The sequence below is a fragment of the Chanodichthys erythropterus genome, chromosome 9, assembly GCF_024489055.1.
Source record: "Chanodichthys erythropterus isolate Z2021 chromosome 9, ASM2448905v1, whole genome shotgun sequence".
Taxonomy (NCBI): domain Eukaryota; kingdom Metazoa; phylum Chordata; class Actinopteri; order Cypriniformes; family Xenocyprididae; genus Chanodichthys; species Chanodichthys erythropterus.
In genome coordinates, this window is record NC_090229.1 from 7514731 (window position 1) to 7569730 (window position 55000).

The 55000-nt window shown below is 35.5% G+C and overlaps 1 protein-coding gene across 1 annotated transcript; it reads left to right on the forward strand.

The window, feature by feature from the left end:
- The first annotated feature begins 16592 nt into the window (after nucleotides 1-16592).
- ccdc120a (coiled-coil domain containing 120a) lies at nucleotides 16593-53250 on the forward strand. Its single transcript, XM_067393508.1, has 11 exons — nucleotides 16593-16883; nucleotides 35827-35967; nucleotides 36064-36145; nucleotides 38063-38184; nucleotides 39235-39351; nucleotides 39448-39571; nucleotides 41239-41295; nucleotides 43281-43422; nucleotides 46539-46640; nucleotides 48856-49911; nucleotides 51269-53250. Exons 3-11 carry the CDS (start codon nucleotides 36094-36096, stop codon nucleotides 51372-51374), a joined length of 1878 nt encoding a protein of 625 aa, XP_067249609.1. The 5' UTR covers nucleotides 16593-16883; nucleotides 35827-35967; nucleotides 36064-36093; the 3' UTR covers nucleotides 51375-53250.
- Nucleotides 53251-55000: the final 1750 nt, after the last annotated feature.

Below are 55000 nucleotides of genomic sequence, written 5' to 3' on the forward strand. Positions count from 1 at the left end.
TAGATAGATAGATAGATAGATAGATAGATAGATAGATAGATAGATAGATAGATAGATAGAGTACAAGTACACATTTATGTATACTATTTATCTCTATTCTTTTTATACTATTTTTGTGATACCACACCCAACTATTAGCTAAAGCAAACTGAAGTTCTCTACAGATTACTCAGGTCATTTACATATAATTAATTAAAGTAAAATATAATATTTAACATATAATTATAGTGTGTGTGTGTGTGTATATATATGCAGTACACACACACACAAATATATACAAACCCCGATTCCAAAAAAGTTGGGACACTGTACAAATTGTGAATAAAAAAGGAATGCAATAATTTACAAATCACATAAACTTATATTTTATTCACAATAAAATATAGATGTCATATCAAATGTTGCAAGTAAGACATTCTGAAATGTCATGCCAAATATTGGCTCATTTTGGATTTCATGAGAGCTACACATTCCAAAAAAGTTGGGACAGGTAGCAATAAGAGGATGGATAAGTTAAATGTACATATAAGGAACAGCTGGAGGACCAGTTTGCAACTTATTAGGTCAACTGGCAACATGATTGGGTATAAAAGAGGCTCTCAGAGTGGCAGTGTCTCTCAGAAGTCAAGATGGGCAGAGGATCACCAGTTCCCCCAATGCTGCGGCGAAAAATAGTGGAGCAATATCAGAAAGGAGTTTCTCAGAGAAAAATTGCAAAGAGTTTGAAGTCATCATCATCTACAGTGCATAATATCATCCAAAGATTCAGAGAATCTGGAAAAATCTCTGTGCGTAAGGGTCAAGGCCGGAAAACCATACTGGATGCCCGTGATCTTCAGGCCCTTAGACGGCACTGCATCACATACAGGAATGCTACTGTAATGAAAATCACAACATGGGCTCAGGAATACTTCCAGAAAACATTTTCGGTGAACACAATCCACCGTGCCATTCGCCGTTGCCGTTTGGTTCTAAAACTCTATAGGTCAAAAAAGAAGCCATATCTAAACATGATCCAGAAGCGCAGGCGTTTTCTCTGGGCCAAGGCTCATTTAAAATGGACTGTGGCAAAGTGGAAAACTGTTCTGTGGTCAGACGAATCAAAATTTGAAGTTATTTTTGGAAAACTGGGATGCCATGTCATCCGGACTAAAGAGGACAAGGACAACCCAAGTTGTTATCAGCGCTCAGTTCAGAAGCCTGCATCTCTGATGGTATGGGGTTGCATGAGTGCGTGTGGCATGGGCAGCTTACACATCTGGAAAGGCACCATCAATGCTGAAAGGTATATCCAAGTTCTAGAACAACATATGCTCCCATCCAGACGCCGTCTCTTTCAGGGAAGACCTTGCATTTTCCAACATGACAATGCCAGTCCACATACTGCATCAATTACAACATCATGGCTGCGTAGAAGAAGGATCCAGTTACTGAAATGGCCAGCCTGCAGTCCAGATCTTTCACCCATAGAAAACATTTGGCGCATCATAAAGAGGAAGATGCGACAAAGAAGACCTAAGACAGTTGAGCAACTAGAAGCCTGTATTAGACAAGAATGGGACAACATTCCTATTCCTAAACTTGAGCAACTTGTCTCCTCAGTCCCCAGATGTTTGCAGACTGTTATAAAAAGAGGGGATGCCACACAGTGGTAAACATGGCCTTGTCCCAACTTTTTTGAGATGTGTTGATTCCATGAAATTTGAAATCAACTTATTTTTCCCTTAAAATGATACATTTTCTCAGTTTAAACATTTGATATGTCATCTATGTTGTATTCTGAATAAAATATTGAAATTTGAAACTTCCACATCATTGCATTCTGTTTTTATTCACAATTTGTACAGTGTCCCAACTTTTTTGGAATCGGGTTTGTATATATATATTAGAATGTCTGATAAATATATTTGCAATTTGATAAATTTGAAATGTATAATATATGTATATATATCAAATGTATATTTAAATAATTGATATATTAAAAAAAAAAATATATATATATATATATATATATATGTGTGTGTGTGTGTGTGTGTGTGCATACTAATTTTAATTTCTAATTTATTATATTTTTTGTTTATTATTTTTTATGTTTTTATGTTATACAGCTGTCTGTTGTTGTGAATTTTTGCTGTGAATTGCTCTAATTTTGCTGCATGACAATCATACTTACCTTTAATTATTATGACAAATTAATTGAATTCTTTTCTCTAGCTGTAGCATGTTGCTGTAAAAGATTAATTATAAGCAATTAATTTCTCTTGGCACGTGTAGTGTAGACTATGGAGATTTGTTGTTGCTGTGTGAATTAGTCTTAGCGTGAAGACAGGTGGTGATCTATTTTTAAAATGCCCTTCTGAGCATGTTCTGATTTTAGGACTGTTCACACCTTTATGAAGTGCTGCAGTCAGGCTGTTGTAATTCTTCTTCTTGCCACAGGCGTCGCACTTGCACATCTAACCCCAGTTGCACACAAACAAACACATTTGACTTGACTGGGCTTGACTTAGTTTATCTCCAGTGCAACAAAACAATGAATATGATTTACTAGCATATTCCCAGATCTTAAATATATTTTATAGTCTATACCACAAATATTAGGGGTGAGAATCAATTAATTCAATTAATTTGTGGGTCACAATATCGTAATATTGTTTAAAAAAATGAATTTGAAACTCCATTTCGATATTGCAGTAATTTTTTACTCCATTGATTCAGGTTTACCTGCTCTAAACTACAATGTTTAGTGCAATTATATTATATTTGAGCTTACTTTTATTGTTTGGTTTTTGGTCACATTATTTTTAAATATTTTATTCATATATATAAAATAATAAATTCTATATTTTTATATGTTTTATTTTGTTATATTTTTCATATTTTGATATCTGGATTTTTAAGTATTTTTTTAATATATTTTAATATATATAATTTCTTTTCCCCTCCATTTTCGGTGCTGTGACCTACCTTGAGTTTTAACTGCACTGCAGCACATCATTCTGTCTTTGGCTGTAGTTTATTATGCCTGTATTTCAAGAGGTTGCTTATATATAGTCTACTATAATCTGTCCAATCTTGGCAGGTGTAATATTCCATGTATCCATCACACTGTGAAAAGCTTTACACCACATTATCGAAATCTGTCCTACCTTGTGTTTTGGACACACTCCAGTGACATCCAAACAACATACAGCTGACCTGGCAATATTGCTCATTGTGATTAGTACATCTTATATATAATCATTCAGTTACATAATTGTGTCATTTATACACTCTTTGATACCAAACCACAAACATAAGGTTTTATTATTGATGCTTACTAAAGTATTTCTTCTGAGACCTTATGCAGTTCATTCATAAATACGTAAGATCGCTGTGGAAATACAAAGTCAAAAGACAATGAGCGCAGCACTGGAAGGGGGCACGGCTACATAAGGTCTGCAAAACAAGCCTTTTATTGCATTCGTTGTCTACCTTGATGGCTTAGGATTTGTCAACTGATATCTTAAGTTATTCGCTCTTATATAATCACCAGTGCTGTTGATATTAGCTGCATGCATGTGTTCCCCCTGCTGATGCCCACAGAGCTCTTCTGAAGACTGCGAGAGCTACAGGTCTTGACATGTTAAAAGAGTGGTGAAGTGTTTGGGTTATTTTTCAGAGGTTATCTCAGCTTCCCTCATGAGCCGCAGCTGTTCATCCTCTCTGAAGCACACAAACACAAGCAGATTGGGATTAAAGCACGTGGGTTTGGCCATTTCATCTCATCAAAGTGCATAAGAGCCGTATGACACAGCTAATGTCTTGTCTTCTAATAGTCCAGCGGTGACTCATGAAAGCCAGATCCTGTTGAAACACCTCCCAATAACCGTTACCTTTGTGAAGCCTTGTGCTGGTTGTTTCAAAACATTAGACCAAAGGACCAAGAATAACTGTAACAATAATTGGCTATACAGTGGGTACGGAAAGTATTCAGACCCCATTAAATTTTCCACTCTGTTATATTGCAGCCATTTGCTAAAATCATTTAAGTTTTTTTCCTCATTAATGTACACACAGCACCCCATATTGACAGAAAAACACAGAATTGTTGATATTTTTGCAGATTTATTAAAAAAGAAAAACTCAAATATCACATGGTCCTAAGTATTCAGACCCTTTGCTGTGACACTCATTTATTTAACTCAGCTGCTGTCCATTTCTTCTGATCATCCTTGAGATGGTTCTACACCTTCATTTGAGTCCAGCTGTGTTTGATTATACTGATTGGACTTGATTAAAGCCACACACCTGTCTATGTAAGACCTTACAGCTCACAGTGCATGTCAGAGCAAATGAGAATCATGAGGTCAAAGGAACTGCCTGAAGAGCTCAGAGACCGTATTGTGGCAAGGCACAGATCTGGCCAAGGTTACAAAAAAAATTCTGCTGCACTTAAGGTTCCTAAGAGCACAGTGGCCTCCATATTCCTTAAATGGAAGACGTTTGGGATGACCAGAACCCTTCCTAGAGCTGGCCGTCCGGCCAAACTGAGCTATCGGGGGAGAAGAGCCCAAAAATTACTGTGGCTTTATGACAGAGTGGCCCGACGGAAGCCTCTCCTCAGTGCAAGACACATGAAAGCCCGCATGGAGTTTGCTAAGATGGTGAGAAATAAGATTCTCTGGTCTGATGAGACCAAGATAGAACTTTTTGGCCTTGATTCTAAGCGGTATGTGTTGAGAAAACCAGGCACTGCTCATCACCTGTCCAATACAGTCCCTACAGTGAAGCATGGTGGTGGCAGCATCATGTTGTGGGGGTGTTTTTCAGCTGCAGGGACAGGACGACTGGTTGCAATCGAGGGAAAGATGAATGCGGCCAAGTACAGGGATATCCTGGACGAAAACCTTCTCCAGAGTGCTCAGGACCTCAGACTGGGCTGAAGGTGTACCTTCCAACAAGACAATAACCCTAAGCACACAGCTAAAATAACGAAGGAGTGGCTTCACAACAACTCTGTGACTGTTTTTGAATGGCCCAGCCAGAGCTCTGACAAAAAATGGCTGTCCACCAACATTTACCATCCAACCTGACAGAACTGGAGAGGATCTGCAAGGAGGAATGGAAGAGGATCCCCAAATCCAGGTGTGAAAAACTTGTTGCATCTTGTCAAAAATGTCAACAATTCTGTGTTTTTCTGTCAATATGGTGTGCTGTGTGTACATTAATGAGGAAAAAAATGATTTTAGCAAATGGCTGCAATATAACAAAGAGATTTGAAAAATTTAAGGGGGTCTGAATACTTTCCATGCCCACTGTATTAGCGAACACACCAACGCATGATAATGTTATGTTTATTATCAGAGCCCACTGTGGTTATGTCATTTAAATCAACAGTATAATAGTATATCTTGTTTTCATATTATTTTAATTTATTAAAATAAGCATGAACACACTTTGTAGTGCAAACAGTTTTACTGGTTGCACATCAGATGAGAATAACCATAATATGGGGGCTCATATGAATGAAACCAGTTAGATTAAATATTTCAAGAGGGTTACTACTGGTTATGTTTAGGGTTAGGGGTTGGTTAGGAGAAATGTATCTATTAAATTTATATAATTAAAACAGAAAATCCACAGACTGGGAATTATGCGTTTTTACGGCAACACTATGAACGGCTAAATGAATCTGCACCAGTCAGGTCAAATGGTACAGCGGTCACATGGTACATGTAGGAGCTCTCCGAAAATTCCCAGCTTACAAGTTGTAATTACAAGGTCTATGAGGATGTGGACGCTTTTTACAAGTTAAAATTCCATAATTACGACATGGTGTGAATGCACCTTTTTATCATCTGGAAAAAAATCTAAAGTGATTCCAACGATATCATTGATCTGTGCTGTTATCGTTATTGTGTGGTTTCAGAGAAATTTCAAAACAATTAGTTTTCTGTTGGTACTCGTGGTGAATTTGCATGACCCGCTTGAACATGAGTGAAATTTATGTGGGGAACTTTTTCGCCGTCACACTGACTAGAGCGGTAAATATGACTGCACCTTTGTAGGCCCTAGCTGTCCCAAATGGCACACTTCATAGGCACTTACAGTCTTTTGGACTTACAATGGCCGTCACGTATGCATCCAGAAGACTGTAGGGTGTCCCATTTGTCATTTAAAGCCCAAAGTATACTTACCCCGTCCGTGTGCAGCCCAATTTTTGAGACTGTGCGGATGGTACGCATACAACAGCGCAAGTGCGAGTGACTTGAGCACCCCTGTGGTCAAAATCAAATGTTAATGTTTATATGTCTATGTGGTGTTTTTAATATGCTTTAAGACAAACCATGTGCAAATTCATAATTTTGCACATGGCCAAGTGCAAAATTATGTAAATTTGGTTTGAAATTGCTGGTGTGTCTGATGTCACAAACTACCTTATAACCAATCATGTCAATGTGCCGATAGGCTTTAGCATATCATTAACATCAGTGTTGCCAAGTCAGCGTTTTTTCCAGGGAATTGAGCTACTTTATCACCGCCACTGGTTGTTTTTCATGTTCAAAGGTTGAAGCAACCCCAGATAACATGATATTTAGCCCCTGGAGTGCGATTTTAACCAGGGGGAACCCAGCCAAAAAGTGGATTTTACCCCGCAAAATGCAGTTTTTACTAGGGGGACCCCTGAAATACGATAAGGCTAGTTTTGGGCTAGTTTTGAGTAGCAATTAGGCGAGTTTTGTTATGAAAACCCTGTTAACTATGACTGATCTGAAGCAGGGGAGTCTCAAGAGAAGGCTATCCCAGTATATTTTTCTGTTGATATGAAAAATCAGGTAGATTTAGCAATATAGCGGGTGTATATTATGATGTTATGATGAACTATAAGCCTTTCTCCGCTGACGTTCTGAGTTGTTTAAAGCGTTTCTAAAGATACAGATTTTTAGAAGACAGCTGTCGGAACATGGTTTGTGTAACATTAGCAAGATATTATTAGCTGTTTGATAACAGTCATGCTAAAGGCTAATCATATTAATTACTGTTTTGTGTTCAACGTTGTAAAAAACGATACCATTGTGCAGCGTTTACCTCAGTAAGTTGACCGAGTGGATCTCTGAGCTCGTGCGAGTGAGTGGAGGCGGGGCTAATTAGCATATTCATGGTTCTCCGTATACTAAATGAGGCAAGTGTGTAGAGTTACATTCAAGCTATTTTAAGGCATGAAGAATTTTTTTACACAGCAAAAAAAAAAAAAAAGTTTAAATATGTACTTTTGGTGATCGAGGATGCATTTTAAGGGATAAAATTATTGACTACAGGGGAACTTTAAAACAAAATCCACTCGATAGTGTGCACACGCCGAATGCATTTTTCTGCGCTCATGACCAAAGAAGTATACTGTGAAAGGCTTGCAGGCTCAACCATGGGTGATACGGAGCAGAACGCGGAAAAGTTTAGTTCCAACCTTAATCAAACACACCTAATAGTCAAGGTCTTCAGAGTTATTCAATTGCAGGTAAGTGAGTTCGATCATGGTTTGAGCTAAACTCTGCAGGACAGTGGCTGGATTTGAGGAACCCTGCCCTAAATGGTCTTGTGGAATTAACAGGCATGTGCACGTGGCATCCATTGTAAGTCCACAAGAGCACAAGTGCATTTAAAGTGTGCCATTTGGGACAGGGCCAAAGTTGTGGTGTGGACTCTGCTATTCTTTTAAATTTAGATGCTATTCTTTTAAACTCTTTATCGTTATCGTCCTCGGTGTGAACGGGCCTTAATACTGTGCTATTATGATGTGTGATGTACTGTAGAGATGTGAGCTTGATAAGTTGGCACTGCAGCAGCGGGTGGTGGAGGGGGTGAGGAGAGGACACGCTGTTTGGATTTTTCTGCTTGGCAACTCGAGCCCCTCCCGCTCGGAATCAAAGCGGAGCGAAGAGGGGAATGCATGCTGTTTGAAGCTCTGCTCGCAAGTCTACGCCGACTCCTGACGGGATCGCACGCACAACTGCCGAGAGCCAGAGCGAGAAATTCTTCCAGGGCAGTGGGGCACTGCATGAAATAATAATCAAAACACTTAGATGAAAAATAGTCTGTGGCTGAGACTGCTGTGGTGCTGACAGAGGCTTTAATCAGAGGAAATTAATATATTCAAACAGTCTCACTGTGGACACAGTCTAAAGTTTCTATTGTGCTCGAGCAGAAGTGTCTACAGCAGTTAGTCCTCAACTTATTTTGCTCATCATGATTCATGACCCAGATTTTAGGAAGTTGTGACCAAACACAGTACCAAGAAGATCATCATCAACAAAAGTGTCCTTAAAATAAGACTTAAAATTAGTAATAATATCTTGAACTGTGTCAGACTAATAATTCAAAATTATTATGTCTCATAGGCTGAAAAGGAAAGTTTACTAGCTTCTAATTGTCTCCAAATGCTTTTATGCTCTCAGCCAATAATGCAGTGCACAACACAAACTGTGGTCAGCACAATCCATGTTTATCCTCGTTTCAAGTGAACTGGCATTTAGAGGGTTAGTTCACCCATAAAAAAAAATTCTGTCATTATTTACTCACCCTCATGTCGTTCCAAACCCGTAAGATTTTCATTCATCTTCAGAACACAAATTAAGATATTTTTGATGAAATCTGAGCGATTTCTGTCCCTCCATTGACAGCTATGCAAATTACACTTTGATGCTTCAAAAAGAGATCGTAAAACTAATCCATATGAATTAAGTGGTTTAGTCCAAATTTTCAGAAGAGACTCGATCGCTTTATGTATTGAACAGATTTAATTTAGGCTTTTATTCACATATAAACATTGATCAGTGAACATAAACAGAAGCTCAACTAAACCTGCTTGACATGCAAGATCAAAACTTAATTGACCCTTCGCCGGGAGTTTGATTGACAGGTGATCTAACCAATCATAACGCCAAATCCACCATTTTGTCCAACAAAGCAGTCAGGGGAGTTAGTAGATTAACATTTTGTGTACTGACATCTTTCTGTTGTTGAAACAACATTCCTTCTGATGTTCATTCATGTTTATTTGATGCTAAATGAACTATTAGTAAGAGATGATCAGTTCACGAGCTGCTTGAACTGAGGCACTACAGCGATGTGTCACGACACATTAAAGAGCCACAAAATTGTATTTATTGTTTAAATTTCTTTAAAATGACAAAATTTGAAATGAGTTTTTGTCTTGTATCAATTTCATTCCATTTTCATTCAATACTTTATGTACTGCTTACAGTGTCTGTTTTTACAAGAATAAAGTTCAACATAAGCATATACTATTTAAAGGTGCCCTAGATTCAAAAATTTAATTTACCTCGGCATAGTTAAATAACAAGAGTTCAGTACATGGAAATGACATACAGTGAGTCTCAAACTCCATTGTTTCCTCCTCCTTATATAAATCTTATTTGTTTAAAAGACCTTCGAAGAACAGGCGAATCTCAACATAACCCCGACTGTTACGTAACAGTCGGGATCATCGATATGTACACCCCCAATATTTGCATATGCCAGCCCATGTTCCCAACATTATGAAAGGCATTAGACAAGGGCAGAACGTCTGGATCTGTGCTCAGCTGAATCATCAGACTAGGTAAGCAAGCAAGAACAATAGCAGAAAATGGCAGATGGAGCAATAATAACTGACATGATTTATGATAACATGATATTTTTAGTGATATTTGTAAATTTTCTTTCTAAATGTTTTGTTAGCATGTTGCTAATGTACTGTTAAATGTGGTTAAAGTTACCATCGTTTCTTACTGTATTCATGGAGACAAGAGCCGTCGCTATTTTCATTTTTAAACACTTGCAGTCTGTATAATTCATAAACACAACTTCATTCTTTATAAATCTCTCCAACAGTGTAGCATTAGCCGTTAGACACGGAGCATAGACTCAAACTCATTCAGAATCAAATGTAAACATCAAAATAAACACTGTACTTACGCGATTAGACATGCTGCATGAGGAACACTTTGTAAAGATCCATTTTGAGGGTTATATTAGCTGTGTGAACTTTTTTTATGTTGTTTAAGGCAAGCGCGAGCTCTTGGGGTGTGGAGCATGAGATTTAAAGGGCCACACACCCTGAATCGGCTCATTTCTAATTATGCCCCAAAATAGGCAGTTAAAAAAATTTATTAAAAAAAATCTATGGGGTATTTTGAGCTGAAAGTTCACAGACACATTCAGGGGACACCTTAGACTTATATTGCATCTTTTAAAAAAAGTTCTAGGGCACCTTCAAATACAAATGTAGTGGGGTCTATGTGTTTTTATCCATTTTTTTTGATAAACATGACACAATACAACATCGTGACTACATGAAAAGAGCTTTAACTATTATAAAAATACAGATTTTTGAGCATTAGTGGAACTGAAGTTTTCAGAAAAAATGCAAAACACACGTGATCGTTGTCATGCGGTGAATCCGGCCAATCGTGGAACAGCATTGTCGTCATCAGAGCTCGTGCAGCCGCTCATGAGATACTGCGCTGGCTTGATGCTATACGTCACAGTCATGTGGTGTCGGCGCTGTCTCAAGTCGGACAAAATTTCTTACCGGCATGCACTGCTTCAAGTCCGCAGCTGATCGGTCTGTGCAGTGCTGCATCAAGTCGAACAAGCCTAACAACTAAAGGGGGCGGGTCTTTGCGAACGGTCAAATGTGAATGAGAATGAACCTAATTGGTTCTGGCACATCAAGCAAACATGCTTGAGCTTAAGTTTACCACAACTGATGGGTGTGTTGATGAATGTTTATATGTGAATAAAAGCCTAAATTAAATCTGTTCATCATATAAAGCTATCAAATCTATTCAGAACATTTGGACTAAACTGCTCAGTTCTTATGGATTATTATTATTATGAACTCTTTAGAAACTTTTTAAAGCGTCAAAATGTCATTTGCGTAGCTGTACCTATATATATCAATCATTATATTTTTAATAATTTTGTACTTTTTATTATTTATTTGTATTATATATATATATGGATCAGAGCAGAATTTTTTTCTTCCTTTAAAGGTTGAGGCATAGTTGCAGTCTGTTATTTGCATTTAACTGTATTTTCCTGTCAAAACAGACCTGTGACTCATTCTTAGATCATTTGAGAATCACTTTGTCATTTATGAACTTGGAAGAATGTATGTTTGTGTTTTGTCGCAGGACAGGCAGTTAATCAAGTTGGTTCATGACTTTAAGAGGAAATAGAGGAAGCTTTGCCCAGGGATGTTCACATGACCGTACACTTGTCTGTCATCCTGTGTGGAGTGGCGTCCTGTTAAGGGCATATTCATCTTCAACACCACAATCCCATGAGACTCCATGAGATCTGGACTCTTTTACACTTGTAGAATTAGTTTTCCAGTTTATGCACATGGTTGAAGTATGTAGGTCAAAGATCCAGAAGTGTAAAATGTATTTAGGATGTAGTATGCAGTATGTAATTTCTGTGCTACTCACAGCGCCGAACAGAATTGTAAAAATAACTTGTTTTCACAGTTTCTTCTGAGTGGTTGCCAGGGTGTTGCTATGTGTTTTAGTCCACCAGGGGGCAAGCTTTGTAAGTAAAATAGCTTAGAAATGTATTAATACACATTGTTATTGTCAAAAGAGCCAGTGTCAGCGTGGTAAAATGGTGCAGAATAAGGCATTTCAACATAGAAAGTTCTCTGTATAAGAATAGATGCAGAACCTGTTAAGTAGATCACTGAACTCTTAACAGTAATCATAGTGCTTTGACCACATGGATAAACCCACCACTCTCCTGAGCGTGGAGCTGTGGATTAGTGTAGAGGAGCATTTAGAGTTTGGATCTGCGGGTTTTTTCCCCGGATTACTCCTGGAGAGGTTTTAGAGAAAGAAAGATGGGGAGAGCAGCGAGCCAACTGGCATGAAACTAAAAGCAGCGTTAAATATGTCAGAATCAGCTGTTACTCCAAGATCTCACTCCTACGATGCCTGGCCGCTGTGAAGCTATTGTCTTAGACTCCTTAAATCTCCTGCGTTCTTATGAAAACTCACTCAGACATCAAAGAGGTGTGAGTATGTGTGTGTTTAAATCCGCTAAAAAATGCGGCATGAAAACAACACTTTATACATAGTCTGTTCTTAGGGCTTGGAGTACTACTAGATGAATAATTAAAGTCCTTTACACATCATTACAGCTTGGGATTTAGATGTTATAATAAGCAGTTAGTGTCTGCAACGCTCATATGCCTGGAAACATAGTTTGTTTCATCCAATGCCAACGCTCAAGAAGTAAAATCCTCTGTCTCTTTCATTGAATGGATGGGCACTAAGTCTTCAGTCTGTGGTTCTGGGATGTGGAGAGTTGATATCATTCTTTGACCGCTGGTCTGTTTTATGTTGGGGTTCTGAATGGGCAGCTGTTGGCTTTAAGGTCACTCCCTTTGGGCAGCATTTGTGGCCTTGGCTAATGGCAAACACCTGTGAAAATCGGGAGGGGGTGGAGAGCATTTATGTCATGATTTGTTAAACAGATGGCAAACATCTCCCTTTGGCTGTCCTGATCACCACAGCTCATTTTGACTGTGCCAGATTTTCTCTCTAACAAATGTATTTGTATAGCACTTTTCACAATGAACATTTCAAAATGGCTTTACAGAAAATCATTATATTGATGTTTATAATATCTTTATCTCTTCGTTCCTTTTAGTCACATTTAGTTGGGCGATAATAAAGTTTACATTTTGTGACAAAACAAGCAATCAAACATTTTTTTGCTGTATAGTATCAAAATCCTGTTAAGACAAGTCAGAGAACACTGCCTGTAGTGACGTGATCACTTTACTAATCAACGATTGGCCCTTTCACCTAGAAGGTGGGGCTTATTCGCCATATTGGGTGTTGCACTTTTCCCCGTTCATAAGTAATAGGAGTGCACCGTCTTCTTATATTTAAAGTCTTTGATAGTCAGAGCTGGGTAATAAAGGATTACATGTAATCTGGATTACGTAATCAGATTTCAAAAATCAAGTACTTGTAATTAGAGTAAACTACTTTTTAAAATACTCATAATCAGGCTACAGTTACTTTTTTATGGATTACATGATTACATATTATTTACACAATGCAATAAATTGTTCATAATTCATTGATTCTCCCAATTTTTCATTTTTTTTACGTTTATTTTTTTTTCATAATAAACCTACCGCTTATGATTCTTTGAGTTTTTCCTCGAAGAATCGTGAAATAATATATAGATATGAAATATAGATTAAATATAATAATTATATAATAATAATAACATTAAGATATGAAATACAGATGAAATATTTGATGTAGCAGTGATATTGCTGTAAATTAGCATGTTTTTCAATACTTGATTTTGTAATGTTGCTGTTTTCTACATTTACTTAATTTTAAGTAAATATGTTTTAAAATCATAAGATGTGATTTATTCAGTGTTACTATCAGCAGACACTTAAAGGTACATTAGCGTTAGTATTTTGAAGTATTAACTGTCCATGGTAAATAGAATATATATATTTTTTTATATATATATTTTTTCTTTGTATCTGTCAAAATAGTACAAGTTTATCCTACAATATATGTGACATCAAATAAGGGTTAGCACAAAAGTAATCTAAATGTAATCCAAAAGTAGTCAGATTACGTTACCAAAAATGTGTAATCTAAGAGATTATATTACTAATTACATATTTTCTCAATTTTGCAATTCATAAGTAATCTACCCAGCTCTGTTGATAGTATACAGCTTTACCTGAGTGTATTGTATGTATCTGGGTAAGGTTGGATATACTTATATTTTCTTGTTTTTTCAAGATTTGTTAAGAACACTATTTCTCTTTCTTTAAAGGAATGCTCTGGGTTCAATATATAATGACAACAAAACGTATAACAAAAAATGATGGTTCAGTGATTATTTGCAGTCTATAAGGAAAGGCTTTTAAGAGGATTTTAATGTAGAAATCTGCTGCTAGTATTTTTTTCAATGCAAAAGTTTTATTTGAGCTGTAACATTGAGTAAATCATCCTATATCGCTTTATGTGAGTGTACTGTATGTATGCAGATAAAGCTGTATATATTTATAGTAGTTGCAAGTTGGAGATAATTCATTATGAGGTGATATGGGATTCTGTAATGTTTTGTTCAGTTTATAGCCTAGTGTGATTGTGTATTTTAACATTAGTCCCATAGTGCAATGTTTTGGCTCATTGACTTTCATTATACTGTAAGTGAAAATGCATGCAAATGCTTGATATACACAGTTTTCTAAGAAGTTTGGAAGAAAAGTTTTTGTTCTTTAGCCAATAGCCTGGAGTTTTTTAACAGGCTGAGCATTTGAAATGTATATGCTAATTTGTTAATTTTGTGACTTTTAGGAGTACACTTTTTTCCCCCCTCAAAATTACAGACATGGACTAAAAAAATGGATTTCATATGGTCTTTAAGAGTGTGTACTGTATGTTGCATTAGTTTCACATTAGCTTTAGAATTCCAGACTGTAAACTGGCATGTTGATTTGAGCTTTCGGTAATGGTTAATTGGATAAGCGCAAGCCAGGAGCCGTGACACTGCAGACACCGGTGCAGTATTGTCAGTCTCATTAGGAGGAGACGGTTGTTCTGTCCTGTGGAGTGATTGATGAAGAGGCAGAGGGGTCTGGTCCCAGCAGGGTTTCTAACTCTCTCTCTCTCCTTCACCGGGACTCGTTGTGAGAATGTTCTTGTGGAGAATTCCAGGAAGGGCAGGAGATGCACTTTGTTCTGATCCCCAGCTGAACTTCCCTTCATTGAAATCCTCACACTCAAATTAAACTGCAGCACTGATGGAAATCCCAGGCGACGAGGCTCTCCTGTACAGCAGAAGAGCTGCTCTCGCTAACCACACTGACCATTACAACCCAAGCCATCTGTAATCGCTTCATGTCTAATTATATGGTCGGACTAAGTCAAGTATAATAAAGTAACTGGATGAGATCAAAACGTCTGGATTAAAGGCAGAAAACTTGCTCACAAAATCCTTTTATGAATGTTAACTATGGATCACTGATATCATGGTCTTCTCAAATGACAAATTTGATATGAATTATATTGCGTATAATGTTTACATTTACTCATTCTTTATTTAATATGGTGATGCATTTGTCACTTACTTGTGAAAATCACAGTTCAGGAACATTAACAGCAAACCGTGGCTGTTTTCTATATGTAACAAGGTCCTTTTTAACAACTGGTGCTTGTATTCAAGGCATTTTTTATACAATGAGAAATATCCATTAAAAAGTATAAGAAAACTAAGATATAATAGACTATTGGCAAAGTACAAAACTATAACATAAAATAAAAGCAAAAGAGTGCTATGCATATTGAAGTTGTCACATTGTCAAATCTCTATTTCGGGAAATTGTTGCTCTAAAAAATGTTTCTTTTTCTTCAACATTTAACATGATTCTGTATTATTTACTTATTTGTTGCATTTTCATTGTAATATGAGCTCTGGGCAACTGAAAAGATCAAACTGTTGTTTCATGTAGATGACATCTTTTACATGTGAATAGAAATCCTGTCTTAAAGCCAATTGGTTTGCAAATGAAGACACAGCTCTGTCCCTCAGGGAAACTGAAGGTAGCCGAAACATAGTCTCAGTTTTCACCACCTAGATTACCATGAGGCTGCTGTTCTACTTTCTTTTAGACGTCTTGGAAACCTCAAGAGTCATGAGTAATTTAAACACACATTCAATGGAAAGCACAACAGCTGTGTTGGAGACATTTAATATGAAATTGGGTGTGAAAAGGTATTTACAGATACGCATAATTACAGGAATGTTTTATTATTCATTTTAAATAATATGTTCTATTATTAAAAATGAATTATTGAACAATCTGAAGAAACAGTGTTTCATAAATTTAATGTTTGCTAAAACCTGGCCACAAATCCAATATCACAATGATTTAGGCTATTTTTAATAATGAATTATTTTTATTATTATACATTTTAATAAACGCATTATGAACAGTATGAGTTTCTTTGTTCTGTGGAACCTAGAAGATATTTTGAAGGTAACCAAACAGTTTCTGGTCCCCATTGACTTCCATATTTAAAAAAAATAATAATACTAAAAATACTATGGAAGTCAGTGTTCAACAGAAGAAAGAAACTCATACAGGTTTAGAACAACTTGAGGGTGAGTAATTAATTTATGACAGAATTTTTATTTTTTGGGGAACTATCCCTTTAAGAGACGAGAAACGTCGATGCATTTAAAGAAAAAAAAAATCCTCAAGTTTAAATCTCCTCACGTGAATTACAACTATGCTGAAGTCTTACCTCATAAATATTAATTTTAGTATTCAGCTGTTGCTTGGTAACTCTCTTGGAGCGTCGTGTTACGTAATCTTATTAAATATTCATAATTCCAGCCAATGATTTGGCCCCGCAGACTAGAGCCCTCCTACCAACGTCTGCCTTTCAGCCAATTAGGTCGGCCTACCTGGCGTACGTCACGTTACTCTAATTAATATTCATAAACCGAGCCTTTAACACTTACCCCTGCGCGTGCTTTTGGTTCGGTCCGCGGGAGTGCGCTGAGTTCAGAGCGAAAATCTGCGCTGAATCTGTATGGCTCAGCATTGGACTAATGGCTTATGCTTCACACACAACTTTTCCGTTTTAACTTCATCAGTGAAATGATTTCATCACTGACAGCTGCTTGTTTTGGCGTGTTGCACCTCGAAATTGAGCAAACCAGTTGCCGGTGGCTTTACCTGCTCTGATAAGGATAACTTACAGACAACTGCTGCATGATACACTGTAACCAGACTGACTTCCCTTTAAACTCACACAGAAGAGCAAATCAGGACTAAACATTTAATGTTACAGGTAAGATTTTTAATATAACATCTCTAACATCTCTCCAATAAGCCTAGGCGTATTAGAAAAGTGTTAAATGCATGACAGCAAACCAGTATTTTGAACATGGTAGTACTATAGTGCCATGCAGTACGTTTTTGTAAGGGGACTAGAAAGCAACATAAATATAATATCATGTCATTATGACTTCCATCATAATAACAGCTTGTTGTGATCTTTGTTTTCTTTAATGTATAATTTTGTGGTGCAGTTAAACACAGCCTGTAATTGTATTTGGCAGCATTGTTGTATTTTGCACTTCTTGAAGTGATTTTTTCAGCGCTTCTCTTTTAAATAATCACTTTTTGCAAGGCATAATATAGAGATATGATCTATATGTTACAAAGTTTAATGACAGCCCTCTGTTTGCATGGGCATGAGCTCCGGATACATCTGTACAAGACCATTATGAAGCAGAAAATCCAGCCCTTCAGGGAAGAGGATGTGATGACAGGATTATTATTTAATTTATCAGGTGCTCGGCCCGATGTGTTGTGTCTGTTGGACTAGCTGGATGGTCGGCCGGCAGCACTAACAAGACCTTATGGGACTTGGTCTTCACACTAGCCATTTTGAGTGGTAGAAATTTGCTCGTCGTTTTCAAGGTGGTGATTTTTGCACAGAAAGCCGTTGTATGGTTTGGTTCGCGGTGAACCTCACTGAAGATTTATCCTAAAAAAGATAGAACTTTTAGACTTTATACTGTCAATCTTTTGCGAATATTGATCAGCTGACGTAATCTTATCAATGAGTTTATTTGTGGCTGTCTTCTTTCCTTTTTTTTTGCAAGAATATTGATTTCTTCACTGAGCAGCTGTCATTGCAATCATATGATGTTTAATCATTTGTGTTTTAGAAATCTTGCTCTTTGAAACTGTGTCTGTGAGCCATCACTCCAGGCAAAAAAAAAAAAAAAATCTGCCAGTGAAGTCTGAGTTGACTTGCCTGGAGTGTCACTTGGAGAAGTTTGTTGTTGCTTTGTGCTGAAGGAGATTATTGAAGTGTTTGAAGAGCTACCTAGAAACCAGTCCCCGTCTGTGGCACATCCCCACGCTCAACACACACACACTCACTCAAACAAACACACTGATAACCTCTTGAGTCCAGGAAGAGTCAGTTCATTAAAAACAAGACCCAAACAAAACCTTGATTTAATGCATTAAGTCTTTATAATCAATCAGGTTAATGAATGTACGTACAACATAACCTTCCTCCTCTGTGTCGCCACTTTATTTAACTTCCTGCTCACTTCCTCATTTTCAGCAAATGTTGCTCTGCTGAATCTGTGATATATTTATAATTTTTGTGTCCAAAAAGAATAATTTGCTAAAAATGAAAGATTTTAATCTGACAATGAGCCTGTAACGTACAAACCCAAACTGATCAAATTATTGCCGCATTAAAGCGGAACTCGGTAAGATTTGCGAAGCTCCCCCTACAGGTTCCTTCAGTAAATCACACTGTCGTGAATACGCCAAGCGCAGCTCTGGACTACGACTAACGCTCACCAGCGCAGTAGTTTTGCAAATACAGTAAAAGAAATCTCGATGGAAGTGGGTAATTTTTGAAAATGTCTTATAAAGTCATAATATATACAATGTTTTTGAATTACCGTAAAGCATTTTGTCACTCTCGCGTGAACATGAGGCGAGATTATGTCGGGTTGATGCAGCTCAACTTGCAAGTGCTGTTTTCTGGCGTAGATGTGCCAGAGACACCTCAAACACACCACTAGTCAATTAACCATCGTAAGGACTTAGAAAACCATATATGAAGATAAAAAAGTTACTTATTTCTGCTTTAATTGTGTATATATTTTTTTATTAGCAGTGTTAACATCACGATTACTATTCTATACTTAGAGTTGGATATATGAATCAATAAACCCTATGATTTCAATAAAATATCTGTGTATTTTAATGTTAAATTGTTTAATCAGTATATTTTATTACATATTTGATATTTTGGCTTTGTCAGATATTTTTGTATAAAGACCATATGTATAAATTATATGTAAATATTATTCTTATTTCACATCCCTTAATCCTACCCAATACCTAAACTTAACAACTACCTTACTAACTAATAATAAGCAGTAATTGGGAGTTTACTGAGGCAAAAGTTATAGTTAAAGGGTTAGTTCACCCAAAAATAAAGTCATTTATTACTCACCCTCTTGTCATTCTACACCCTTAAGACCTTCGTTCATCTTCAGAACACAAATTAAGATTTTTTTTATTAAATCCCATGGCTCTGTGAGGCCTGCATAGACAGCAAGATAACACTTTCAGATGCCCATAAAAGTTCTAAAACAGTTCATGTGAGTTCAGTGGTTCTATCTGAATATTATAAAGCAACGAGAATATTTTTTGTGCACCAAAAAAACCCCAAAATAACGACTTTTCAACAATATATTGATGGGCCATTTCAAAACACTGCTTTAGAGCTTTACGAATCGGATCAGTGAATCAGATCTCCTATCAACTGCTGAAATCATGTGACTTTGGCGCTCCGAATCATTGATTCAATTCGTAAAGCTCCGAAGCAGTGTTTTGAAATCGGCCCATCACTATATTGTTGAAAAGTTGTTATTTTGTTTTTTTGTTGGCGCACAAAAAATATTCTTGTTGCTTTATAATGTTAAGAACCACTGAACTCACATGAATATGTTTTTAGTACCTTTATGGATCTTGAAATTTTCAATGACATTGCTGTCAATGGAGGCCTCACTGAGCCATCAGATTTCATCAAAAATATCTTAATTTGTGTTCTGAAGATTAATGAAGATCTTACGGGTGTGGAACAACATGAGGGTGAGTAATTAATGACATTATTTTCATTTTTGGGTGAACTAACCCTTTAATAGTGAGATCTGGACCTTAAACTAAAGTGTGACCATAACTTTTATAAATATATATTATATATACAATTTTATATATTACATAACTTGTCTCGCACCATTTAAGGGAACTGACATGAATGATTCTTGCTAATAACTGAAATGAGAACACATTGGAAACCACATAGCAACACCCTAGTAACCTAACAAATCAAGTCACATTTTTCATATAGCACTTTATACAATACAGATCTGAAAGTGTAACAATCAGTGATTAGACAAAAATTAGACAAATTCAAATTCTGCTGCATGTGAAGCAGCTCTAAAAAGACAATAGTGTCATTATTATTCAGCTCAAGTCAGTTCAGTGTTGATTCAGTTCAGTTCAATAACAGTGTTGATGTTGCAGAATTCATCAATTATTAAATGAAGTTGATTCAGCTATAAAGGCCCTGAATATGACCATAGCGAAGTTGGAAACCCCAAGCAAACTTCATTTTGGCCTAATTTTGTTCAAAGTGACGTCATATCAGTATATCAGGAGCTTAAAGCAGCTCTGCAGAAGACGGTAGTGTCATCATCCAGCTCAATTCAGATCAAGTTTTGTTCTCACCCGATAATGTCAGTCAAATCAACAATATTACTGAATATAAAGTGTCTTTTAAACTCCAACTAAGCAAGCCAAAGTATTGATGTAGTTGTATGAAGTTGTTGTTGATGCGCAGTATTATCCCCATTATGTTAAACACAGCTTGCCAACAGCACAGAAGCAGCTGTGAGAGCCCCACTTCTGCCGGTTTATAGGGTCAGTATCAGGATGCCAAGACAACAGCGTTGGACTGTGGCTCCATACCTCCCATAATCAGCTGCCCACAGGATCGCCAGCAAATGTGACAAACATGGATGACATTGCTGATGGGCGTGAATCCAGTGACCACATGTGAGACAACTGACTGGTTTAATGACATGCTCTCATGTTCATGTTGTGGCTCCCCCCGCACTGGATGCTGAAAGCAATTATGTGAACTGGAGCCTGTTTCGTCCAGTTGTTGAGTTGTTGCTGTTGTTAGTGATGCTAGTTTGTTTGATAGTCAGCACCTCCATGTGTTACTTACAGTAATGGCTCCTTAAACGTATTTGGGAACTGGAACTAAAAATGTTAAGTTCATTTTGAATAAGAATTGTTTGTGTTCATTTTGTGCAAGAAGTATGGCTTTTTGGATGCATTTATATGGTCAAAATACAGTGAATATTTAGAAATATTATTACAATTTAAAATAACTGTTTTCTATATGAATATACTTTTAAAATGTAATTTATTCCTGTGATGCAAAGCTGAATTTTCAGCATCATTACTCCAGTCTTCAGTGTCACATGATCCTTCAGAAATCATTCTAATATGCTGATTTACTGCACAAGAAACATTTTTTTATTATGATCAATGTTGAAAACAGTTGTGCTGCTTAAGAAAGTTCAAAATAACAACATTAAAAAAAATTTAAATCTTTTGTAGCTTTAAAAAATGTCTTAAAGTGTTAGTTCACCAAAGAATGAAAATTCGGTCATCATTTACTCACCCTCATGTCGTTTCAAACTTGTAAGACTTTCATTCATCTTCGGAACACAAATTAAGAACGAACGTCTTACGGGTTTGGAACAACATTAGGGTGAGTAATTAAAGACAGAATTTTTGGGTGAACGAACCCTTAACTGTCACTTTTGATTAATTTATGCATCCATGCATCCTGAAAATAAAATATAAATAAATAATAATAATATATAATATGATATATATAATATATAATATATGTATGTATGTATATATATATATATATATATATATATATATATATATATATATATATATATATATATATATATATATATATATATATATATATATATATATATATATATATGAATGCTGAATGTGGTGTGGTTTGTCACAGATTTCAAAGTAAGGAAAGCATTTTATGCAGATGGCCCAAAACCAGAAAACCAACTGTTTAATGTGATCTCATTGCGATGCCATGTGGGGCATTCCCAAAGACACCTAGCATATTATATCACTTATTATGTGCACATATTACTTTGCAGCATGGAATGCCAGTGCGTGACAGAACAGTGCTGTACTTGTGATTAAGTTGTTAACATTTATGATAATAGGCTACTTTTCTACTTTTTCTGACTCATATATTTGCTCGTCTCGATCATCAATAGGTCATGCTGTTACTTCCTCTTGGGAGTACTTTAAAGGTGAAGGTTTCCTGAACACTTTACTCATCCGCCATTATTTGTGACAAATGGAAAATCCAACCCTTAACTAAATCAGTTTACAAGTCGTCTCTGTATATTTTAACATTGGAAAAAATCACTGTTCAGTTATATTCAGCTGTTTATCCATCAGCAGCACTTCTGGACAGGGTGGTTTCCACCTTTGTGCCCGATCAAAACCTCAATTCAAGTGTGATTTCTCTCTTTAGTTTTGTGTTTGGCGGGTGGAGTGACTTTTAGCGGTGAGGCGTATGTACAGCGCACAAAAGAGCTGACGCCTGCAGTCCAGCCTAACCCAGAATGATCTCAGAGTACACAATTATCCAACCGGCTCTTTGACTCACCATCGGAATCTGAATCTTTTCACAACCTCAGTATCTTATAGTGGAGAAAATGAGTGTGAACTAGTCATAAGGTGTCAGAAGTGGAACATTGATCTGAAAAGGAATGAGATCACCTTCACACACACAATCACACTCATGCAAACACATACTCACACACACAAATATACAAAATCCTTCCCATTGGCTTTGTATATTCAAATGAGTTTCCAATTTGCATCCGTATGATTCCAGCTGCTTGAATGAGCCCAGTCTCTTTAAAGCCCATGTGTTTCTCTTTGAGGTCTAATCCGCTCATAATTATCTCATGTTTTCAATGCTCTTTCATTTCTCTCCTTCTGGATACATCTGCACTTCTTGCTTTGTCTCTGTAATTTTCTTTAAAGCACCACTAAATTTTTAAATAAACATTTTATTTAAATACTTTAATAAGCCTTAGCAAATGATGCTTGCGACAATTACTAGTCCTCATACTTGGAGTTAGGGGTTTGTTAAAATTACTTACCCCAAGTATAACTTATTGTTAGAAACATGAATGATGGCTCACATTGTAGGAGCTATTACTTTGTATTACTTTGATTTTTGTGATAAAACCCACATATTGTACTTGCATTGAATGTGGGACTGGAGCTATCGTAGAGACTTGATGGCCTCTTTTGACCTGGACAAGTAATTAACCAACTAGAAACCACCAGAAACACTCTAGCAACTACATAGCAACACACTTGGAACTTTTTAGAACCAGTGTTATTTTATAATTATAATTTTGGCTTTTATTTTTATATTTTCAGGTTTCCTTTTATATTTTGGGGTACGTTTACACAACAACAATGTACTAAAAAAAAAAAAAATGTTTCCTTTGTACTAGAGCTGCACGATTAATCATAAAAAGATTGCAATGTCGATTTAAACACCCACGTGATTTTATTAATGACAACGATTCGCCCGTGTCTATTAGACCTTTGACAAAATCATACCTAAACATTCAAATCTGTGTTTGTTCTGCTGCACTGAGCCAGAAAGAGCAGTTTTGAACCACACAGTAGTTAAGTATTCAAATTATCACAGAGGTATTGAGATAAAAGTTTAAATTTAGGATATAAACACTGATGTCTACCATAGCGATCAAAATAGAGCAAGACAGCATTTGAAACTGACTTGGTGCTTCAAATAAAGGTTGTATCAATTACAAATTACGCCACTAGGTGGCAACAAGTGACTGTTAAAAAATGTATTGTCATTGGATCATTCATTCAAAAGATTTGTTCAAAAACACTGATTCATCTAGTAATGAAACAGATATTTATTAATGAGTCATTAAATTCATTCAAAACCATTTTTTTAAATAGGGTAATTCCTTAAAATTCATCCATCAATTCATATTTTGTCAGAACCTCTAGTAAATTATTAGGGCTGCACGATTAATTGGACGATCAGAAAAAAAAAACATTGAAATCGCACTTAAATGATTTGATTATGAAATTGCAAAACAGCGATTATTTTTTTTATGCGCGGCTTATCAATGAACTATGGCTCCAAATGCTAATCCATCTGAAAGTACTGAGAGTTTGAATCACTTATAATGTGTTTGAAAAAACAACACGTCAAAACATCTTTCCAGACATGAGAAGCATTTATTAACATCTTGTCCAACAAAAGACAACATTTAATAACATGGTTTTTACTCCAAAATCACTTCATAATGACAGTTGAGCGTCCTTCTGTGAGGTTATGTGGCTTCTTACACAGAATAAGGCAGTCGTGTGTTCATTATCAAAACGTTTCAGTCATGTTAAATCAATCAAAACATTTCAATCTTCTGTTTATTCAGCTACAGCGATAGTATGGGATTTCCTGGAATGACGCGTGTTCTACTTCGGCAGCAGGGCGTATTTGCAGTTTCTGTGCAAGAGCGACCTCTGGCTTTCAGATAAAGAAACATTTACAACTGATCACAGAGCCGTACAGCTGTGACAAGCTGTGCATAAAATAATCGCAGCTTTTGCCAAATTGCGTGCGATAAAATTGCGATAAATCGTGCAGCCCTATAAATTATGTTATTTTGTTTAGTTGTATATTCAGAATCGTGGGTGAATCGTGATCTTTATTTAAAACCAAAAAATCGTGATTCTCATTTTATCCAGAATCGTGCAGCTCTAGCGCGTACAAAAGACAACATTGTCAAAACTCTCTCTGTTCACACGGATCAGTGAAAACAACTTAAAATGCTGTATTATTATTATAGGCCAGTAGTTGGCGATGTCACTTTGTAAAGAAACACTACACACCTATAGACTGAACATGTAATACGCGTGCGCATGACGTCAACATTTTCACAAATTCCCCATTTTTGTAGTTTACACTGAAATGATAACGGTATCGTTTTCAAAAACTTGCACTACTGTGAAACCCGTTTTAAAAGTTTGCGTTTTCAGGCCGCCAAAACGCCGATGTCGTAAATGAACAGCCAAAAAGACATAAAATGTTTTCTGTTTTTAGTTGAAAATGGTGTTGTATAAATACCCCCTTAGTTTAAATTTTCGTAATTTATGTGCTTTTTTTATTTTTAAAAATTACAATTTAGTTTTAATTTATTATTTCAGTTTTAGTTTTAATTTCCGTCTGTAATTTTAGTTCAACTTTTTGTTTTCTTTATCTAATATTTTATTAGATAAATGAACAAATATGTTTTTATAGGTTTAGTTATTTTTTTTTTAAAAACTAAAATTAATTTAAAAATATTTCAACTTTATTTCTATTCAACAATTTAACATTTTTGCTGCGTTTCCCGAGTCCTACTTGTTGCAGAAGTAGTTGTCATCATTTTTAATGTGTTCTGCTCTGCCTGCATTGATTCATTGCTCAAATTTTCACTCCCGAGTTCAAAGACATCAAAGAAAGCTGTAAATTTTCTTCAGGCATCAGGAGCCCATAAAAAATGTTGCTGCACACACACAATGTTCAGATTCCGAGCAGCTCTTGCATTCTGAATCGCCGTTATGAAAGCCTGAATTAGACTATTGATGGTTCGGATACATTTCTCAATCCCTGTGTGGTCTTTATGTGCTTCAGCAGTGCTGCTCTTACCACCGCTGCCAGAATCATCGAGTCTCTGAAGGCGTCTTCCTTGTGTTGTTATCTTGAATGCTTATTTAATATGATGCTTTGGCTCTAAATCAATGTGGAACAGATTTCAGAGGCAGGGCTTTTGTTGCTGATGCCTCCTGTGAGGTTCGCAGATGGATGTTGTAGATGCCCTTAGACGAATGTTTGTGCAACATGTGTCTTCCAGATGTACAGGTAGTTGTTGCGATCTGTCCCCCATGGGACTACATTTCCTACCCATCATCTGACTTGAAAGAGTCTTATGTGCTTTGGATGTGAGATTAAAGCATCACTTATCGTCCGTGCTCTAACAATAGGACTATGATTAGGTTTTCATGTGGGGGACGTAATTGTGATGGTGCACTTGTTGTTTTTACAAGCACGCTGGAAAAACGTGTTCAGCGCTCTTGTAGTTTAAAATCAAGAAAATGAAGCCAGGATGCCAGTGTGCCTTTTTTTTTTTCTTCTTGAGGCAACCAGCATGAATCCCAGTTAAAGGGTTATTTCACCTAAAAATTTAATTTCTGTCATTAATTACTCACTTTCATGTCGTTCCAAACACGTAAGACCTTCGTTCAGCTTAGGAACACAAATTAAGATATTTTTGATGAAATCCGTGAGCTTTCTGACCCTTACAAAGAATGATAGAGAAAATGAGAGTTTTACGCCCTAAAGCCTATGTCACATGTGATCTTTCTAACGTGATTACGTAATGCGTGGCGTATTGCAGAGCAGTGCAAGATGAGCATTTGTGGTTAAAAAGCATATAAATTTTAATTTCTTTAGAAAATGTCAGATCGTTTCACTAGATAAGATGCTTCTTCCTCATCTAGGACAGTGTAGAGCTCTTTGAAGCTGCACTAAAACTGCAATTTGGACCTTCAACCTGTTGGTAACTGTTGAAGTCCACTATATGGAGAAAAATCCTGGAATATTTTCCTTAAAAACCTTAATTTCTTTTCGACTGAAGAAAGAAAGACAAACATCTTGGATGACATGTGGGTGTGTAAATTATCAAAAAAATTTAATTCTGAAGTGAACTAATCCTTTAATGAGTTTATAGTTGATGTTGCAAACATGAAGATTTGTGATTGACTTCTGTTTTGTTGCATAGTTTCCAATGATGGTCTGGGTGAACTCAGGACATTCACTATCTATGCTAATGGAAAAAAATACATTGTAGCATGTTTAGACTGTGCTGATAAAACCAGCATCATGACCAAACGTGACCTTTGAGCATGAATGCATATGGTCCTGATTGTGCCAGCACACTGAGGGCTTTGGCTCTCTTCACACTAAATTTGGGCTCCATGTTTACCCTCACACCTGTTCTGCATGTCCAACATGCTTCACTTTTCATTTTTGTTAATGTTGATAAACATGCAGAGGCACCGAGTGCATCATCTGGAAAGCATTGTGTTCTGTTTTAACCACATATTTGTGTGCACATCTCTTAAGCATCTTAAAAAGAGCAGATATGCATACATGCCACATCATAAATGTGATGGAAAATCTGCATGAATGTCAGCGTCTGACAGAATATTTTAATGTGGCATAGCAGATCCAAAAATTAAATTTGATGCACATGTAAAAACTGTTTAATTTAAGCATTTGGAGTTAATTTGTAGAAAATCTATGGTTAAGCAGAAGTTTGCTGGAATGCTGTATTTTTGTAAGTGATAGCAGATTGCCATCCTTTATAGAGATTTCCTAAAAATTGGTAGTGAATTTCACAAATACTATTATTACTATCAAATGTTTGGGGACAATAAGACTTTTTTTTTTAATGGTTCTGAAAGTCTCTTATTCTCACCAAGGCTGTATACATAAAGTACAATTTAAAAAAAGTACAAAAGTACATTTTAAAATAAATACATTTACAAACTAAAATAACTTTTTATTTGAATATATTTAAAAATATTTAAATGGGACCTATTATGCCCCTTTTCACAAGATGTAATATAAGTCTCTGGTGTCTCTAGAATGTGTCTGTGAAATTTCAGCTCAAAATACCCCACAGATCATTTATTATAGCTTATTGTCAAATTTGCCCCTGTTTGTGTGTGAGCAAAAACATGCCGTTTTTGTGTGTGTCCCTTTAAATGCAAATGAGCTGCTGCTCCCAGCCCCTTTCCAGAAATGGGCAGAGCATTAACAGCTCACGCTTCGGTTGCTCAACAACGACAAATCTGGAGAATCTCACGCAGCCAAAATGAGGATTGTCAGTAACGGTGTTCAGCCTTACATTGTTCAAACCGGAGTCGACACTGATGGAGAGACTCAGGAAGAAGTTACAACTTTTAGAATGAAACTGGACGTTTCTGAATGGTTAGTGGATAAATTTATGTAGTTGCTGTGGAGTTGATTCAACTCATCCACTAGCATGTGCCGTCATGTTCATCTTTTGTGCAAAACCAGTGTTGAATTGACCCTCGTTTGTGAAGCAGTCAACAACACTTTACTAACAACTCTTCCTCTTCTTTAAAGCAGCCCAACATGGCCTCACTCCCTTTGTTGCGTGTTTCTGGGGGCAGGGTTTATATAAATTTTGAATCTCAAAATATTGTCACCTTCTGCAACTCTAACATAATTCCTGTTTTGTAATGTGTGATCTTTGCTTTGGGTTCTGATGGAGATTGTGAAATGGGGGGTGCTGGTTCATATGTTGAGTCCATCTGCTGTCTGCAGCCGTCCTGACTCCGCTCAGCCGGAGCTGTTGTTGCTGCCAGTCAGAGGAAATGTGGCCTCTGCCCAGCCTGCTGAGAGTATATGTACGGGGGTGGAGGCACAACAGATTTTTGAGAGTAGTAAGGAATAGAAGGATATGGGATCTCATCAAGGTGCTTGTGTGTTGAGAAGCAAAGAGCATCAACGTGTGAACTAACTGCTTCCTTTCTAGACCCCTGGAGACCCCTCTGACTGGTTGAGTTGTACATGACCAGGAAGCTCAGCAGATGTAGCCACATGGTGCATGATGTAACCATTGCAGTAAACGTTCAATGGCCCGTGTTTCCTTTATAAACTGGGCCAAAAGTTCAGCATGACTGAAAGGTTCACTGGCATCACCTGACCTGCACATAAAGGCCAAGACCTGATTCATGCATGAGAAAAACAGAGACAAATGACTACAAGCCTTATGGGATTTGGAAGTTGGTTTGTTTTCTTTTCACTGCACTTTCATGCTCATAATAGAGGAAACTCCCAGTCTCTCTCGAGACGTAATCTAGTCACTAGTAATATGAATTTGGTTTCGGAGAGACTTGATGGCAATTAAACATAGAAACATGCAATCAGGCCAAAGTGGCAACAGTTTACTGAGTTTCTGCAGTGATGATTTGTACACCAGATCAAATCAATAAGAAGCTAACTGGATTGGTTTTGTACTGTTTAAAGTGTAAACTTGTACTGTTTGTACTGTAAACTTTTTTGCTCACCAGCCACTATGGCTAGTGGTTTTCCAAAGTTACTAGCCACTCAGCATTTTCACTGGCCACAATTTTGAATTCGATACCATGGGGAAAAACCGGCATATAGATATTTTTATACTATCTCATAATTTGGCAGCAGGTACTGTATATTAGGCTGCTGTCACTTTAAGACCTGACGCACGGATCCATTATACTGTGACACATGCATTTTCTTTCTCAGCTGTTTACGTTAACTTAAAACATAACTGGCTGTGTTTACGTAAATACTTGCCAAGACTGGCATTTCGACATTATTTTGTGTATATTTGACTGTTTGAGTACAATAAGCAGCGAAAAAGAACTCGATTTAGTACTGAGAGATGGCTTTATGTGTGCGCACTTTGGGTATGAGAACAAAATCTGTGGCAATGAGTAAAATTATGAGCAATACGCACAATCCCACGCCGAAATTCAAGCCCTGTAACACCAACAATATTCATCTGGAGCAAATGAAAAGAGTAAGGGGAGGTGGGTTTGTGTGTCATATATATATATATATAAGTCACAACAACACATTAAATGTATATCTTTTTAAATTATAATCAGTTTTTTTTTTTAAATAATCATTATTTTTGCAGTTCCATTTGTTGCCACTAGAGATACAAATACGACAGACTTCACCTTTTAAGTTGCATGTTGCTTGAACAAAATGACATACTTGGTTTACTAAATTTACTCAAAAGAGAAATTTTGATAATTTTGGATCTTGGGAATATGCTGTCTGCAGTGGAAACCTCAACTTCTAGGAATGTGTTTGTCTGCATGTGTTCCTTTCTGTTTTGTTTATTGTTGGTTTGTTTTGTTTATTTGGTTAAAGTTATTTTGGTTTGGTTAAATTTGGCATTTATGTCTTGATTAGCAATAGACACAGACCTTTACTCTTAACTTGGACATGCAGATACTTCAGCTGATGCCATTTGGTATCCATTGACCTTCATATGGAAGACAAACGCCACACATGCATCTGTTTAGCATTATTATCTGAATCAGGATGACTTCAGGCGAAAGTTAGGATAGCCAGATTGTGGTGCTCTCACTCTCTTTGATTATACATGGAGAAAATGACAGTTTGTGTATCATTTCAAGTTGTAGATGAATATAACTGAATTTTTATGGGGTTTTTTTTGCAGAAAATGTGATGTTTGTCCATGCAAATCTCACTGCCTCCATGTTTGGATGTTGTAGTTTATTAGCCAGAATGTTGATATGGGGTTGAGTGGGGGTTTGGAGTTGTTTTTAGCATGTTGCTAAGCAGTTGATAGGTAGTTGCTTACTGGCCCAAAAGAGCCAAATCCCAAGTCTAGAAAAGCCTGTTTTGACTGAGTGTAGTTGTGTTTTGCTGTGAAGAAAGTGAGATGGTTTCAGTGCAGTCCGGTGATGTGGAAACACAGCGGTGTCCACACTTCCTCGTTAGTGTGGGATTAATTAACAAAGGCACGGAACAAGAGAAAACACGTCTGTCGGATACCATTGGGATCAGAGAGGTCACAGAGAGTCCAGGAAGCAAAAAAAAAAATCTGCTGACCCCCAACTTCAGCACTTTCTGCAAGAAGGAAAGATTCAGTACAAACCGTTTTCCCAGAGGAGACGATTCTGCAGTCCTGAGAAAAAAAAATTGCCATTCTGTTTTGAAATTGTTGATGTTATGTGAAATATCAAGGTCATGATTGCAAGGATCAGTCAGGAGAAGCTTGCTGAGGAAAGAAAAACAGAAGACAGAAAGATGGATGTGCTGTCTGTTACACCTTATCATGGCACAAGCATTAATTCATTAACATATTCATCAATTTATACATATATACTGTACACTACCATTCAAAAGTTTTAGATTGGTAAGTTTTTTAAAAGAAGTCTCTTATGCTCACCAAGGCTGAATTTATTTGATCCAAAATACAGCAAAAACTGTAATGTTGTTATTGCTGTATGAAATTTCAAATAACTGTTTTCTATTGGAATATATTTTAAAATGCATCTTATTCCTGTGATTTGTAACTTTCTGTTCATCAAAGAATCCTTAAAAAATTGCACACAACTGTTTTCAACATTGAGAGTAATAATAAATGTTTCTTGAGCAGCAAATCAGCATATTAGAATGATTTCTGAAGGATCATGTGACACTGAAGACTGGAGTAATGATTCAGCTTTGATCACAGGAATAAATTATATTTTAAAATGTATACAATTTCATTTGAAATTGTAAAAAAAAAAAATATTTCATAATATTAATGTATTTACTGCACTTTGGGATCAAATAAATGCAGCCTTAAGAGCAGAAGAGACTTTTTAAAAAAACATAAAAAAATCTTTAACAAAATTTTCAATGGTACTGTACACACACATACACACATGATTCAAATTCAAAATATGCTACAAAATGCAATTAAAGTGTACAATATGGCTCCTTGACATGTTAAGAATTAGGCAACGAGCTTACAGAGAAAATAAGAGTTGGTTAGAGGAATGAGTGCAGGAAGCCTAAAAACTGGACAGATCGTGCTTCCGTGAACATCTGAACAGAAGTGATAATACAGGCTCCGACATGAGAGAGTGGAATGCTGGCAAACCTTGTGAGGACCACAGAACATTTGTCATGACATTTGGTGAATCTCACACACACACACACATACACGCACAGCTTGTCTAGTGCATATTTATAGTCCCTAAATTAAAGGCTTAGTTCACCCAAAAATGAAATTTCTGTCATTAATTATTCACCCTCATGTCATTCCACACCCGTAAGACCTTCGTTCGGAACATCTTCGGAACATATTTTTGATGAAATCCAAATGCTCTGTGACTCCTCAATAGACAGCAATTTAACCACCACTTTAAGGTCCAGAAAGGTACTAAAGACATCGTTAACACAGTCGACGTGACTGCAGTGGTCCAACCTTAATTTTATGAAGCGACGAGAATACTTTTTGTGTGCAAAAACAAAAATAACGACTTTATTCAACAATATCTTCTGTTCTGTATCATTCTCATACGCTGTTCAGAACGCCGGCTCTTTATTGGCCGGCTCCTGTGTCAGCATCACACGGATGCGCTGTGCTGCTCACGTGAACAGCGTTGGCCAATAATGAGCCGCCGTTCTAACGTAGAACCTGTAAGCACTGGAGCTAACAGCGTAACAGCTATGTGGTTGCTAAAAGGTGTTCTAGCAGGTTGCTAGGGCACTGATGTGCAGTTGCTAGGGTGTTTTGTGAGGGGGCTAGTTGGCCCAAGTCAAAAGTGTCTCTATTCTGGTCTCTAAATATGGCTTAAATCCCTCATTCAGCATAAATCTGTGAGATTATTTTGACTTTTTTGTGTTGAAAACTGTGAAAAAGTCACGGAGTTATTCTCTATATCAGTGTCACTGTTTCTGAACTACCTGAAACACCTCAATTGTAGTCTTGAGATTTCTTCCATCACCATATTCCTCATTTAAATAATTCCCACCCGAAGCATATGCAAAATAAAAGGGCGGGGTCTGGATGAGTTGAGTTAGTAGTTTGCTGAAACTCACGGTTATGGTAAGGGGCGTGGCATTTCCAAAACACGCTCTAAGTGCTTGACAAGTCACAACACCCTGATCCAGCCAACCAATCAGAGCACATTGTGCTTTTCAGAAGGAGGGGCTTCATAGAGACAGGAACTAAACAGAGTGTTAATGACAGACTGGGAAGAGAGGTGCTGCAACAATGCTGTTTTTTATTTTAAACATTAAAGCATGAAAACCTATACTAGTATACCCCAAATTCAATTTCAATATGAGATCAACATATGAAAAAATAACTTAGAAAGAGCAAATATATTGCGAAAAAATTTTAATCAAAACATTTGGTGAATTAGGTGAACGCTACAGTGAAAGCTTCAAAATTAGCAAGCATTGCTGGAAGACATGAGCAGTTCTTCAACATCTCCTCAATGCAGGGCACCAGCAGGATCAGGGATCTTATCAAGCTCAAACTGACAACAGCGTGACTCCATTAGCTGAAACCCAACACTGGGCAAACCGAGACAGGCAAAGACGCTGTGTTTGCTCTAGCAACACGCACATATTTGTGTTACGTTAACAGCCCACTCGCTTTTATTTGTCCTCTCTTGACCCTTGAGTGTGTGTGATGGGCATGTTTAGGTCATGGCAACATACAATACCTGCATTGTTCTATTGTTTTCTTTAATTACGACGTGTGCTTCACTCATCTGCTACTAGTTTCTCCAGGTTAGCTCCACATATGACTCTATTGATTTTTTTTTTTTTAATAATTATAACCTTCTGCATTTTTCAGAGACACCCATCATTCATGCACTCTTAATGACAGAGCCGCTCCGGGCCGTCCAGAGAGCCGCCCATCTCATACAGCCGAGATAATAACTACTTTCTGATGGTTGTGCATGAAAAACTGAATTGAAAAGAATAGATCGCCACTGGGCGTCAAAACTGAAAACATTTGGTGTTTTTTTTAGGTTGCAGACAGGAAATGGCGTGAGATGCAGTTTTGAGGTTTTTCGACCTTTCTCCTCATTGTGCTCCTTGTTTACGGCTGATCCTAGGAAATGACTCGTGCCCTGTGAGAGTGTTTTTGTGCGTGAGGATTTCTGCTCGTATTGTTGTTATAGGTCAGTCTGAGCCTCCCATTTCTGTTTCCCGCACTGGTTTCCTGCTTCACGAGCGTGCTTCCTGCACGCCGCAGTCCACTTCCTGTCCGGAGTTCCCACAGGCAATTCCATGTGAATTTGAAGGGGGAAAAAATCAGATGTGAATATGACTTGGGCAAGCAAAAGATCTTTAAAGTGCAAAGTAAACTAAAAATGAAATCTCACCTTGGAGCGTTCTTATTTATCAGAGCTTATACATGTCCACACTCCTGTCAAAGCACTGAGGTCGTCCAATCAGATGCTCATCGATGTTCTGAGATCCAGGCTAAAAAATAAAGGTGATCGAGCCTTTTCATTGGCTGCTCCTAATCTCTGGAATAGTCTACCTGTTCACATAAGAACAGTTTGGACTGCTGAAATGTTCAAGTCGTTGCTTAAGACCCACCTGTATTCCTTAGCTTTCATTTCGAGTTGAGTTTTGACATTTTTTACGGTGTTTGTTTTGTTTATTTGTTTGTGTATCCTGATATTGTTAAACACTTTGGTACATTATGGTTGTTTTTAAATGTGCTATATAAATAAAATTGAAATCTCAAATTGACGTCATATATTTCTACTATTAAAGCAGTGTTATTTTAGTATTATTTATAATATAGTATTTATTATTACGTTGAATTAGCTTTTAATTTATTCATAATAAATACATATTTATATTTTCAGTTCTCATTTTAATTTTTGTCATTTTATGTTTTTGTCATGTTATTTTTTTTTTATATTTCTATTTAGATATTTATTTATATAAAAATTTTAGTTTTAGAAATTGTAGTACCTCAACTTAAACTTATTTTATTACTTTGCCAAGGCAGCATTTCTAATTTTCATGTAGGTTTTTAGTTTTTTGTCTAATATTTATAATTTATTTTATAATAAAATATAAATTTGTATTTATTATACATACATAAATAAAAGCTATTTCAAAATTAGAGTAGTAAATTCAGAGCTGTCAAATCAATTAATCACATCTAACATAAGTTTGTAAATATATATATATATATATATATATATATATATATATATATATATACACCATATAACATGGTATATATACACACACACACACACACACACACATATATATATATATATATGTATATATGTGTGTGTGTGTGTGTGTGTATATATGCCATGTTATATATATACACACACACACATATATACATATATATATATATATATATATATATATATATATATATACACACACACACACACACACACACATATATGTATATATGTGTGTGTGTATATATATATATGTATATATGTGTGTGTATATATACCATGTTATATATATATATATATATATATATATATATATATATATATATGTATATATGTGTGTGTATATATACCATGTTATATATATATATATAATATAATATGGTATACACACACACACACACACACACACACATATATATATATATATATATATACATATATATATATATATATATATATATATATTATACAAACTTATATGTTAGATGTGATTAATCGCAATTAGCCAATTTAACAGCACTATAATAAATACTATAATAGTATATAAATAATACTAAAATAATACTGCTATTTATTTCAATTAATGAAAATTATTCTTAATAGTATTAGGTTTAGTTAACAATAACAACAATGTACTGAAAGCACAAAAAACATCTCATATCTTTTCATTTGTATACCCGAGAAAGCTATCAAATCTTATGTTTCCGTCCATTGATTTACATTTAGCAGACGCAATTTACCAAAGAGCCAACAATATTCATAATACACAATGCCAGGCTTATTAGACAATTAATTAACCTTGAAAAATCACATGGAGATCTCTTTAATATCTCAATTGTTTCTTATAGATTGAGGCATCTCTTGACTTATTTCAGATGTGTGTCTTATAGAGATCTCAGTGTCTCAAACTGTGATCCGTTTTGCCGAAGATACTAAAGCTTGCAATCAAAAGCCAGAATCTCACTTTGAACCCAAACATTTCTCATCAAGAGACCAAATAATCTGAGTTGCTATCCATTTCATTTTATAGACCTGTACTCAAAATTGTATATCAGACATTGTCTAATTAGTATCCTTCTAAGGAATTTTAAGAGAAACATCTGAGATGAAGATGAAACATTAAGAAATCTGTTACAAGCTCACCTGTTCTATCAGTTATATAAGTGATTGATCTGATGCTCAGTCAGAGCTCTTATGTGTGGGGCGTCTCCAGTGTCTCATATGGTTTGTTTGTGTTTCAGGGCATAAAGTTAGAGAAGCTTTGCGCAGCAGCACAGTGGCTCCCCCCTCAGGCCAGTCGCAGTACTGCAGCAGCACATCTGCTTCATGGCCACAAGTCCGAAACTCTGGAGTACATATGACTGTTACCAAACGGTGAGAAGGTAAGAGACATGTGGATTATTTACATGCTTGTATGAGTCGTCTCCCAGAAACATTCGTCATTGTCATGCTTTGTTTGTTTTCTTGTCTCTCTGTAGGTAAACTTACAATCAGGAGGCAGTGAGGTGATGCAAAAGAGGTTTGACATGGAGGTCAAAAGTCATCTGATAACAGGCCCTGGTGAGCACCTCCATGTGCCTGTTTGTCTTTTGTTTTTGTCTGTTATTGTGGTGACCAAATATCTTCACAAGGAGAACATCTTCATAAAGGGTCTAAATCTATTTAAATGTGAAACCGCTTTGGAAACAGCAGTTTGCTTTTCCTTTTGGTGCTGCAAATGTTGCAGAAATTACATGCTTCACCTTTAAATCTTATTTTACATGTAAAAAGGCCAAAAGCTATCCAAAACGGGAAGGTTAAGGGTGTAGCCAGTTTGACCAGTGCTTTTCCATGTCTTTTCCCAGTCACTATTTAAGATTTAAGAACTTAAACTATGTAGGGTTTTTTTTGTAAAAATATTCTAGCCCTTGAAATCACAATTTTTAAATTCCAGACTTTTCTGACTGTGGGGAAAAAATTATTATTATTTAAAAATATGTTTCTTAAAATTAAAACCTTTATACAATTTTTAAAAAAAAGAAATTAATACTTTTTTAAACAAGGATGCATTAAATTGATCAAAAGTGTACGGAAGAGGATTAGGGCCAAGCAATAATAAAAAAAATAAAACCATCTCGAGATTAAAATCATTAAATTTCGAGAAAAAAGTCGAGATAAAATGTTGAGAATAAACTCGTTAAATTATGAGAAAAAACTCATTAAATTTCTAGAAAAAAGTCGAGATAAAATGTTGAGAATAAAGTCATTAAATTACGAGAAAAAAGTTGTTAAATTACGAGAACAAATTTGTTAAATTATGAGAAAAATGTCGTTAAATTACGAGAAAAAGTCAAGATAAAATGTTGAGAATAAACTTGTTAAATTACTAGAAAAAAAGTCATTAAATGTCGAGAAAAAAGTTGAGAAAAAACTCGTTAAATTATGAGAAAAGTCGAGATAAAAAGTTGAGAAGAAAGTCATTAATTATGAGAACAAATTCTTTAAATTATGAGAAAAATGTCGTTAAATTTCGAGAAAAAAGTCGAGAAAAAACTTTTAAATTATGAAAAAAAAGTTGTTAAATTATGAGAAAAAAGTCGTTAAATTACAAATGTTCTCATAATTTAACGACTTTTTTCTTGCAATTTAACGACTTTTTTCTCATAATTTAACGATTTTTTTCTCAACATTTTATCTCGACGTTTTTCTCGAAATTTAACATCATTTTTCTCATAATTTAACGAATTTGTTCTCGTAATTTAACGACTTTTTTCTCATAATTTAACGAGTTTATTTTCAACATTTTATCTCAACGTTTTTCTCGAAATTTAACGTAATTTTTCTCATAATTTAACGAATTTGTTTTGTAATTTAACGAGTTTTTCTCAACATTTTATTTAGACTTTTTTCTCGAAATTTAACAAGTTTTTTTCTCGTAATTTAATGAGTTTATTCTCAACATTTTATTTAGACTTTTTTCTCGAAATTTAAGGTTTTTTCTCAAAATTTAACAACTTTAATCTCGAGATGGTTTTATTTTTTTATTATTGCTTGGCCCTAATCCTCTTCCATAAAAGTGGCAGTAAAGACATTTATAATAACATTTATAATCATATAAATCATGGTTTCCACAAAAATATGAAGCAGCACAACTGTTTTCAACATTGATAATAATAAGAAATGTTTCTTGAGCAGCAAATCAGCATATTAGAATGATTTCTGAAGGATCATGTGACACTGAAGACTGGAATAAAATTCAGCTTTTCATCAAAGGAATGAATTACATTTCAAAATATGTCAAAATAGTTCTTTTAAATTTTAATAATATATCACAATATTACTGTTTTACTGTATTTTTGATCAAATAAATGCAACCTTGATGAATGATGAGCATAAACATTAAAAATCATACCCATCCCAAATCTGAACGGTAGTGTAAAACAATTAAAATGATACACCATGATGTAACATGACGTGTGTGTGTGTGTGTGTTCTCAGAGCTGCAGGACAGTAAGCAGCATGCGGAGCGGATGGTGGAGCTGCAGGAGCGTCGGAGAAGTCTGCAGTCGCTGCTCAACACTCGATTAGCAGAACTCAAACGTGTGTGTCTGCAGGAGGCGGTCAGTGTCTCATCAGGCTTGTGTGCCATTTTAAATTCTAATTCCATTCCTGAATTTAATTTGAATTGAGGTACTGACAGGATGCAGAACTGACAGTATCTTAGAACTTGATCTAGTTCTAAGAAACTAGAACAAGAAAGCTTGACACAATAAACTTTGTATTTCTCCCTGGTGTCGCTGCCGAACCACACAGCAGTGAGCTGCCAGATCATGTGACGCCGCAGAGATGCCGCCACATGCCCAGCTAATCTTTGCTCATACTTGTATCTCAACAAGCTTGGCATTTCAAATGTTTCAAATTGTTTGACACAGTATATGTAACTTCAGGTGTGTTTTTCATGATATGAATCCTTTAAAGGATTCATATCATATCATTTATATGATATCATATCATTTATTACCACGCTTGTTTGTACAGTTTTAACCACTTCCCTTTTTTTCTGTGCTTCTAATATGTAAAGCTGCTTTGAAACAATTACCAATTGTAAAAGCGCTATATAAATAAATTTGACTTGACTTGACTTAAAGGGATAGTTCACCCAAAAATGAAAATTCTGTCATCATTTACTCACGCTCAAGTTGTCAGCTGTATGGTTACCGACATTCTTCAGAATATTTTCTGAGTTCAGCAGAAGAAAGAAACTGATACAGGTTTGGAACAACTTGAGCATGAGTAAATGATGACAGAATTTTCATTTTTGGGTGAACTATCCCTTTAAAGGAGTCAAATCATGAAAAAGAGAGAGACTATTTATGAAAACTAAGCTGATAACAAAAACATATAGCAGCAAATAAGCCTGAGTAATTCTCATTGAAAAATAATTAATTGGGTTTTTTTTTTGTTCATAAACTTGGCTAAATTACTATAAATATAATAAATATAAAATAAATAATAATATATTATTAAATGTATTAAATAATAATATAATAAAATAAATATAATATTCTTCAAAAGTAGACATGGCTGCTTTAATATATTAAAAATAATAATAATAAAACAGTTTAAGTGAAAATGTACTTGTTCATGTTTGCTCTTCATTAATCTTTCAGGAATTGACAGGTGAAGTTCCTCATGAATATCCTCTGGAAACCGGAGAGAAAGTCCCTCATGTGCGGCGCAGGGCTGGTCTGTCCCGCGGCGGCTCCAAACATAACATGAAAAATGAGGTGTGTGGATTTGAGATGATATGGGTGGCCACTAATTTGATATAGGATACTTGATAGATAAACATCATAAGTTGCTTAATGTTTTTGCTGGCTTAGGAAGAGGACGCCTCTCAGCGCAAGACAAAGAAAACTCTGTTCAGTGGCGCCCTCCGCAGGCACGTCGATTCAGAACAGCATCCTCCACACAGCAAACGGACGGTTCACAGAGGATGCCACACAGGTGGGTTTAAAGATTACACAGATGAACTAAACACCATTTCATGCCTGAAATTTGTATTTGGGAATATTTATAATATAATTGTTTCTTGAGCAGCAAATCAGCATATTAGAATGATTTCTGTAGGATCATGTGACACTGAAGGCTGGAGTAATGATGCTGAAATTTCAGCTTTGATCACAGAAATAAACAGCATTAAAACAAACATCTTTCTGTATATACTGTATATATGAGGATTTTTTGATGAATTTCCAAAAAACAGCATTTATTTGAAATAAACATTGTTTGTAACATTATAAATGTCTTTACTGTCATTTTCAATCAATTTAATGCGTCCTTGCTAAATTAAAGTGTATATATATATATATATAATATTTATTTATTTATTTATTTTTATTTAGACCCCAAACTTTTGAACAGTAGCATGCATGACCTCAAAATTATTTGGATATTTAAATCACATTTAAAAAATGTTATTAATCAAACCAAGTATCCAAATCCTTTTTGAGGTGACTGTATGTATAATGAAAAAATATATATTTTTAACTAAAGAAAAGCATGTCAGCTGCCCATTAAGAATGATTATTTTGTGTCCATTAAAGCTGGTAAACACATAAAAAATGATTAATTATACTAGCTGCTATTTACTATATCTAACTGACAAATCAATAATGTTGGTCCCAGCTGTAAGCAGTTTTTTAGTCCATGATCAAATGATAAAACTGACATAATGATTATAGATTAGACTCAGTTTGAACTCTGCTGAGATAACAGCCATCACACGGAGACAGATCAAACAAAGACTATAGAGATCAGTTTCAAGATAACAAAGATTAAAACTTACTATCTTAACAGTTATTCTGATATCACATGTAGTGATAAACTCTTGTAAATTACCTGATCAGGCTTGGCAGACTTTAGTTTTCAATGGATCAGACCAGTTTAGTGTCAGACTGGTGGTCTGGCTTTGGACCATGGGAACAGTTTTTGTATGTGGTATAAATATAGAAGGGAAAGTTGTCTCATGTGTGCAAACATGGAAAACAGTCCACCTTAAATGAGACATGAGAGAGGAACAGGAAGTGTTGAGTAACTGGCATGTTTCCGGCCATTATTACTAAAATGATGATGCAAGTTCAGTAAAAAATGAACACACACATTTACAGTATGCAACTATCTGAATCAAGTCAAACTACAGAATTATTGTTTTCATATGAAGTTAATTAAATGACTGCTGACTAACCTTAACACTACCTCCCCAAAACATTTTTTAAGATAAATATATTTTAAATATACTTTTATATATAAATTTCACATTAGATATTACTTATTCACATTAAATTGTTAAAAATGCCTGTTAAAACCTTGAATACATTTTTATAAATATAAATATATAAATTATTTACAAAAGAATCATCAGATAAATATTGAAAATATGTAGAAAAACATCCATATTTTCAGCTTTGAGGATATCCTGAAGGAAGGTTTTGCCAGATTTAGTGGACTTCTGAGGAAAATTTTGAACAAATCTAGCACATAAAATGACGATCGTACAATATTACACCCTCATAGATCATCAGCAGCATAGAGCCAATCCAGTGTGTTATTGTGACTTCATGTAATGTGTGTATCAGTTGAGTGATGTTATGTGTGAATGTTTATATCCTCAGATAACACAGTGAAGTCAGAGAGCAGCTCCACGTCGGATTCCACCAATCAGGACACTGGTGAGTTATGGGACGGATCAGTGCTTTACATTAGCAGGATAATGCATGGAGAGGCTGAGATAAGAAGCGCTATTACAATGAGAGGATGAGTTTAGTGGATGGAGAGATCCCGCGGGGGTCATTAGAGTCTTCACATCAATGAGTCAAAAAGCCTGTTATTAACACTCACCGAACTAATCCTCTCCCCGTGGCATTTTTGATTCTCACACGTTCTCCTCTCTCTCTCTCTTTCACTCTGTTTTCAATTTCGATTAGGAAATGATGTGATGAAATTATTTATATTATACAATATTGCCAAAGCATCAGTACAAATAACAAAAAAATACAGAAAAAGCTGCCAATAATAGTAATAAAGACAAAAAAAAAATTGTTAATATAGTGACTAAGTAATTGATTGTGCTTATTTTCTGAGGGTATGGTGTTCAGATATGAATTTTGCTGTAATTGATAATTAACTAATCTCCTTTAGTAGCTCTTGTGTATGTTTAGTAACCCCAAAAACTATTTAAACACCTAAGACACACTTTAAAAAAACTGAAATATCAAAAAAAAAAAATCAAACCAAGTGGCATTTAATTTAAAGAAATATAGCACAGAGCGCAGATAACACTTGCTTTGTTTTTTTGTTTTTTAATGCAATTAAATTATAAGAACTTCTTTATTATACACTACTTTTCAAGATTGGGGTCTGAAATATTTTTTTTTAAATAAATTAATACTTTTGTCCAGCAAAGATGCATTAAATTGATAGAAATCTTATAAATGCCTTTACTGTTAATTTCGATTTCAAATGCAGTTGAACTTTCTATTCATCAAAGAATCCTGAAAAAAGTATCACAGTTTCCACAACATTGATAATAATAATAAATGTTGTTTTTTTTAACAGCAAATCATCATATTAGATTGATTTCTGAAGGATCATGTGACACTGAAGACTGGAGTAATGATGCTGAAAATTCAGCTTTGATCACAGGAATAAATTACATTTTAAAATATATTCAAATAGAAAACATGTATTTTAAATTGAAATAATATTTCACACTATTACTATAATTTTGAGCATAAGAAACTTCCTTCAGAAATCTTACAGACCCCAAACTTTTGAATGGTAGTATGTCTTAAAGGGTTAGTTCACCCAAAAATGTAAATTCTGTCATTTATTACTCACCCTCATGCCTTTTCTACACCCGTAAGACCTTCATTAATCTTCAGAACAAAAATTAAGATATTTTAGTTCAAATCCGATGGCTCTGTGAGGCCTTCATAGGGAGCAATGACACTTCCTCTGTCAAGATCCATAAAGGTACTAAAAAAACATCTAAATCAGTTCATGTGAGTACAGTGGTTTAATATTGATATTATAAACCGACGAGAATATTTTTGGTGCGGCAAAAAAACCAAATAACGACTTATTTAGTGATGACCGATTTCAAAACAATGCTTCAGGAAGCATCGGAGCTTAAATGAATCAGTGTGTCGAATCTGCAGTTCGGAGCGCCAAAGTCACGTGATTTCAGCCGTTTGGCGGGTTTGAACCGCGATCCGATTCATGATTCGATACACTGATTCATAATGCTCCAATGCTTCCTGAAGCAGTGTTTTGAAATCGGCCATCACTAAATAAGTCGTTATTTTGTCTTTTTGCCGCACCAAAAATATTCTCGTCGGTTTATAATATCAATATTAAACCACTGTACTCACATGAACTGATTTAGATGTGGTTTAGTACCTTTATGGATCTTGACAGAGGAAGTGACATTACTCCCTATGAAGGCCTCATGGAGCCATCGGATTTCAACTAAAATATCTTAATTTGTGTTCCGAAGATTAATGAAGGTCTTACAGGTGTAGAAACGGCATGAGGGTGAGTAATAAATGACAGATTTTCATTTTTGGGTGAACTAACCCTTTAAAAGTGTATAATTGTTAAGTAGAAACTGGGCTTCTGTCTCAACTTCACAAGTCTCTCTTTCTCGCTCCCTCAGAAGACGCCTCTGACGGCCTGTCACCCTCACGTCCCCGGCTGGTCTCGGGGAGCCCAGACAACAGGTTTTCTCGAAAACTCTCCCCTGTGGAGATCTATTACGAGATGAAAACTCGCCGCAACTCTGTGGCCAGCTCAGCCAGGTATGCGCTCAGCATGAGAAAGTAGGAACAGCTGTTTTTTCATCTTATTTAGTTCCAAAGGTGAATCGGCATTGATTAGCCTACCTGGAATTACCTCATTTAGAGAGAAGCTTATGTGGTTTGTGTTACAGTTTTTCTCCATTGGTTTGGCTCATTTCTTGAAACAGAAATTACATTCTCAAAACAATGTGGACAAACCTCCAAACCACTTGGCAATTGTTCACAACAGAATTGATTTTCTCATTCATTTCATCAAATTGCAAATGTCTAAGTACATGTCTCAATGTCTCAGTACATCTTTGCAAATGATTAAGTACAGGTAGTCTACACTTTCCAAGTGAATAGATCTTGTTGATCTAAACTGATTGTTGATTCTCAGTCTAATGGTTGTTCGCTCCAAAACGTGTCAGCGTCATTTCATTGTATAAGTCATCACATGCAATTATCAGAATTAGTCAAGAACATAATAACATGAATACCATATATGAATCCTTGGAACATTTGATAAATTTATTACAGCAATTGACAGTCAGGTGAAACTAGAACTTTACTAACGAAGGAGCTTTATTTACAGCACTGTAGGCTGTATATAATTTTCATTGTTTGTGTGTTTATATTACAGTATATTATGCTGTATGTATTTTCTTTTTACTCTGATGTATGGAAGTTACTTTATGTGTGTGAATGATAATGGTTACAATTTCCTTGGCAGTATGAGTGCAGTGTGTGATGTCAAACCTTGGAGGCTACTCTTACCCTAAAATCCTATTTCTTTTTTCCGTTTTATACACAATTGTATTCTGTTTGCTAGACAAAAAACAGTACAGTAACCATTGTCAATGAAGGACTGGGCTAAGACTGAAAGGTGGACATGAGGGATATTTCAATGGTCCTCTGCCATAGTGACAAAACATCTAAACATTTTGATTTGCAGTGCTTACACAATGCCAAAGGGACAAAGCATTTTGGGGGCACTGACTGTTTAAATGAGAAGGAAATTTAGTTTTGACACACGACTGAACTGTTTTGGGAGAGGTATGAGCTTTTTCAAGTGAGCTATAGTGTTGTGCTGACTGTTTTGCCAAATGATCTTAGAGTTTTGAGAATGTAATTTCTGTTTCAAGAAATGAGCCAAACCCAAGGAGAAAAACTGTAAAGGATCAGTTCACTTCAGAATTAAAATTTCCTGATAATTTACTCACCCACATGTCATCCAAGATGTTTATGTCTTTCTTTCTTCAGTCGAAAAAAAAATGAAGATTTTTGAGGAAAACATTCCAGGATTTTTCTCTATATAGTGGACTTCAATGGAGTACAACGGGTTGAAGGTCTAAGTTTCAATGCAGGTTCAAAGAGCTCAACATGATCCCAGACAAGGAATAAGGGTCCTATCTAGTGAAACGATCAGTCATTTTCTAAAAAAAAAAAAGAATTATATTCTTTTTAACCACAAATGCTCATCTTGCACTGCTCTGGGATGCGCCACGCATTACGTAATCACGTTGGAAAGGTCACGCGTGACGTAAGTGGAAGTACCAAGCAAGTGTTTACAAAGCAAACGCGCAAAGATTAAGTCAAACGCCCTTTACAAAAAAGGTAAAACAACGATGTCGGATGATTTGTAGTTAAAAAGTATATAAATTTCTTTTTTTTTTTTTGAAAATGACCGATTGTTTCTCTAGATAAGACCCTTATTCCTCGTCTGGGATCATGTAGAGCTCTTTGAAGCTGCACTGAAACTGACATTTGGACCTTCAACCCGTTGTTAACTGTTGAAGTCCACTATAGAAAAATCCTGGAATGTTTTCCTCAAAAACCTTAATTTCTTTTCGACTGAAGAAAGAAAGACATTAACATCTTGGATGGCATAGGGGTGAGTAAATTATCAGGAAATTTGAATTCTGAAGTGAACTGAACCTTTAAAAGCTGATTCCAGAACAAAGGCTCTTTGCTACTCATTAATATTTATGCATTGATCTAAAAGACGTTGTTATCAACTGTAACCCCTTCAGCTTTAACTATATTTATCATGTGACTATTTTAAAGGTGCCATCGAACATTTTTTTTTACAAGATGTAATATAAGTCTAAGGTGTCCCCTGAATGTGTCTGAAGTTTCAGCTCAAGATACCCCATAGATTTTTTTTAATTAATTTTTTTAACTGCCTATTTTGGGGCATCATTAAATATGCACCTATTCAGGGGCTACTGGCTCTTTAAATCTCGCGCTCCCTGCCCATCGAGCTCGCGACTATAATACTGTGCATTTACAAAGTTCACACAGCTAATATAACCCTCAAATGAATCTTTACAAAGTGTTCGTCATGTATGCTGCATGCATGCTTCGGGTCATGTGAGTATAGTATTTATTTGGATGTTTACATTTGATTCTGAATGACTTTGATAGTACTCCGTGGCTAAAGCTAACATTACACACTGTTGGAGAGATTTATAAAGAATGAAGTTGTGTTTATGAATTATACAGACTGAAAGTGTTTAAAAATGAAAATAGCGACGGCTCTCGTCTCCATGAAAGTAAGAAACGATGGTAACTTTAACCACATTTAACAGTACATTAGCAACATGCTAACAAAACATTTAGAAAGACAACAAATATCACTAAAAATATCATGTAATCATGGATCATGTCAGTTATTATTGCTCCATCTTCCATTTTTCGCTATCGTTCTTGCTTGCTTACCTAGTCTGATGATTCAGAAAACTGATTCATGGGCTGGCATATGCAAATATTGGGGGCGTACATATTAATGATCCTGACTGTCATGTAACAGTCGGTGTTATGTAGAGATTCGCCTGTTCTTTGGAGGTCTTTTAAACAAATGAGATTTATATAAGAAGGAGGAAACAATGGAGTTTGAGACTCACTGTATGTCATTTCCATGTACTGAACTCTTGTTATTTAACTATGCCAAGATAAATTTAATTTTCAATTCTAGGGCACCTTTAAAATATCACTGTATAATAAAAATAATAAAGCTAAAATTTTGAATAAAAACATAACTTCATTATCAGTTTTATGAAAGTGTCTTTGTCACCATATAACATCGATCAGGATTTATAACAAGAAGACGTAACTACACTTTGTTTTTTCCCCAGCCCGAGTCACTCTCTTCCAAGAAGTATGTCGAATCTGGAAGGTAGAAGTGTACCGGCAACTCCGCTCTTGTCCCGCAATGGAATAACAGGAGTGCACATCAGGTTATAAATGTGCAAAACACACATGCACAAACGTATGTTAAACACTGCAGCTATATAATCAGGTTGCATGTTGATTATATAGCTGATTACAGTTAAAAAGCCCTGAATTGATAATGGCACAAACATTTTGATTAAATTACTTATTTGCAATGATGTGTAATGAAGTAATGGATGTCTAAGGAGGTTGAGTGTAAAGCCACATTATTTCCTACTCAATCCAATTACACAAACAGAGCAGCTTGTTGTGCCGCAGTGTTGGAAGATACTGAAGTCAGCATGTTTGGATACTGATTTATTGTGTAGCTGTCATTTAATCAGAGTCACTTGAGGAGCTTAAAGTCCCCCCCCCCCCCCCAGAAGAAAAGGATATTTTGAAAAATGTTTGTAAACAGTTTCAGTTCCCATTGACTTCCATTGTACTTTTTGTCTAAATGGAATATTTTTTGTATAATGGAAGTCGATGGGAATCGAAACTGTCTGGTTAGCAACATTCTTCAGAACATCTTCTCTTATGTTACAGAGAACAAATAAAAGTTAGCCCAGGCAAACACCATGTTTTGTTTTTGCATTTTGTCACTTTTGTTGCTTTTCAAACAAGGACTACCATTTTAAAGTTTGGTGTCAGTAAGATTTTTAATGTTTTTGAAAGTGTCTTATACTCATGAAGGCTGCATCATTATTATTATATTGTTATTTGATCAAAAATACAGTAAAAACAGTTATATTGTGAAATAATATTACAATTTAAAATAACTGTTTTCTATTTAAATATATTTTAGTGTCATTTATTCCTGTGATTTAAAACGGAATTTTCAGCATCATTACTCCAGTCTTCATTCACATGATCCTTCAGAAATCATATTCTGATTTCTTTTGTAACATTATAAATATTTTTTTAGCATTATAAATGTAACTTTTCTAACATTATAAATGTCTTCATTGTGACTTTTGATCAATTTAAGCATCCTTTCTGAATAAGTGTTCATTTCTTTTAAAAACAAAATAGTACTTACCCCAACCTTTTGAAACCTTTTGTATATATTTACAAAAATAAATAACCCGCTTATATATGTCAGTGTACTTTAGCCAAAAGAAGTAAAATTGTAAATGTATGTTGTGTTTGTATTGCGCTTTTTACAATATATAATGTTCTATACAACAAAAAGTGCTCTACATAAAAAATTTAAAAAGTAGGCAAGCCAATTATATTAATATATAAAAAAAAGCAAAATAATTACATACTATATTATATAAGAAATAGTCCATTTAACATATTTTGCTGGATTGCAATACTCCTACCACTTTGAGAAACTTTTTATTCTGTTAATACTTTTGAAAAGGATTTTAACCAAGTAAATCCAAATTTAGTCTGAAGGTTTTTAGTGTGTAAAAATGTATCTTAAACATCTTATTTAGTTTTATTTTTGAATAACTAAACATGGCTCTTGCCATAAACAAAGCCATTAAAGCTGGCATGCCATTAAAAAGGAAAGAAACAAATAAGACAATAATATTACATTAGCTGAATTTGTGTTACAAATAAACACATTGCATTGACATGTTTAATTAATATCTTAAAGGGGATAGTTCACCCAAAAATGAAAATCATCCCATGATTTACTCACCCTCAAGCCATCCTAGATGTATATGACTATCTTCTTTAAGATGAATACAATTGGAAATATATAATTTTCCTGGCTCTTCCAGGCTTTATAATGGCAGTGAATGGGGAGCCAGATTTTGAAGCAAAAAAAAATGCATCCATCCATCATAAAAGTGACACATACGGCACCAGGGGGTTATAAATACGGCACCAGCCTATATAAAAACATTATAAAAAACATTATAAATTCAAATAACTAGCTTCCGGCAGACGGCCGAACACATAGTGCACAAGTCGACTTGTGTAAAGTTTTATAAAGCTTGGAAGAGCCAGGATATTTTTAAATATATCTCTGATTGTGTTTGTCTGAAAGAAGATAGCACATACACCTAGGATGGCTTGAGTAAATGGTGAGTAAATCATGGGGTATGTTTAATTTTTGGGTGAACTAACCCTTTAAGGTAGCATTATTTTATTTGACAGACCTAAAAAATACATATTTTTTGAGCAATTTAATGCATCCTTTTGGTTTTTGGAAAACAAAAATCATACTGTCCTCAGTCTTATGAATGGTGCGGTGAATGTATTTGAATGTGTTGTTTGTTTGTGTAGGTCAGAATCATCTAGCGGCACTGCTGCTGTGAAGCAGTGGTCAGACAATCCCGAGGCGCCTCAGCAGGTGCCTCTGCAGTCTCAGGAGGGGTCCTCCGCAGGGTCCTACGAGCAAGGGCACAGACGAAGCAATAGCTCCGAGACGTTACTCGACCGGCACGGCACTGCGGTGGAGGAGGGAGGTCAAAGGTTAGGCATGCCTGTACGAAACGGCCCGTACAAGAGCTCAGAAGCACTCATGGACACGACTTTAAAACAGGCGCAGCGGAGCAGCCCCGAACGGCAGGTAAACGGACACACCGAACTGGCCCGCGTTCGCTCGGCTGCGGGAGGTCGAGGAACGAACGGAGGTGGCGGTTACAGTGAGATCCTCATGGATTATGTTTGGGGAAAACAACAGAAGATGCAAGCTCAGCAACAGCAAAGACTTCAGGTCCAAAATAGTGCCAAAACCCGGCCGTGGCCCGAAGGTCCCAATGCTCCACCGCCTCCCTACAGGAACGGCTTCCCCCAATCGCAGCAGCTTATCCTGGGCAACGGCCCTCCGGCCTACAGTCCGCTAATGCTGAGAGGGAAGCCCGGCGAGCCTCGGAGGGTCAAAGTGACGCGCACCAAATCCTGCGGCCCGTTCGTTCCCTTACAACAGCACCAGCAAGAGTCCATCCTGCTCTCTGCCTACACCGAAACCAACACCGCCAATGGTATCGGCAGTAACGCAATGCATAATCAGCAGACAGACCACCCACACAGACCGCCCCACTACCCAATCGAGTCCTCCGCACCCACAACCCCCGATGACCCCACACGCAGCCTACACAAGGCCTTGGCGCTGGAGGGCTTGAGAGACTGGTATCTGCGGAACGCACTGGGACAGCCAGCCAACGGAGGGAAGGGCAAAGAGGGGACGCAGACTCAGCGCAGGCGTACCACGTCCTCTCTGCACAACTCGCACCCCCATCCGCCCCTAAAACACCAGCCACAGTCCTTTCAAACGGACACGTCCTATCCACAGATGCCCCAGTCGGCCACGTTTCATGGTCATCCTCTACACGGCAGGTAATTGCAGAATGAATTCAAATCTACATTCATATGACACAGGAAGCATCAGTTAAGAAACCCTTGATTTCAAAAAAGGTAAATATATATATATATATATATATATATATATATATATTAGGTACAGCATTTATTAATCTTGGTCAATGCATTTTTCTGCATATACTAATGCATTTTCACAAAGTTTTTGAACTAATTTTCATTGTAGTACTTAAACAATAGTTTTTTTTTTTTTTTAAATTAACATTTTAAATATTTTACATGTTTTATGTATTTGAAAGAAGTCTTTTCTGCTCACCAAGGCTGCATTTAAAATAAAAACTGAATTACATAAAAACTGTAATATTGTGAAATATTATTACAAATGAAAATAACTTTTTTCCATGTGAATATATTTTAAAGTGTAATTTATTCATGTGATGCAAAGCTGAATTTTCAGCCTCATTACTCCAGTCTTCAGTGTCACATTTTCCTTTTCTGCATACAATAATGCATTTTCATATTTCAAGTTGTACAAATTAACAGTTAGTTCAATTGAATGAATTATAGTATTTTTTTCATTGTAGTATTAATATATATATTTTTTTAATTAAGATTACATTTTTCATATTTATTATATATGCTACCATTCAAAAGTTTTGGGTTGTTAAATTTTTTTTTAATAGAAGTTTTTTTTTAAAAGAAGTCTCTTCTGCTCACCAAGACTGCATTTATTTGATTAAAAATTCAATAAAAACAGTAATATTGTGAAACATTATTACAAATTAAAATAACTGTTTTCCATGTGAATATATTTTAAAGTGTAATTTATTCATGTGATGCAAAGCTGAATTTTCAGCCTCATTACTCCAGTCTTCAGTGTCACATGTTCCTTTTCTGCATACAATAATGCATTTTCATATTTCAAGTCATACAAATTAACAGTTAGTTCATTTGAATGTATTATAGTATTTATTTTTATTATAGTATTTTTGAATGAACAATAGTATTTTTTTTTTTAATTAACATGAAATTTTTCATATTTATTATATATGCTACCATTCAAAAGTTTAGGGTTGGTACATTTTTTTTTTTTAAATGTTTTTGAATATGAATATATTTTAAATATTATTGCAATTTAAAATGTAATTTAGTCCTGTGAAAGAAAGTTCAAAAGAACAGCATTTTGGAAATATATATATATATTTTTTTTGTACAAAGGTAAAAATCTTTACTGTCAATTTTGATCAGTTTAATGTATCCTTGCTGAATTTTTCGACCCCAAACTGTTGAATGGTAATGTATATCTTTTAATATTATATTTTATATACAGTATGTTTTATATATTGTGTCTCCTCTTCTTTCTTATCGCTTACAGGTCGATGGAGCTTTCATTGTACCAAGATACCTTTTCATCTAAAATGCAGGAGATGACACTTAAAGAGACCAGTAATGACAGACCCACGCCAGGCACGCTGGTCTGACACGCAAACAAACAATCTCACCCACACACACTCATGCAAACTCAAAGAGACTACAGCAAACACCAGCTTACCTGTGTATGGAATGGCAGAGAGAATGCCATAGTGGACTTTCAAAGAGACTTTTTGCTTCCTTTCAGCAGTTAGAATTGAATAATTCTGACAGAAATCAGCCTAGCATCCTTGTAATACTAATACATGCTAAGCTACCACTGACATGGGACAAACACTTGTACTCAAGACCCTTTTCAGCATGAGATCAAGCTGTCTTCTAGTTTCACATCTTTTCTCGGTTCCCGTAGACTTTTTAGATAGTTCAGTAAATTTCCCTTTTAATCGGCGAAAGGTTAGTCAGAGAAAAGAGACAATATGTCACCATATTTCTATTAGTAAACAATAATGCAAGTTCATTCTATCAAATATTTCCAGCCTTGGTATAGATTTGTCACAAAACATATACAAGTTTTTCTGGCAAGACCTTCCAAAATAGTTCTGGACATTTGAGGCCCTTTGAAAAAATATCAGGATCTTCTAAATTTTTTAATGAAAATATTTCTATGCAAATTACAATCAAGAAGACTGTGTTTAGACAAAATTAATTCCTTTTTTGTCGTTCTGAGTAGCAATTTTAAAATGTGCAGGAGAAAAAAACAAGCCAAATCTTTAACTTTGATGGACTGTTAAAGAGTCAGTGACTCACAGTATTTCATGAAATGTATTAGTGTGTTAGTATCTTTATTACTAATGTGGAAGAGTATAAATGTGCTCATTCAGGATGATGAAATTAAAGGGTTAGTTCATCCAAAAATGAAAATTTTGTCAACATTTACTCACCCTCAAGTTGTTCCAAACCTGTATGAGTTTCCTTGTTCTGCTGGTCCCCATTGACTTCCATAGTATATAAAAAAAAAAAATCTATGGAAGTCAAACTGTTTGGTTACCAGCAGTCTTCAAAATGTTTTCTTTTGTGTTTAACAAAACAGAGAAACAGGTTTAAAACAACTTAAATGTGAGTAAATTTTCAATTTTGGGTGAACTATCCCTTTAAGAATGGCACAAAGGTCGCTGTGCGGCTCAAACAACATCTTTATCTGTATCACATGTATTTATGATGGTTTCTATTTCCTCAGGCTCTAATTATATACCAGTATTACTAAATACAATCACAAAGAAAATTAGGTAGAATAAAGTAAAAAACAGGTAGAATAAAGTAAAAATGATATTTGATGTATTAAAAAATTGCATTTCTTCAGAAATGAAGTAGAATGAAACCTGTCAAGAACGCATTTTACTCAAAAATCAAAAGAAAAATATATTTATATTGTTTTAGGTCTCATTATGACATTACTTGACAATATAGCACCAACCCAATTCTCATTACTGTAATAGAAGAAAATAATCATGGATTTAAGGATCATCTTAGTATTTATTGTGCTGGATTTATGCTGATTTAAAAAAAGGATTCTTTCAGGACATGATGAATTTTAATTACTGTAATGAAAATTTAATGGGAATGACCATAGAGAATAATGAGAAATATAAAAAAAGCTCAAAAACAAAACATGCATCAGGATGCATTAGTAATGAGAATGTGGGAGAAAAATGTGCTTAATGTCAAATAAAAAACATGGGTCTTAAAAATAGAGGTCCTTTAGAAAAAAATAATATTTTGAAAAATATTATGAAAAATATATTGATATTGGGGTGAAATATGACCGTTTCCACACTGTAAACCTGAATAAGTTGGCTAAACTCAAAAAATTTGAATGCCATGGGCAAGGCATGCTGGGAAATAGAAATCCCAGCCCAGTTTCAGTTAAACTTAAAGGGTTATTTCACCCAAAAATGAAAATTATGTTATTAATTACTCACCCTCATATCATTCCAAACCCATAAGAACACAAATTAAGATATTTTTGATAAAATCCGATGGCTCAGTGAGGGAATGTTAATTTGGACTTTTAAACATCCAGAAAGCTACTGAAGAAATATTTAAAACAGTTTATGTGACTACAGTGGTTCAACCTTAATGTTATGAAGCGACGAGAATACTTTTTGTATACAATATAAAAAAAATAACGACTTTATTCAACAATATCTAGTGATGGGGGATTTCAAAACACTGCTTCATGAAGCTTCGAAGCTTTACAAATCAGTGGTATGGTGCGTGGTATCAAACGATCTCAAACTGCCAAAGTCATGTGATTTCAGTAAACGAGGCTTCGTTACATCATAAGTGTTTTAAAATTTCAACGCTTCACGTGGCTTTGGCAGTTTGATACACGCTCCGAACCACTGATTTGAAACAAAAGATTCATAAAGCTTCGAAGCTTCATGAAGCAGTGTTTAGAAATCACCCATCACTAGCTATTGTTGAATAAAGTCTTTTTTTTTTTTTTTTTTTGGTGCACAGAAAGTATTTTCGTCGCTGTATAATATTAAGGTTGAACCACTGTACTCACATGAACTGTTTTAAATACATCTTTAGCTTTCTGCATGTTTGAAAGTGTAAGTTAACTTGCTCTAAATGCAGGCCTCACTGAGCCATTGGATTTTATCAAAAATATCTTAATTTGTGATCTGAAGATGAGTGAAGTCTGAGTGAAGTGTTCTGAAGTCTTACTGGTGTGGAACGACATGAGGATGAGTAATTAATGACAGAATTTTCATTTTTGGGTGAACTAACCCTTTAAGTTCATCTAAATTAATAGAAATAAGTTCATAAAACTCAAAACAATGAAACGGTTCAATTTACTTAAAATATATCAGTTCTGTGAACTGAAAAAGAAAGTACTCATAATACTCATAAAAGTTAATTTTACTGAACTGATTTGTTTAATTTAAGTTTGTCCTACTCAAACCAATTAATTATTTTGAGTGTTTAGGGTTTACAGTGAGACTCTCCCTAGTACTATCAGGTTTTTATAACAATGACCACTAGGAGGAGCCCCAATATCTGTTTTCAGGGGATTCTGGATCCATTCAAATAAACAGCACCCACTGCAGAAGCATGCAAAGCATCCTGCCAGGTGCAGTGCTTGTCGCAAGAATCACCAGCTTCTTGTGTATAGCGCCTTAATTGCAATTGTTCATTGTTTTTCCTATCGGATTGACTGCAGATGTCAATATTTACTGTATCTCTCAGTAATTAGATTGCGTGAAATGAAAAGGATTAATTAACCAAACCGGGACTTTGCCAAGAATCGTAATTTCTCCTTTAGAATTTATTTGATGAACTGTGATACTCAGAATGTGGCGTTGCCTACTAATGCCAGGATGCCAACCTTTGACCATTGTGCCTAGCAAATGTGGCGGAGAAGACTTTACTAAGCTAACAAATGTGTATTTCTCACGGCCAATTTGAATAAAGAATTTGGCTCCTGCTTATATAAACTACCACCAGATTTTACTCTCTCTCTTTAGGAATGAAAAAAGAACTAAAAACAGGCATTTGGATTGCTGGCTAATCCATTCTAATAGATGTAGTCTTCTGTTTCTAGTGTTAGTGCTCCCTTCTGGAAAAAAACAAACAAAAAAACATTGATGTACCAATGCATGCGGGTATATGTTCTTCTTTATTCCCTCTAAGAATCGTCTGTTGTTCCCTGATATTTTTCGGTTCATTGTGT

Coding starts and splice junctions, on each gene's coding strand:
- ccdc120a (XM_067393508.1), top strand. CDS start 36,094: ATGCAAAAGAGGTTTGACATGGAGGTCAAAAGTCATCTGATAACAGGC. Junction 41,296..43,280: donor TTCCACCAATCAGGACACTG/GTGAGTTATGGG, acceptor TCGCTCCCTCAG/AAGACGCCTCTGACGGCCTG. Junction 49,912..51,268: donor GGTCATCCTCTACACGGCAG/GTAATTGCAGAA, acceptor TATCGCTTACAG/GTCGATGGAGCTTTCATTGT.